Here is a 70,070-nt window from a genome sequence, read left to right as displayed (position 1 = left end):
CGGCAGATTGACGAGATCGGTTGTTTCCTGTAATGAGTGCAGCAAAATCAGTAATACCACTATCACAATAAAAAGTACATTATCATATCAAATATTATTATTAATCAGTTAGTACTTATTATTAATTAGGGCACCATTAATTGACTTGGGTAATATTGCTTAAAATTCGGGTAAAAACAACTGGAAATCAGCCAGTCAAGTGCGGTTCAAAATTCTACCGTAACGATAAAATCACAAACGGTGTGCAACATCAACGCAACGAACGCATCCAGTGCGCATAAATCGACGGAACTGGGTTCGAACAGAGAAACGCTGATTTGCGCAGTGTGAATTAGGTATATGTACGTATGCAACGAAACAATAAATTATCAAAGTCCTACGTTATACTCATATCACAGAAACTTCGAACAAGAAAATGCCGGCTATTTCCTCGGTGTAATGATTAAATACGAGTAACAACTGCACACTTGCACAGTGTACAGTCAGCGAAGCAGGAGATTACATTAACCACATAGAAATGCGTCTCCAGCTGCGCTAAAAAGTAAAACCCAATCACAACCTCGTGCGGGATTCTTCTATCCGGAAATGAAATACGGTCACGTGTACGTACAACTCAGCCCGTTACTTTAGTAAACCGTATTCGCTTACGGATGCGCTGAGCGAACACTGCGACCGCCAGGAACCGGACGCCCGCGAACTATCACTGCGGAAGCTGGCGCAGTCGGGATCGGCCGGCGGCGCTGGACCCTCCTCCTTCACGGCCGTCTTCCGGAAGCGCCGGCTGCGCAGAAGACTGGCCGAGCGCTGCAGCAGCGCCGGCGGCCAGTGGCGCCGCCAACCGGCCAGCGTCCGCGTCGACGTGGCGCTGATGGCGTGCAGCGCCCGCTCGACCGCCCGCGGGCGCCGGCCACCGACGGGACGGGAGACATGGAAGCACACCACCATCCCGGCGATTCCAATTAACGGATTAATGGATTAAAGTGGAGAAAAACACACGGATCAGATGATGAAAACGGAGAAGCATAACAGGAAATTAAAAGCTCGGTAGAAAGCCGTATAGGCTTTCGCGGACGATGAGCGCGCTGGCGGCGAGAAAATCCATTAACCGTGATCCTGAAAACTGCCGCGCTCAGCACTAACAATTTGCGCCGTGTCAGCACGCTGTCAACGACAAGCAGGAAGTAATCTGCATAGAATTGTGGCAGTGAGGAAAAGCGGCCGCGTGGACGAAAGAAATCAAACCGGTCATCTGTGCCGGACGGACACAATGCGGTGTATTATGCGGGAGCAATACCGTGTAGCACAGTATGTAGATGGCACGTTTCGTGGATGATAAGTAGACTGTTACAAGTGAAGCAGACATCGTCGAAAACAGACCGTGAACAGCGTGAATCAGGCGTGTGTCACACTGACTCACCCGGCGCCTGTCCCTGCTCGCTTCCCGAGGCTGGCGCGATTGTTTACCAACACGATGGATATGAGTCACGTGTTTTCATACATATTACCGTGTCTTTCAATTCAATCAATAAACCAAACGCGCGCGTTGAATCATAATTATACATGTGTCGTATAAATACATACTTCGACTTTTCTCAACAACCGATCACTCTGGCTGTACACTTTGACGAACTCATCGCCCACGTATTTCGATTTTTAAAGGTACAAAATGTTTTTAAATAATCCTCACTTTTGCCTCTGACTTTTACGCCAAATATCCAGATTCTGAACTCTGCATTTGACACGCCGTTAAACAAGGCGAACAGATCGCAGTTAAAATTTTTCTGATAAATAGCATGTTTTCTGGGCGCGATTGCTATACTTGATTTGCACATTTATGTGTAAAGGTCAATATAAAGTAAGCACTAAGCACGAATTTATTTTTAAAAACTTCGTACCGTTAGAAAATGGCTATACGCGCGGATTTGTTGTTGAAAATATATACAGCGAAAGCGATCGCTTGTTGAGAAAAAAATTCGAAGTACATATTTTCACTTACGCATACTTCGGTATATCCTTAACAAGCTCCCGCCCGGATTTTTATAGACGGATTAGACGATTAAACCAACATAATCAATACACTGTAATCTTTACGGTTGGCAATGCATCGACAATCGAATCCTTCAACATTTGGCTAGCTCGACATATGTTGAGCATGTTCATCCCGTTGTTCCCTCTTCCCTTCCCGGCACACAATCAATGGCGTGACGCGCACTTCCGGCCTGATAGATCGGCCTAATGAAATCCCTTTACGCGCATAATACGCGCACCATGCGGATCTCGGCGCAGAAAAACCATTAAGCAGATGGCGAGATGAGCAGTGATACGCCGTGTGCGTTGGTTAAGTAACCAAATGAGTTGGCAGTTAGTGCTGTGCAACACAACCACTCCACATGGAAGAGGAAAATGCACGTCCCTCTCCACTTGACAATTCCACAATAGTCTGCTTATTACAGTGTAGCAAAGCGCAGCAACGTACATTCAGTGGAAAAATATTTCAACACACGGTGATTACTCTATAAAACCGTACATCAATATACGCTGCTACGATCAGACCGTGAACTAACGGGTAACACGATATCCGATAGACAGGCGCGATAAAGCGGTGGTCAATGTGCGGTCGTCTACCTTGACCGCGGCGCTACTGTTCCTGCTTATCGCAGTGGTGCATCGATGCACGTGTAAAATATACAACAGTGACCTTTGGCATGGCGGTGCATATAACGGGAAATAATAGTGACCTTCGGCCAATCGGTATACTAATTTAACGAAACATATATATATAAATATCTACAACGGTGAATTTTGCACATATTGGTATATATAGCGAAACATATATCTAGCGGTGACCTTTGGGCAATCGGTATATATAGCGAAACATATATATAACGACAACCTTTACCATATCGGTATATATAACGAAACCAATGTAAGACGGTGACCTTTAGCGTATCGGTATATATAAAAAACATATATATAATGATGACCTTTGGCATATATACTGCAGGCGCTTCCCTAACCTTGACTTGTACGATCGCGTTGATCATGAACTTACGATGTAGCTGAAGCGGGTCAGTGTCAGCGTTTCCGGTGCACGGCAGTGCTCGGCCGACTCGAAGCTGGTGACCAGCGCCAGCCGGTAGATCCGCAGCACCTGCAGACCGCTGTACGTGTACGCCAGCGCCGCTGGGCGCCGCGGGCGGGAGCGCCGCATCTCCCGCGCTAGAAACTTATTTATCCATGATCAAATAACCGTTCCACAAAGTGGAACGAAAAATTTGCATTTCGGCCAGCCAATCTGCCGTCCAGAAACTGAATAATAATATCAAAAAGCAGTGTGTACCAGGAACATATCCACTGCGTATAAACGAAGATACTGGGTCTGAGGAAGCCGTGCTTGTTTGCGTGATATTGAAAAGAACCGTATATTTTTCAAATTCATCCTAGATTGTATTTTTCTGACAGTTTAACACACTGCGTGCGCGGTTGCAGGAAACAATTGCAGAATCCGGCTTTTTTTATGGTTGTTTGCCGCGACGCCGTTAAACCGTTCACCGATAACCGGGCATACCTTTTCCCTATGGAACTATCTTCCCGCCGTAAAAATCGCCGGTGTTGCCATTTGACAAGTAGCGCTGCTTATGTTATGATTGACCGTGTCAATATTTACACGGTATCGTTTGTTCAACTGTCTGTACGCAACAATTCACTGTTGCATAATTGTTTCAGACGGCGCAACAGCCGGTGCAAAGTGTCAACCGATCGGGTTAGCATTTGCACCGCTGAACAAACCACTGATAATTTCGTTACAATCTCCCTTCCGCAGTAAATCCCCGTGCTAATCGTAAAACCAACACGCTGAGCCGATGTTTTGGCTCGGTTATCTGTTTGACTATTTGAGCGCGATGATCAATGTTGCTGGAACTGTCTCACGACAGCACCGTCTGCCAGAATCCGGAAAAGCAGTTTACGGTTGAAATCACAATTTCAAACATTTCACATTTCAAGCTTCAAATCAGATCACTGCAAAATCAAAACCGCGCTTCCAGGATTTCAGCTTAACTTAAATAAAACTTTTCCCTATTTTTCAGGATTACAGAAATAATTTCAGATGGTTTTAGATGATTTTAGATTCATGAAAACAATTAAAAATTATAAAAACTTTCTTTTTGTGAACTGCTAAAATATTCGGGAAGTAAAACGTAAGAGCTAGTTTTTAATTTCCATTTTATTTTTATTTTAAATCATATCGAAACCTAAATCGGCTTTTTCTAATGTGATTATTGGCAACAGTAAAAATTCGGGAAGTAAACTTTAAAAAAAACTTTATTCGAGAAATAAAGTTAAAGAAAAACGGGATCGGTAAAAATATTGGGGAATTTAAATTTAAAATAAACATCAATTTTAACGTTAAATTTCATTTAATTCTAGATAATCTCCAGAACCGCCCGAAACTGTAAGATTTTCAATCCTAAAGCAGACGACCTTTCCGATTCCGTAGGGATGATTAGTTAATGACGCTAATTATTTCGCAACGCGTCTGCGCAATGTCGCTGTAATGTGATTGATGCGCGGCTGAATGCAGAATCCCGGTGCGCATCCATCAAACAACCTCTCAGGAGACGGCCACCGGGAATAGGCACGTCCCGGGATTTGGAGTGGCTGCGCGCTGACGTGCGGCCATTACGCAGCGGTTAAACGCGACGGCCGCGGTTGTGCGTGCGCCCCCATTCCGCCGGCCGTCGGCGCGCTAATACCCTGGCGTGGGGGCGTGCCGCATCCGCCGGCCGGATGCAGCTGCGGCAATGGACCATCCCCGCAACGTCTGCTGCTCACGCAATCATCAGGGTTTTTATCATGATTGTTTTCTATATTTAATTTTCCTTATTTATGCATTACCGGTTAATTAATTTTAGTAGCCGATGACGTAAACCGAATATAGTGCCTTGATTTTCATTCCAACCTTGTTAAAGAATTCAATAAATTAAATTATTCCGAAAGCTCCGGCTGCGATTTAATTATATAAATCTTAATTAAAATTTTATATATACGGGGAATGTGCAATATGTGCGAGACCGGTCTTGGATTTTAATCAATGCCATTACTAATTACTTTATTTTCATATTACGCTAATCGGAAGTCTGGGACATGAAAAGGGAAATTAAAGAAATTCAGTCACTGCCGAAACTGCAGCAGGGATTTAATTGAATCTTATTTAAGAGTAAAAACGGGAAAATACAAGCTTGGCGAAAGCGGAATTAAATAATTGGTGCAGTTAACAAATTCATTATTTCATTTGTATTATCCTTTTATCAGGAATTTCAGCATCGTAAAAGAAATTAAAAAAAATTAATTACCACTGTACCTAATTTACTTACCACTGTAATTTTAAAAAAAACTTTATGAGCACTTTATTGAGATTTTAATCAGACGTATTTTAATTAGGAATAAAACTATATTATATTTATATATGCATGTGACGTTAGTGCGCCGTCCAGCATCACTAAACAAGCAAAAGTCAAGCCAAAGAAAAATAATCACCCGCTACATGCTGCGCGGCATATACAGCGTAATGCGCCGCTCAGCATTGCGCCGGGTCGGGAGGCAATTAATTGTCTAATCTCTCCCGCCGGGACAATGCTTTCCACTCGTCCGCTCCCACTGCTCGTTTATCCTCATTTGATATAACGACCGTTTTCAGCATTTATACGAGTACCCGACCCGGCTTTTTCCTGCCAATGATGCGGTGTATCGATTCATGATATGCATGACGAAAGGGACAGAGAAAAAAAACACAGCCGGTTCCGCTCGGGCTACCACTGTTTTCCCCGGCCGCTGACGCATGACCAACCGCCCATGAAATATCTCTAACAAGCTACCATTACACAACAGACCCATGTCTTAAATACTGCCGTTAAAAACTTCAATTAACAAATTTTATTAAAGCGCATATAATTTTCTACGTAATAATTATTATTTCACAAGATTTATGCGAGCCCAGGATTATCGATTAAACAGAGGAACGCCCGGCTGACGATACAAATTCTGACGTCAATTTTCCTAGTTTAATTTCAAGTTAACGAGCCATAATTCAATTTACAGCAGTAGTCATTAAGCTATTAGCAATCGATATCACACTGCTATAATATTCTACGGAAATAATGCACCGCTTTAATTTCCCCTTCATCCTGTTTCTGTTTAACTCAGTTAGTCAGTTAATTTTGCAAATCACTCTGCTATTAAAAATATATTAATTTAATATTTTAATTAATTTTAATTTTTCCAAAATTTAAGTATTTAAATTCCAGTTCCTAAATTTATTAAATTATTATTAATTTATTTATTTATAATTTAATAAATTTATTAAATTAAATTTTAATTTATTTTTTATTAAAATTGTTTATATGTAGATTATTATATGATGAATTAAAATAAATTCAGTTACAAAATAATAATTTGTTACTGTATCTGCTTAAACCTATTTCGGACATATATCATTTACTTGCTTATTTAAAAATATTTATTTATTTGAAAAATATCGCCCTAAAAATATTTATTTGCATAAGCATTTATTGATATAAAAATTATATATTAATTTCATATACGTAATACGTATATAGATGGTCATATTGTATATAAAAATAGGATAATATTAAATTTATAGCATAAGAAGGAAGACAGGAGCGCTGAATTGTCCTTACCTCGGACCGCAGGATATTATGGCTATCGAACCGCGTCCCCCCGCCGTCCTTCATCCCGGCCGTCTGGAGCCCGACCGGCGCCGGGAGCATCCCGCCGGACGGTCCCCCGGCCTCCCGCTGCGAGAGATGCACCAATCCCGCGTCAACACTGTGTTCAGCGCGCTGCATGGACACCGGCAGACGCAGACCCTCCGTACTGGGCCCGGCCTCCACGCCGGTGTCGAAGCGGGCGTCGGTGGTGGCGTGGCGGAGGCGGGTGTGCGTCGACGTCGCCGGCTGCATCTCCAGACGCGCCAACTCCGCCACGGCCGCCTCCATCTCCACGGCGGCGTCCAGCTGCCGGTACAGCTCGTCGAAGTCGGTGTCCTCGCGGGCCAACCGCACGCGGGGGGCGCCGGTGGCGGAGGTGGACGGAGACTGCATTGTGTTGAGCGTTTAGGTGAGGTATATAGAGAAGTCGGTCGGATCAGCTGAGCGCGAGCTTGGGAAATAAAATACGCCGGTGCCGGATAATCTACAATTAAGGTGCACCACACTTCATTATTGTTATCATTATTATTATTATTATTATTATTATTATTATTATTATTATTATTATTACGAGTATTTCATCAACAGTATGTGCAACCCTGATTAACGCGGCTATACGACATTTAATCGACCCTGTAACTTAAATGGGAAATAACGCGGTACATGGTACCAGACGTACAACATGCACGGGATTTTTCGCTTTCGCGTGCTACCACGCACGTTCTCGCATTTGCTGTGGGATATTCTATAGCCAAATAATTTGTATAAACTGGAGCGGAAATAAAAAGGAAAATAAAACGTTAAGAACTTCAAAATAAGAAAATCATATAGAATAATAATTAATTTAATAACAGCAATAACAGGATATATCAAGGATAATGAAATAAAATAGTACATAAAATATCGGCACTGAATTAACAATAATAATGGAAATAAAATTCCAAACAGATTAAACGCCTGCTTGCAAAATTAAAGGCACATTAAATGGTCCGGCCTCAGTTAAATGTTGCAAGTAAACGCTCTTAGGTAGATAGTTATTATGAAGATCGTTTTGACTAAACAACGCTCACACCAGCCTTTTTTCAATAACAAATATTAACAATTGGAAAACCACATTCCAGGATTTTTAGAAAAATGCTGGGGCTCTGAAGTATTTATTCATAAATATTTATACACAAATAAATATAGAAATAAATATACATTTACAGAGTACAAGTAAATATAGACAAAATATGTGCATATATAAAATTTATTTATACATGTACTTAGATACAAAATATATTAAATTATACATCCACTTCATAACAATTTCAGTATATAACTAGATATGGGACCCACAAACGGCTTTCTCTCCAACGTATACAAATCATTTGGCTACAGAACACCACACAGAAACAGCAAAATAATTTTCGGGATAGCACGCCAGCAAAATTCCCGTGTATGTAGCAATATACCGCGAGCGACACGGTTAAACAGCGGAGAAAAATGACGATTAAGAAGACAACCACGTTGTGACAGTGAACGTCATCCAGGAAAATTAATTACAACGCCGCTCGACAGAAGACGGAAGTTGACGCGTGCAGGGAAAGGAGCAACCGCGGGAATAAGACGGGAGCTGCGCGCGACGCTCCACTGGCACGTCATCCCCATTAGATAACCAAGGGTATTATACAGCGCCAGTCGCGCATACCGCGATCAGCATACACGTACCGCTAATTGCGCCGGGGATGCGCTATCCATCGCCGCTCATCCGTGCACCCATCATCCCGAAAATACCAATATATTCCATACAGCGCCAATTAGCCGTCGGGATACACGGCGCATAACGGGTGCAGCGATGCGGATCGGCCGCTTAATTACTCGTCAAACGCAATTTAATCGCTCCGTCTAATAAAATTAATTGCACAGGTGGAGAAACGCGGAAAACCCGAGCCCCAGTTTGTTGGTTTAGTGGTCGCGCTGTACATGCTGTGGTAGATGAACGTGTGCTACGTTGTAATCCCGAGTCCTTGCTGCATTGCGCTATGTGATCGGTGTATCAGTGTGCGGTTAATACGCTAAGTGACGCCGCGGGGCCGACCGCTCTCCGCACCATTCGCTGCATTTCGGCTTCCGGTTGAGAGCACGCTGCCGTTCAGCCACGCATGCCGGTATATGCCGGGCCTTTTTCACTGTATCGATACGGGCCGGGATTACTACACGCTAATCGTATCCGCCGTAAGATGATACCGGTTTTCAAATGCACGCGGCGCTGTTCAATGCAAACAGCCGCTAATGCCACTTAGATTACATGTAATATTATATGCACCTACGCATTTTTATATGCAGACCGCGCGCAGCTCTCCATTTCCGATTAGTGTCCCAACAAAAAACGATCACTTAGACACATTATAATCTGGGTGATTAATTTCCTGCGTCTCTGAGAAGCATTTCGTATTAGTATTAGTATTAGTATTAGTATTAGTATATTATTATTAAGCTCCGCTTGGGAGACTTCTAAGGCTCTTGGAAAATGTTTTTGGTATTTTTGAAAGGCCGTTACACTACAATTAGCGCAATCGTTAATTTAGTCTCACGACAGATTATTAGGAAAACTATATTTGATAATTTGATTGATAACTGCTTTGATTATACGATACAAAATTATTGTGTTTACCCATTATCGATATCTGACGTGCATCAGCCATATCAAATGAACGTAACGCGTAAAAGGGTGCGGCTTGACTGGTTTTAATTTGGAGAGTTTAGCGTAAAAAATTTAATTTGTAGTTTTCACTGTATAAACTATAAAGCCTTACTCAGGAAATAAATCACTGGGCGTGTACAAGCCGGTCCGGCGTTAGAGCACGTACAGGTACAACTAGGGCAGAATACGCGCTATGTTAACGTTTAGACGATAGCCACTGCACTACAATTGGCGCAACTCATGGATTTACATTGTTCGCTGTTCTCTATCGTGCTCCAACTCCGGACCGGCTTGTACAGCGGAAATATCTGTGTACGGGAAATGGTGACTTTCTGCGTACAGTGATTTCTGTTTATTAGCCGTTGTCTCTTTTAAATATAATAGTGCCTTATACCGGTAATAATTATTATTGTGCCAATTTTGCGATGCATTTTTTATCAGGATATAAACATGGCAATTTGGAGAAAATTGGGTAAGTCGAGCCTGCACTGCAACGAGGGTAATTATCACGCTCATAGAGCACAGTGCCACAGAGTGGCTAAATTAAAAATTACTGATGCGCTGTTGTTGGGCAGAAATGTTATGACGAATAGTAACGGGACAGTAGTCTAGGGGTATGATACCCGCTTCGGGTGCGGGTGGTCCCGGGTTCAATTCCCGGCTGTCCCCTCTTTTTTGCTTTTTTCTCTTCCTAAATTATTACCCGTTGCATTTTTCTGTTTTTAATTTATATTATTAGACCCGACTAAGGTCAGAGTAATCGTTTTACTGTAAGGATTGATTTCACTTTACCGTAGCGGTACATTAGTAAACTTACAAGTATACGGCTCGTATAACACGCACATACGTGATATAAATGTGTAGCCATCGTGTTTCGGTTATAACACTCGTATGGGTACGAAATTAATTTAATATCCAATTTAAAAATTATTATCATTGCAAACGGGTTTTGGATCTTCAAATAAACACATTGATTACCGTCCAGTGTCCACTGGATACCTCTATACTAGCATGAGCTGTCATCGGTTATACGTATTACGCAGCATATGCACTTGCAAAATTGATTTACAAAATCATTCAGATGCAGAGTTACTGACAGAAATCGATTCGGAAATGTAGCACGCACACATGCAAGGAAATTAATAGAAGTTCAGTGATAGTACACCAAACTGCACACTACGACGACAACTGGTTTTACGCGCTGCGATTACCGCGTGGAGCCTGGCCGGCAACGGTTGTTGCATGCCAAATATTGTCGATAAAAGTATTTAATAATAATACTTTATAAAAATATTATATTGACATATTCGTCTATTTATTTATTTATGTCATTTGCATTGCGCAATTTATAGCTTCTGAGCAGATTGATATTTATCTTTTTACAACTGCAACGCAGTAACGTCTTATAATAGGAAATGAAAGAGCTGCGGATTTATGATAAATCCAAAGTGTCCGGGTTGGGCATGCGCGGGCGGTACTATATACGATAACGCAGATGCTGAATATTATTAAGAATAGAATATTTTTAAACAGACGCAGAACAGCAACATCGGTCACACTACTTATAATGAATAAGCATGAAAAATGATGATGATTCAGTATGAATATTTTTAAACGTTTTCATCTTCCCCAGTTGATTATTTTCTCAAATAATAATTTATCCACAAAGTTTTATGTACAACGTAAAAAATGACAGCACTTTAGGTATTACTTCCACATATATTATAACAATGCCGTTCAGGCGGTGCACCTGCTGTATACAAGGCCGATATCGTTGTCACGCCCATCATTTAATTACAAAGGACATTCCACAAGTTTCTTTCCCTATTTTGCCTGCGTGCCATTTCAACTGATATGCGAACGACATATTTTTATTACGTAACATGTTCTCTGAGTTATCGAAGAAAAGAAAACTTTTAACTGTCGATGAAGAACTGCCCAGGTGAAAAATCATTTAGCCGGTGGTACTTCTGGCAGCCTAACCACTGTCCTTCCAAAACTTTAGCTGTAATGTTTCCATTAATTCTGCGCTGAAATATCGGCTTAGCGGTTTTTTACGGACATCATGTAAATGATCCCACTCCATCCATTTTATCACCGTTTAAATACAAGTTTTCAGTTCGTTAGAATCGACAATATAAAGTTACATTAAAAACGGGAAAAAGAACCGTGAAAAAGGCAAACAAAAAGAAAAATTACGGAGGCTTTCAGTTTTTATAAAACTGGTCGAATTTAAGCGGAAAGCTTGAAAACTGTCCGCATTTTCACATATTTATAATATTTTCGTAGCTGGCCTCGCTAGGGATTTATATTTGAAATATTTCTCAAACTCGTTTTTATTGCTGTACGAAGTGTATTTTGTACTGTATTTCTTTCATTTTTCCATACCTCGAACACAACTGCTCGCGCGCTAGCGCGACCGATACTTGTATAATTATAATGATGCCGTTCAGGCGGTACACCTGCAGTATAGTGTATACCCGGCCCATATCGTTGTCACGCCCATCATTTAATTATTACGCCCGCAAAATGTAATTCACATGCGCATGTGTATTAACACATGTGTACAGAGTGCGGCGTGATCGCGATGGCAGTTTGGTGATGGCCGGGCTGTACTCTACTTCCCGCATGTCACCGATCCAGGCCCCAGTGCGCCTGACACGCGTATACATTTGTTATTATTTTTTACTCGTAATAACTAATCGGGCAGCACCAGTGTCAGGGCCTGTTGCCCGGCTGGGCGGTTTTCCTTTCAGCGGACTGTGTTGCACTGTTTACACCGAAATAGCTAGACTAACCCTCACCGCCACAATTTATAAATAAAAACACATCAGACCATCGTCAACAGATACAGCATACGAGTACTTACGCCAAACAATTTTCCCACGTATTTTATAACAGTTGTACGTGTTGTGTTATGAAACGCCGGGTGCCGGTTAGTTGCATGCTGCATCGCAGTAACTAATAAATTAATACTCAAAGCACTGTAGCCGTTTTCTGGTTGATTTTAACATACACTGCCGACTGGATTCCCTCGTCAAAAAGTTTGTTCTAAACTGTATCAACATACCTCAAATGTTAAGCCGTTTATCATAAAATGTGCCGACGGCATGATTTTGGCAGCAGATCTTATGTAATAATTTATATCAATACGAAAACGTATCGAAGTTACAAAATTTATTCCAAACTCGTACCCGCGTCTTCGCAACTGTTTAGCCAAAACGTTAAACAGAAGCAAACGCAATACAAGAAGAACAAAAGAACAAAAGCTTTGTCGGTCGACCGTCATGTAAGTAAACAGTATCTCGCTTAGCAAGAAACAATTCCAGAAAAATAAAAAAATAAACCAGCCAAATTCCAAGATCAGCACTACGACCGCCCATGTTAATTGCCAACAGTCCCGACACCGTCGCGGTTCTGGTTCATTGCAAATAACAATGTAAGATATTGCAGCTAAAGCGAAAGCTTTGCCGGTCGACCGACATTGATCGCCTCGCCTCGCCACATAACCTAAAAAGCGATTTTGATCCATGTGTCGCCGTTATAGAGCATCAAAGCTTTTCTGCAGAACCTTGTTAAGTAATCAGTTATCAAAGGCATAGTTTCTGTGCAAGGACATGATTGGTCGACCGACAAGAATTATCCTCAAAAGCAAAAATCGCAAAAAGAAGCAAAAGTCCTTCGAAACAAAAAACAAACTGCTCCAGTTTACCTGGTTGGAGGCAAAACGTTAACGACAAAATACCTGACACTGCCCACGTGGTGGCTGCATTTTGCTGCCGACTACGCTCACTGTAGACTACTTTCATGGTGCTTCTAATTGGCTGCATGGCAGTTTCAGTGTTCACCGCAAGTTCACGTTCAGAGCCGTTGCGCCCAAGCTGATTTTGACAGCCAGTTTTGGTAATGGCAATTCTCGACTTTTTTATCTGTGCTTTTGAAATGGTTTCTGGTATTTTGTTTGAATCATTGACGTTTTTTGTTTTATGGCTGTCGACAGCCAAGTTTTATTTTAAAACATTTAAAAAACACTGCTAGTGTTCATATTTATGCGTGACAGTGGTTTATGTGGCAATGTCACGCACGGCATGCTAATGGATAAAGTGCAACATTCGACACAGTCTGCAATGCTGCGAGGACCCACAGCAATTTTGGACCAGTTCTAGGGTAAGAGATAATCGAAAAATTTCCAATTTAAAAGTCATAAAGATAGCACGTGTCAAATTATTGTGTGCGTTTTTATTTCCAGATCCTTGGGAGGCTCTGCTTAGATGGACAAATGTGCATGATCATGATCATGAGGACATGCAGCAAAGCAACAGGTAATGCAATTGTGAAGTAAAGCGCTATTTTCCAGCTACCAAACTATACAACGAATTTCGATTCAAGGGAATATTAGTCCTTTTTAATACCTTAAACATAGGAAGCGAGCAGAAACTAGATTTTTTGCTAAGGACGTTTTTTTTAGGTATTTCAAAATGCAGCAGGGACAAGTTTAACGTACTAAAATTTGAGTTGATTTAAGCCTTTTTTATTGTTTATTTGCTTGTGGACATGCATATGTCTTTCTTATCGCTTATTTGCATGTCGACATGCCTGTTTCTAAAGCGGCAGTCAGTGCGTAATTGGTGGTGCGTATATGAGGTCTCCCTAACTTGTTTTTGCCGTTTTTCTGAATGTTTGTCAAATAATAAATTTTTAAAAAATAATAAATGAATTTAATGCGTTGTTGCTGCACTGTCCTGACCATTGCAGTTGGTTCTAAAACAATACAAAATGTTTATGTCAAAGTGTCGATTTTTCCATTCGCTTTATTCATTAGCCAAATGCTCCGTTAACGAAAACACAGATTTTTAATTTAAGATTTTTTGTTTGAAAACTGCATGTCGACATGCACAGCAATTTTGCTGCTGGTGCATTAAAAGTCCTAACTTGCAGCGCTTTTCTATAACAAATGACCGTCCTTGAATGCAGTAGATCTGGAATGCAGCATCTATTGCGTTCAAGTAAAGTAGTTCACTTGAGTGCAATTGTTGTGCATCTGAAAATATCATATTGTAAGTAAAATAACCATGCTGATGGTTCACAATTTATATGTTTTGCAGGGCAGATGAAGTATTGCTCTCCAGATCCCTTGCAAGACGCGAATTCACCGGGAAGTGCGTGGATGTCGACGTCCATGATTGTCCTTGCCATCGTGGCGATGATTAACTTGTTATGCATTTAGTAGTCGCTAATGCTGTCCATGCTGGCTCTTCTGCAATTTCTATCGCTCTTGTCAGTTTTCCGTTTATGCTTCTAGCGCATTATCCAATTCGATTTTTTTACATAATTATGTTGGTGTTTTCATGAAAAAGTATGTCTCGGATGTTAGTTTTTTTGTGTAAAACTAGTTATGTGAAACATGCCGAAATAAATACAAAATGGTATCTGATATCCATATCTAAATGTTTCATATTCGTAAGTTTTATATAAAAAAGGAGGTAATCTGTAATATCTAAGGCTAATTCAAAAAATGTTATTAAACTATATGATATTTCTGACGAGGGATTTCAACGTTGGAATTGCTTCGCGCCTGATATAGACGAATGTATAGATTGACTATTTTCACGCAATAATTATTAAGTAAGCAATTTAATTTTATCGTAATAATCGTAGAAAGAGACGATGCTGTGCCCGTGCATATTGGGATTAGTAATTATGCTGCAAACTGCGGCTGGATGTATGCCGCGTTCCGGGTCATCGTCAGCCAGTCGTAAGTGCCCATATCAAAAATAAATCTAATAATATTATTATTTGCGCCTCCGGTGACTTTGGTTAGACTAACTAAAGTGGCAATTCTGTTCCTCACCTTTACTGGCAAGATTAACTATATTTACGCGTATATAAGAGCAAACCAGATTCATTTTATCACAGTAGCTATCAATTATCATACGTAGATTCCCGTTACCTTTTTATCCAAACGAGCAGCATTCATTTTGAAATAGGAAAAACACAGTCAGCACGTATTAGTCCAACCGGCGTTGAAATTAATTTCTTACGACGAAATTAAATTACTATAACAAGAATTTATTGGACGAGAAATTAATTTATTTCGTTAATTTACTGCAGTTGTTATTTTAGTGACTACTTTAGCTACCGGAGCTACGTCTACAATCCGTGCGTACTTTTCAAGATACTCCCTGAATTAGTTTAATTTTATTGTAGTTCTCAAACCGTTAATAATTTCAAAAGAATTTTCCATTTTTCCATGCAATTTCCAGTTTTATTTTACTTTAAACTAATTTCCAAAATGTCTTTCAAATTTCCAAAAATTACTATCACATCGTGCCAGAATTTTGCAGTTATTTTCCAACGCAAAAAAAAATGTAGCGCCGATTCTGTGGATTAAATTGTTGGAGATTTCACGGCACAATCGAGAAAAGTAATTGATCGCACGCATATCGACAGTGGAGTGGCGTTAATATTCGGGAAAATACGTCGTCTACCGTTGAATCGAGCGGGAGCGGTACTGCGGTAGGGGGCGCCGGGCAACGATCATTATGGGCGCCGGTTATTTCGCAGGTGGCTGCAACGTTCGCCGGTCGGTGTGAATGCCGACGGTCTGCGGCAGACAATGACCCGGCGGTCCCTCGCGATAGGCGCCGCCGTAACGCCGAATAAACTAAGCTGCAGCTGCGCATCAGGAGCACCGGGAAAATCCAGCTCTTAGGTCACGGCAGAAGGCCATCAGTACAGTGTACACCAAAAGCAAAATTATTAATTTTAGTTGGTGGTTATCGTAGTTTTGTGGTTTTTGATAGAGCATCGTTAGAAATTATAACCACCTCCGTCCGCTGCTCCTGTTCTGGCAAATACAAGGGTGTCGCGCCAAGTTCGGACATTTGCAGCACAATACAAAGTCGTGTACGCCAGATTGTTTTTTTAATTCTTTTCTACTATAGCTTTCCATTACGAATCCAACAGTGTCGTAACTGCAATCGTTTGACATGGTAAAGAGGGGCCCAGCGGGATATTAGGGGTTGGGGTGGTGATAATTTTTCGGGGGCCTGTAACTTACCTATTAAAACTGGGCCAGGCCAAATATTCTTGCGCGTACCCTTTCAAAAACTGTTGAGCGATCTACAAAGTAGAACTAGAAGGTGTCTTTTGGGGATTGACACAGGCTAGGGGACTCCCTCAGCGCTCGCGGTGACCTCAGAACATGGTGCGCCTTACACGGACTTGCATGATACAAAATTTACAAATCCAAAAGGGGAATGCGGTTGCTGCAAGAGTGCTGGTGGAGTACACTGGATAAAGTACATGGTCACAATAAGCTGATAGGTCTGATAGGTCACCTTTGTGCGTTACAAACAACCACATTCTTCGACAACGACGTAACAACTTTCCACATGTGAGTCTAGTAGAGAAACAGTTATCACAATCGTTTATGAAATTTAATTTCCGGAATGAAAAGTTGAGAACATACGAAGGTGTCAGATGAAATCTTTACGGGCTCTTTTGATAGTTAACGACATGGTGACAGAGGCCATGCGCTGGCGTAACCGCGGAGAAGACGTCATTGCCTTGACGCGCTTGCCCCTTGCGCACGATGTGCCGGACAGCAAAGTGTTGCGACCGCTCCCGGGAGATGACGTACTATTGCGGTGTACCGCACCGGCCGTCAACTATCGGCACACCGTGTACTGGCAGTTGCAAGACCGGATCGTTTATAATTCGAGTAAAGAGGGGTCACCACGAGAATTCGAAGACGATTGGGGACAGTGGTACAGGCTGGAGCCCGGATACCATACAGATACATACGATCTTCTTATTCGCCACGTCTCGATGCGTTCCGGAGGCGTGGTGCAATGCATCATGGAACCGTCCGATCCCGCCCATACTGGTCAGCGTCGCGTTCTGCGGCGCTACCTGTTGGTACCGCAGCTCACGAGATCTAGCGACGTCTTCGCTGCGTCCGTCCCTCCCTACCAGAGCGTGACCGAAGGTGATCGTTTCACATTGTCATGCAGTATCCACTTGCCACTGGATGACAATATCTACAGAAGTATTCAGCAACATATTATGTGGCGCCATAATGGGCGCATCCTCAAAGGTCCCACGGAGGGACCATATGGAGGGTTAAGGTCGGCCGGTACCACCGAACGTGAACAGGTCCGACAGGCCAATGCCAGTTTCCAGCTGGACCTTGCTACCAACAATCCCAGTCAGCTACTGAGATATACGTATTATCTCGAACGGGTCACTCAGGCCGATGCCGGATACGTGCAGTGTCTGTTCCGTCCGTACCGGGACACCCATGAGTGGATTGTCCAGACTACACAGCTGATGGTTGTTCCATGAAGAACACGCAGCAGGGCCGGTAATTTGTAATACGAGTGGATACTAGATACTGGGAATGCGATTTGCGAGTGCGATTATGCCAACTGTCAGTGTTCTTTGCCCTACGATATTAGACGCTATTCCATTGTCGCTTGTTGCCTAATGGCCGCTCAGTTACAGCTTTTTTTGTGCGGAAATCGGTTGTCTGCTTGGAATTCCCGGCGAACATATGAACACTAGCGCCTGGCCAGTCGCTCAATGCCAAGTAGAAACGTTTGATAATGCCCATTATACTGTTTTTCAAGCTTATTTGCCGCTAGTCTGGTATCTAAAGACTTTCGAATTATTTGCTTACTTCAACGCTAACAATAAGAGGAAGAAATCCAAGAATATTCACATTATTGTAATGACACTGTGAGATTACAATAAATTTTTATTATAATAACTTAATAATTAAAGAAAACAAGACTGTACAATAAATATTATTTATTCCGACGGTCTGGGTCGATATGCACAACTTGCACAAGCACTATGAGAGAATGTCCAAGTTAGGACATTAGTGGATTACTGGTTCCATGCAGCTGGAACCACCATAGAACCTCCATGAAACCACCATAAAAATGCAATGGAACCAGGTACATGACAAACATTCGGCATGCTCCCACATTGCCTCTTCTTTTCCGAAGCCCATAGAACCACATAGAACCACCATAGAACCTCCATAGAACCACCATAGAACCACAATGGAACCAAGTACATAACGAACAGCCGGCATGCTCCCACACTGCCCCTTCTTTTCCGGCTCCCATAGAACCACATAGAACCACCATAGAACCTCCATAGAACCAACACAGAACCACAATGGAACCAGGTAAATAACGATCAGCCGGCATGCCCCACACTGCCCCTTCTTTTCCGGCTCCCACCATAGAACTTCCATAGAACCACCATAGAACCACAATGGAACCAGGTAAATAACGATCAGCCGGCATGCCCCACACTGCCCCTTCTTTTCCGGCTCCCACCATAGAACTTCCATAGAACCACCATAGAACCACAATGGAACCAGGTAAATAACGAGGTGCCGGCATGCCCCACACTGCCCCTTCTTTTCCGGCTCCCACCATAGAACTTCCATAGAACCACCATAGAACCACAATGGAACCAGGTAAATAACGAGGTGCCGGCATGCCCCACACTGCCCCTTCTTTTCCGGCTCCCATAGAACCACGTAGAACCACCATAGAACTTCCATAAAACCACCATAGAACCACAATGGAACCACGTACATAGTCTCAGTCGGCATGCTACCTTCTTTATTCTTAGAATTAGTTATCAAAAGTAGTCGTACATGTTTTGCGCAATTCAATGAAAACAACACCCATTTTCAATGTATAATGATTACAGACTCAAAAGTTCGTATACTTTTCTTAGGTTTTGTTACGCAATTCTCGAACGGAGCGCAGCGCCGGTCCTATAATTTAGGCTTAAATAACAACTGTCTGTTTTGCGGTTACGGAAATAAAATGACACCATAAAAGGAAGCAAAAAATGATGTCATATAAGGAAGTAAAAATTGGTTTTCACAGGCAGGTCACCTTAAATGCTCAACGGGACACAAGCCGTTGTGGTGCTAATCATGTGACCGTAAAATATGGTGTTTACAGGAGACGTTTTGTATTACTTATTTTGTTTTACATTATTTTGTTTTTTACCTTTTCTCGGGAGATTAAGTACCAAGCTAAACTCAAGGGCGCCATACTGACCAATGCAATATAGGCTTCTTGCGTAATTATAGCAATGCAAACTTCTAAGTCTTGCTCAGACAAAAGAATCTTTACTTAAGAACTAGTAAAAACAATTTTGCAGTGCTACCTTGGGATTAATTTATTGCGTTTAATTTATGCCGGTTGACAAATGAAAACATCTTCAGCTGCTAGAATGGTAGGGAAATCAGAAACATAGTACATGAGTAATCACTAATCACTGGAAAAAGCTGTACTGCGCTGTAGCGGAACGTACGAGTATGTTTGTATCTTTACAGAACTGCAGATAGTTATCTGGTTTTTTGCCATGAAACAATTTTAGACTAGGAATGATAAGACTAAGGAACGATAAAATGCGTTTCCAAAATTTTCGAAACTCAAGAAATATGCCCTGCCAAGCGTTGAGCTCCGGTCTCACAATGGACCCATCAGTGAATTTTTCTAGTTATGTTGTTCTTAAGTTATATAATTAACTGAACAAAAAAAAGAAGGATAAGAATGCAGAAAGAAAGATAAGAATTGAAAACATAAGATAACATAAGAGTAACATAAGAATAACATGCGAATAACACAAGAATTAAATAACAAACAAACATCAGAAACACAAGTTTAGCACAAAAAATAAGAAAATATTCATGAGAACACAATATCAGAGAACCTAACGAACGTCCAAGTTTAAGTAAAATGCACTCCAAGTCGTTTCGTTAATCCATGTTTGAGCGTGATCCCTTCTTAACACTTACCTTAGTACACGAATGCGACGGGAAGAAAACCTTAGAAACTTAAGAAAACCTAAGCAAACTAAAAAACATAAGAACCTGAAAGACCTATGAAAACTAAGAAAACCAAGAAAATCTATGGAAATCTAAGAAAACCTAAATAATACTAGGAAAACCAGAAAAATGATCTGGGCACGGTCAGAAACTTCCCTCAGAAAATTTTTATTTTTTTATTTGAAGGCAGAGGAAGTACTGGCAATACCTCGAAAACTATTTTTATTGGCAATGGTCCAGTGGGCGTGGCCAAAAAACAAAATGTGCAGTATATGTACGTTGCGAATGTATTGGAGTGGAAGTACTATAGCTAGGTACGTATTCCCATTAAAAATGCTGTTATCGTTCTGGTAAAAGCTTCAGTTTCGACTTCTATCCTAAATTTTATATTTCTAAATGTCTCGCTTCAGATGTAAATGTTTGTACTTATCGAGCTCTAAAAAATTAGGTACTGCCTGCATGGCGCAACACAGAAGAATACAGAAATCAACACAATCCGATCAAATCGAATACCGGCGAAATTTTCTGAAAATTAAATTTCGCCGCTAGTTATAAAAAACTAAGGCTTATAAAATTAAGGCTTATAAACTAAAAAACTAAGGCTTATAAACTTATAAAATTTAAAAATAAGGCATAGTTCTACTTTTGGCACTGCACTGTCCACAAAGCCGCAACGCAAATCCATGACGATATTTTATTAAGAACCGTTCAACGTTCTATTATTTGTAGTAGCAACCAATATAAACTACATATAATTCTCGGTATAACAAACAACATATCAATGGACATCAATACAAATTCCATATACAAACTCTAAGCGGCCTGGTTGTTACTGCTGTGGGATGCGACGCAAATGTGTTCAATTCTTACCGTGCGTGTTGGAAGCCCAGAGTGGTCTCAGGTCTTTCCGACTGTACAGCACCAGATTTCCGTCATCCTGCATAACCAATTCCAAGGCCTTATTCTGCGAATAGATCCTCTGTCCGCGATGGATCTTCTGGCTGTGTTTCCCATGTAAGCAATCTGACAACCAAAGAATCACCGGCTTTACACTCGGAACCTGACTGCGATTGCGGTACGCGTGCCGTACATGAACACTTCATAACAATATGTGCCAGTACTGGTGAATCAGTAAAGCATTAACAATGAGGTTAAGGAGTAAGTATGCAAACGTAATGCCGGCATCCAAGAGATAATTCAGGAGGCAGAACAACAAAAATATAGGTAAGCTGAATACAGTGAAACCAAATTTTTTTTGTTGTTTCCGACTACGCACCGCGACTTTTCAAATCTATCTATCCGGCTCAGGTTTGTGCACCTGCATATTTTCTTGATAACTAGTTAATAAATCCTGGTAATTAGTCAAGTGTGCAGTGATAGCAGGTAACGCAGTGGCCGGGCGTTGGAACATAAATTTTCACTAGTATGACCAGGGTGACCACATCACAATGACAATACATACGATTTGCATTACAAATTTAAATTTGCTTTTAGCAAACCCACTAGATAATTGCCGATAAAAATAGTTTTCAAGTATTCCCAGAACTTTTTCTGTTTTCGATTCAAACAAACAAAGAAAATTTTCTGATGGGGCGCCTCTGACCGTGCCCTGGTGAGATGGTGTAGTTAACACTGGTTCGACCTCGTGACGGGTCGACATTGTGTCGACGAAGTAACGGTCGACGAATTTTAGTCGACGAAATGGCGGGTCAAAGTATTTGAGTACCCCACTGCGTCTAATAAATAATACATATTAAATGTTTCACAAGTGCGCGCTGCAAACAGAAGTAGCGGGAACCGATGGCTCGTGGCGTGGTGAATTAACTTAACATTATGGCTGCGTGAACGAGTATTATGTAAAACACGAGTGTTAGCTGGGTGCACAGGTGATTTCTGTGGGTTTACACGGGTTTTGACGGAGTTTAGGAACGGTGTTGGCTGCTTTCATCCGCAAGAAAAAAATACACTGGAAAAATAAAAACAAAACGATATAATAGCATGCCGGCTGTTCGTTATTTACCTGGTTCCATTGTGGTTCTATGGTAGTTCTATGGAGGTTCTATGGTGGTTCTATGTTGTTCTATGGGAGCCGGAAAAGAAGGGGCAGTGTGGGAGCATGCCGGCTGTTCGTTATGTAACTGGCTCCATAGTGGTTCTATGGTGGTTCTATGGAGGTTCTATGGTGGTTCTATGTGGTTCTATTGGAGCCGGGAAAGAAGGGGCAGTGTGGGAGCATTCCAGCTGTTCGTTATGTAACTGGTTCCATAGTGGTTCTATGGTGGTTCTATGGAGGTTCTATGGGTTCCATTATGGTTCTATGTGTTCACGTGCTTGTGTCCTAGTCTGTTGGTACAATCCCCATAGAACCACTTAATGTCCTAACTTGGGCATTCTGTGAGCACTATCGCTACAAAATTGGATCGATTGTCTGGAACTCGGTATGCAACGGTACAATAGATCTGTCTGAACACCGACACTGTTTAATGCTACTAACAAGACCGTTCCAACACATGCGAAGGGTCGAATTCTGTGCCACCTTAACCGTAGCAGCGCGGATAGAGGAAAAACAGGTTTGATTACGAAGATAAACCTAAAGCACGATCACCACTGAGCCTCGAAGGTTGGCAGGATCTTTTCCGAGAACAGGAGGCTTACAGTTGAAGATGCGAATACAGTAAGAGATAGGATCCATTCACGGGTACCTGCTGCTGGTATTGCGGATCAGATGCTTTCGCATCTGATCCGCAATAGAAGCACAAATGACCAGGTAGAACAATGAGATTTATTGCCCTGCATCACCATTCCCCACTTGCGCTTGACTCACAAGTCAGTGTCAGAGAGCCATTCCTGCTCAGCTGAATAGTACGTGACCTGATGAGACCAGCCGACCAGGACACAACAGGATACACAGGAGTCGCACCAAGAATAAGTTTGCTCTCCGGCCTATCTGGCCCTACACAAAAAAATCAATTTTCTCTAAGTTACAAAAATGGATCATATAACTTAGCGTTTTCTCCGATCTTAAGTTTGACAATTGCATCTTATGGAGTAAATTCGATACACATTCTGAACCAAAACAAAGGTGGTCGGAAGAAAATTCACCGAGTTATACGAGTTTAAAATATTTGAAAATTCACTGCATCTTCATTTTTTAGGATAACATCATCATATTGGTTCAGAATGCCCTTCTTATGTGGTTTTATCATACTGGAAAGTTTCATGAAGTTCGGGTAGATAGCTGAGTTATTTGACGTGTCTGAGTTTTTAAACTTTTTCGGGTGATAGCGCAGCAGCCGGTTACTGCCGCACATTTTGAGTTTAAATCGGTGTAGTTCAATGGAAAGCAAGACGAATTTGCCTTCTTTATGACTTGGCGCTGCCATCGAAACGCTCGATACCACCTCTGTCGACCCCACTGATTAAAAAAGTGTTGAGATCAACCGAAAGCGAGAACGCCGGAATTTGTTTCGGCGCGCCGGCGCGTGGCAGTAAGGATGTTTATAATTATGAACGTTTTGAAATCGCATTCGCGGCGGAACTCATTAGTAAAAAAAAATCCTGTAGATTTTAAGCAGTGTAGTCAGAAAAATGAAATCAAACCGGATCTTAGCGATGCATGAGGAGTCAATAAGCTTTGCTTGCGTGGCAAAATTATAAGAATAGGTATGTCGAAAGATAGCGACGATAGCTAACTCACTGGTAAGGAGTGACAACAGTCAAAGGAGATGATTATTCTGTCAAAGTAAAGGGGATGACAGCAACCATTTGTCAATGTACGTTATAAAAGTTAATCGGTGGTTGATAATTTATTTCGGGGCACCGATACTGTACCGGCTAAGCCGGCGTCATGAGGCATCCTTACGGCCAGTATCCCTGCCTCCGTGCCGGTTAGATATGCCCCACCATTATTGAACTTCCGTGTAACCTAAACTTGCAAGCCTGCGCGTGCACAACTGGTTGATATAGTTACAGTCTACACAATAATTGAGAAATGGTACTTTCGAGTAAAAATGAGGCCGCTATCGGGAGAAATGTCGTATCAGACACTGTCAAACACGAAACAGCCCATCCCAACACGTGTTTGGCATCAAAGCGTTCCGGAATTTTCATCTCTACTTTTTAAGATATCGGCTGGATATAATTCGGTTCCAAACCGTCTACAGCAACGGTGAAAATTTACCGCATAGCAGCTTTGGACAACGGAGGCTGATTACCCGACGATGCGGCCAGCATATTTCCTCATATTACTCGCCACATGCGGTGGGTGGTGCATCCGCTATTTAAAGCAGCATAATTGATCCGTTGTTCAGAACTTCAGACAAGTCGAAGTACACGCAAAGGCATATCGTTTAAGCTGTTGTCATACGATGTGCCAGTTTCTTGTCCATTTTTTGTAAAACTAGGGAAGTGCACCGCTGTAGCTAGCACTAAAAGACCGAAGCGAAGCTAGAAAATAGTTTACAGCACTTGCTTAATTTTGTTGTACAGTTTGTAGCTTGATGACAGTTACCGTGAATTTTCACCCGTTTAAAATCGTCGTATTTAGTTAGCCTTTACCCAATCATTACAATATTGAGGAGTATCTGCGAATTCACAGACAAAGCAGTCTTTCCACTAAATTCTCAAGGCATTCGTTGTAACCGTTCTAATTCACGTTTTCTTTGATGAGTGGCGTTCTTCTGTTTGATCGACTGTAACAACAGAAATGGAAAGACCGGTTCATAGGCCAAACCATTCCAAGACTTAACGCGTAGAAAGCCGGCGTATCTAAGTCCAGGCGCAAATTAATGTTTTTAATGTCTTTGACGGAAATCGCTGGCAGTTCAACTAAAAAGACAACCGCGCCCGCCCTTGAAGGCACTTACAGTATAGCTACGCGACGACTTTCTAAACAACTGCAGAGGGCAGCTACTTGAAAACAGACTCTCATTTCCACACTTGACACTCGTAGAATCTTCTCGACCAGTTTCGTCCAGTTTTGTTTTCTTAAACTAAATTTTGATAAGAAATGTACAAAGTTACTGCAAACTCAGGGCGACGGAATATTGTCCGTTATGGAACATGAACATCCATCCAGCTGCAGCGTAACTGGGAAAAAGGCGTGTTGGAGCCAGTGGTGGAGTGGTCGGTTTAGCAGTGGTGGATTCTTAGCTTTTCCCATAGACTTTTTATGTTGACGATTTTTAAAAGTTTTCTTTTAAACGTATCTTTTTCTTTGCAAACTGGTTTGTGATGACAAATCTTCATTCTTAGAGCTATCGAACAATATGCAGACAGGAAAGCCTATCGTTCACAAAAGGGAATTTTCGTAAGGCTTATTCTATTAATATATAGAGAAGAGATGCACTTGATCCGCTGAACAGAGCTATCGACAACAACAAGTAATCGATCCCATTAACTGCATGCGGGTTTCACGTGCTGTTACTGGGAATAACCAGCAGCGTCTTCGTGTCCACGATCCACTCATGCACGCCCTCGTGCGGCCGGAACCAGCACTGGACCGATCCGCCATCGGTCATTTTCACGCTGCGGAAGAGCAATCGCACGTGCATCAGCCGTCCGGGGTCGCTGATAGACCGGATGTAGTACGCCTCGACGGCACGCGGTCCCGCCCCGGCAGGCAGCGGCAAACCGTAAGGCGCTTCCCAGGGACCGCGGAGGATGCGGCCCTGATGCAGCCACATCAGGTGGTTGGGCAGATTCTGCAGAACGCTCTGCGGGAGGGGCAGCCGGATGCTCCACTGCACCGTGACGGCCTCTCCCTCGGTGGCGGTGACGTTGGTCTCCGCGGGGGCCGCGAAGACCTCGCTGCGGCGCGTGATCAGCGGCAGCAGCACGTACCGTGCCAGAGCACGGCGGTGGGCGAGGAAGGCGAGGTCATTGACGGGATCGATGACGCACTGCACGGAGCCCCCGGAACCCATGGTGACGTTGCGGACGATGAGGATCAAGGTGTCGTTAAGGCGAGTGAAGTTGTAGGTCTGTCCCGTGGAGACCCTCGCTGGCAACGGCTGCGGCTCTCCTCCTTCGAAGACGGGCCACCCCTCGTGCAGCCAGGCCACCTCGCGCCAGTCGACGTCAGCGGGAACGATGCAATTGAACGTCGCGTCCTCCCCCAAGCGCGGTCGGTAGATGACGCTGTCCGTCACGTAGTCGCTCGGCACCAGCTTAGTCAGTACGATGCGGTCGTCCTGTCGGCTGTGCAGCATGGCCTCCGCCAGCATTTCCTCCACTAACAACAGGTGAGTCAGTTAAAATTTTAATCATTCTGGTTATTGCATTCGGAACACGTTGGGTGGCCGTTGCCCATTGATAAATTAAATAACCCTGCTACCCTGGAAATTGGTTTAAAGTACGTATCTGACATTACTATTTTGGGTAGAGGGATCTTTCTAGTTTTCTGTAATATGAAGAACTGCAGTATGGCCTTGTTTGACCAGTACACGGGATAACTCAAACTGCGCACGAGTAATTCTCGTGAAATCCGCAAGCAACATTTTGGGCAGAGTATTTCTGACCACCGCTTTAGAAACTTGTCTAGCGGAATCTTGTTCCTGAAAGAACAATGTGCTAACTATCATTAAAAATATAAACCGACAGTTTCTGTTGTCTCCTGTCATTCAGCCGAAAATTATAATGAGAAATACTAACAAATTCAAATAAAAACGGGCATGTTTTGAGAAAGTCACAAAGTGCGCTGGCTGCATAACTCATCCAGGGCATTCAGCATGTCAACAACTTTTATTCCACTGAAAGCAGATGCCGTTTTCTAGATGCAACTGCTAAAAACATTTAATTAAATTGTCCGTACACGAAACAAATGGCACGGATTCTACCTTTTGCGAGCTGGGATACGAAAACCCGTTTTCAGTCTGCACCATTGTAAATGAGCCCGGTTTAGTTTATTCAAGAACATATCGGATTTTTATTAGATTTCGGTAGCTTAGTAAATTGTCTATCAAACGAGACTAAACAGTTAACATTGTTAGAATAAATATTTACAGTTTCGGAAATTGATTTTACAGTTTAGAAAGGCCAAAGCCTTGGTTCGGTGGAAACACGCATATTTCGTGAGGATTCGGAGCAACGTTAGCCAACTGGGCCCGTAATATGCGCCGGCCGTTGGGGCGGATGGACTATGTTCGCATTAGTTTGCTACGACGCAGCGCACTTGAAACATTAAATCGCTTCTCAAGCTTTATCCTGCATTTTTTCAAAGGACGAATTGCAGGTAAAGCCATGTGCATTTTACAACGAAAATCCAAAAGGAAGTAAAAGGGGAATTTGGGAGAGTTTGCACGCCAAAAAAGGCGTTACGCTGCCCCACCGGGTGGCTGCAGTTCTGTCAAGCGGCGGAAGCCGCGGATTTTCCTTTAGTGTAAATTCCCAGCTTATAATCTTTGGTGATTTCAATTGCTTTCGATAGGAAAGTGCTTTCTACCGAAGCACAGGCCAACTCGAACGAAATCACCCGTGCGTTTTACGCGCGTTGCGTCGGGAGCGGGGGGTCCATGCAACCGGCTTTTTCGCCAGGGAAAACACGGAGAACGTTAACGGTGCGATGCGATGAAACCGTGGTAAAATCGCACCGACTTCAGCGGTGCCGTTAGACAATTTCCCCGCGCTACGCATCGACTGCACCATACAACAAACAAATGCCTGAAAACTCCAAGTAAAAGAAACTGATTTCTATGAACATTACACCGAGTGCAATCGGTAATCTCCGACGCTCGTGTCTCCCTTCTTAATGCGCGTTCGAGCCAAAAAATCTTACAATAAAGCCGAATAAATGGAAATATTTTTACCGAAAAATACGCTTTCGTACGAATTATTATTTCCTAATAATTTGTACTAATATTTCTGATACCGGTGCACCGCTAATTTCACCGACAGCCCGGTATGACTCTTCTCTTACACCGCTGGAATACGGCGCGAATTTTTCCTCCCGAGACTTGCCGACGTGACGTCGACGACGCCATGAACATTTTCAGCATTTCAAATTTCACGGCGATTTTTCCGAATTAATTTTTAATTTATTCATTTATATCCGAATTGAATTTAATCTGCAAGATTTAACGATTAATTCAAGGATTCAACATTATCAGTCTGCGACAGGTCGGTACAGCAGAAAATTAACCAGATACAGCAAAACTCCACAAACATTTTTGTGGAGACAATTTCTGGATACGATCGTATTTTAATTAATTTTTTATTAACATTCTTATTATTAATTATTATTATTTTATCGAACTACAGTGGCCAACTCCTTTATTAATGCAGACAGATTTTATTATCGGGCATTCAGGCGACTGGAAATTATTGCTGGGTTTTTTTCGAAATTTTTATACCCTTTTTAGCCCTGATTTTATGAGAGAAAAGTTAGCCAACGTGGAAAATATTTCGAAAAATCATCTATCAAGGCAAATCGTCCAGTGGCACGCATGTAAAGAAAGAGTTTCCCTGAATCTAAAATTCCCAGAAAATCTCCCTTTTTTCCGAGTACGGAATTCAGAGAGAAAGAGCTCCGTCCCGCTCTCCACGCCGAGCGACGCATGATTTCGTGTGAAATAAACCAGAAATTCCATGAAAAAATAATAAACAATTTTTCTATCATTATTATTTTCGACACACCGGCCTCGTAATAATTTTGAAAATCAGAAATCTTCAACTGGACAGCTGAATTAACACGACGCATAGCGCGCAGAAAACCGGCACAGATGTGAGCCTGAAACCCGGCGCAGTTGCGCAATCGGAGAGCCTGTTTTCAGGGAACGTGTTCCGAGCAGGATAACCATTGCACCGCTCGCCGCAATCCAGGAGAAAAGCTATTTTCCCTGTGGATAATTACGCAGTACTCACAGTTGGTTGGCGTTGCCTGCTGAGGAGGGCATCCGGCGGACAAATGAAGCTGCGGCAGAAGAAGAAGCATCAACCACCAAAGGCATGTCGGTGAAAGGCAAACAGTGCCTGTTTTAAAGCCCGGAGACATCGCAGCGGCGGCCAGCAGATAAACGATAACCTGATAATGATGATTAGATTTTTATCATACAGCAGAGAAATCACAAACAGTAAATAGAGGCTTAGTTAACTGATTTAGAAAATTTAGATTATTTGCGGTAATTAATCAGCCCATAACAGGCATAAGCCTGTTATGGGCCTTAATTTCGGCTGATTTATCAAGTGTAAAATTGCAAATTAAAATTAACGCACGCGTAGCTTGTGCAAACTGCAGCTGCAACGAAGGATGGACCAAAGGCGCCGTGAACCGACCCCCTGGGCGGCCGTCCCATCCGCAAAGGCTGCAGGCGGCCCATCACCCACTGTTCACCGCGCTGCGCCGCTGCACGATGATCAAGCAATAATTCTGACACTCACTCACTAGAAAAAATAAAATTTCTATTTAAAAATCTAATTCTTTCTCTAACCAACCCTGCCGCAACACCATATGGCCTTGCCGTTCATCGCCCCGCCTTCCACTCGTGCCGAAGGAAGCAGCGGCAGCGCTAGATGAGCGGAGCAAAACCGAGGAATATCGCGGCATGCATCGCGTCCAGGTCCCCAGGATGACGGGTCGGCCCCGCAGGGCTGGGACTCAGCCTCTGGGAGGTGTGGAGCATGCGGAGCAGATGGAGCGGGCTGGTCGGTGTCCTCTCCAAGGTGATCCCGCAGAAAACAGGCACAACGCCAGCCGCAGAGTTTTTTGCAGCACCGGATCAGCGCACAAATCCAGCGAGGCAGCGCATCGATCATCTGCGGATGGTCTTTCCGTCCAGTTGAGCCACTACTGATCATCAATCTCCACTAACAGTTAGTGGAGATCAATTAATTTTAATCAGTTAGTGACTAACTGATTAAAATTAATTTAATTTACTGTAAAGTGCAACTCCCCTTCTAAAAATGGGTATTCGTCGGTCACTGTGGTATCTGTTTCAATTAAATTCAATTAATTCCATCAGTTTAGCGTATTTTTTTAATTTATTCTGGCTTTAACGGAAATATCAGTGAATACATTCATATATTAGTTCATTTAATTGCGTACAATTGACCTCTCATCGAATTGCAGGGCACCGTCATCCAGCGGGTCCCGGGTCCCGTCATCCCGGCGATCCTGCGCGTGATGCAGCCGGCTGTGTGTCGGACTGGTCAAGCCAGCGCTGCACGCAGCCCGGTATCCGCCAGAACTCGAGGGCGTCCGGGCCGTCATCCCGAGTCCGCTCTTCCGCTGATTGTTAGCGGAGTGCCGGCGCGCGCTACTTCCGGCGTTCTGCCAGTTCTTCAACGCGCTGCTGGTCGTCCGCGGGGACGACCGACGCTCGGGGAAACGGGCCAAGGTCTTGGACGCGCTCCCGGTGTTCTTGGCCGGGAAGGACGTCCAGTCCTTTCCTCTCGATGTGGGCGTCGTTGTGGAGGCGCTCTTAAGACGCATTTTCCAACGGCCGACCAGTCAGTTCTTCCTTCAACTAGATTTCTATTTATATCTTTTCATTTCGTTTTCCAGTTTAACTTCCAAGTAGAATAATAACATTTCTTCTCCGATATGCTTTCGACAATTTAGGCTTTCTGGTCTTCTTCAGATTTTCACTGTAATTTCCACGTTTTACACTCGGGAATTTTATTTATTGAATTTCGGAAATCGCAGTACGTACGTATTTTTATAACTGCAAAAAATCGTGGTGTAAATTTAATTCAACAGTATTTTTTTGCAGCCGACAAGAATGACCGCGCGCCAACTGGCCGGCATTCACCAAGCAGCCCTCTCTGGGCGGACTCGCAAGCTGCTCTTGCGAAACCGAAGAGCTGCTAAGCCTGTTACCCTTTTAATTTGTCCTGTAAATTCTACTTTCTGTCCCCGTTCCATTAATCCTTTACAACCGACACGAAATTTCCTGGTAAATAAAAATGGCTGATCGTTTGGAAAATTCTCTGGGTAACAGGCTAACAGCCTGTGTCCAAGAACGGCTGTAATTCACTTTTCCCGTACAATTTTATCTGTTCGAATTACTGCACCAACATCGTTGCCTAATAAATACATTTAATAAACCCTCATTTTCATTACACAGAAAAGCGCTGGAAAATAGTTCTCCCTATTTTTCCTGCGTGCACAAGCGATATTTTTTTCTGCAACGCAAATTACTTCGTTTTTTAGTTTAGGCTACTGCGAATTCACTGTCGAGGCCAGACGAAAAATCCTTTAATCGACAATATTTGCTTCAATAATCAATCTTTTTCAAGCAGATGCAGATTTGTTGCGTTTCCTGCTCTGTTTATTTCAGAAATCCGTCAATAAAAATTGCAAGATATCCCCACTGGAAAGACTCAACTGGAACTTACCTACTCTCGTCCTTGGTTGGAATTGCGTGGTCCACGGAATAAGGAATTCTCACGGCGGGGGAAGGGGAACAACGCCACCTCCGAGAATGGGGCGACACATGGGAAATCTGCTGCGGAATCTTTTCAATAATTCCATCTTTATCCCAAAAAATGATAGGTAGCCCAGTTAAAGCGAGTTCCAACGGGTAAAAATAAATCATCTTCGAGACTTCGCTCCACAGTCAGAAGAAAGCGCATTACAGTTTACACCGTGGTTCGATTTGGAGATATTAGACCGCGGAATGATCGAACGTGGCGGAGCGTAGCGAGGTTCTGAAGGCTGTTGTCTGGCACGCCGCAAAACAGCTGCGCACCACTTCGCGACGCCAGTAGATGAACTTTGAAGTCCTGAAGCCGGTACTGGGTTGCGCGCTAATATCGGCCGTAACATTGTCAGGAGCACATGTCGGCATCGTTATCTCATTAATCCATCTGCAGCAGGACTATACAGCAAGTTGCAAGTGCAGCTGGCACACCACCACATTCACTGCAGTCAGTCTCAGGCAACAATTACCAAAATTAATGGCATTGGCCTGTAATATGTGGCATGTACCGGGGATGCTGTGGTTTAAATCGTTGTCCATGTCCGGTCACGATCGAGGAAGAACATCTGCCCGTACGTAACCGGAAGTTGTTGGCACAACTTGAAGTATGTACTATCTGTATTGTACATGTTAAATTACTTCAGAAGCAGAACAGGATGATTGAGCAGCGATCATCGAGGCCGTTTATGTCGGAGGTATTTACAGCGTCTGCCTGTGGGTGTGAGTGCAGACGGTCCGCGGCAGGTGGCCCAACGGCACGGGAAGTACATGCCGCAGCAGCGTTGGCCCGTTTTGAAAATTGGGCTCCCGGCCCGTTACCGTCCCGTAAGCCGTTCTTCCCGCCCCGTTAACCGACCCGTTTACCACAACGCCACCGTTTTCCGGCGCCCGTTTTTAAAATTTTTCAAAGTAATTTTAAATGAAATTTTACCGGTTTTACTATTAGTATTACTGTAATTTTAAAAACCTGCTCTGTCATCAACCGTCAGCTTGTACGGATTTTGGAATGTGAAACAACGCAGCGAATCCTGTGTCTGCTCGCGTTTGCCGTACCCGAATACATATGTTGAAAGTGTCCGAAATGCGAACAACGTCGAAGTATTCCTCCTGCAGTCACAGCGTATCCGTCCCGTTCGGCTGACGCGGCGCAGACGGAGCTCCGGCAGAAGAGCGGGCTGCCTGCCGCTCTGCGTCAGTTCGCCATGTGCAACTACTGAGGTCATCTTTAATGAGCATAAGTCACCAGCAGTGGGTGCGAACAGAGAGGCGCTTGTTAGCGCCATATGAGTTAAGACGAAGTATCTTTTGTTCAAATGTCTACACTAACCAAATGACATGCTACTCGGAACTTTTAAGCATCGGGAATACGCGTAGCGGGTAATGTTCGGAGAAGCAAGTTTAGGCAGCACATACTGTGGTTGAATTAAATCTGAATCTGTCAACGACGCATAAAACGCACACAATTGTATGGTGCAGGTTTGTCTGTTTTTGTCTGAAGATTACTAGCACAAACTGGTGTACAGATACTGACGCATTATGCGCCAGTATGAGAGTCAATACGTATGAGTATCTCGAACGCAAGGTGTCGTGGGTAGTATCACGACGGACCAGAAGCCGGCTTTGGGAGAATGTTGAATCTGCGCCGGGACAACCGGCTTAAGTAATAAGTACGTACTTAATGAGCGACGTACTAAATTACAAAATTATTTTGTGGAATAATTGCGCAGGTAATACGCTACATTACATCGCATTGAAATTTTATTGAGCGTGCCCACATGTACAAGCTGTCCGGTAATTTCTGACGAATCCATACAGCGAAATATACAAATTTGTGTGTTACGCCAAACACTATACTGCGGCGCGCCACGCCACGCTGCCTAAGCAGGTAACATGCATTTCCCTGGCTGGTGGCTAGGTGCACGCCAAATAATTTAATGAGAATACGTAATAGTAACTGTCTGGTGAAAGGTGGCTAAAAAATGGTCGGTGCAGTAAGCGACAACCTAACTGGTGTGCGCAATTACGAGCTTTGATGAACGTAGTGAAGTGGCCATCGTTATAAGCGCAAACTTCGCGCTATCTGTATGTTTACGTAGGAAATTACCGGACAAGCTTGTACCCTACGTTCGTACTTTACAAGTACAGTACTGAATGTTAATGTCGTGAAATAACCGTTACTTTCCAATTTCGATATTATCCCGTAGGTGACTGTGCACCGTATGAGGAATGCAACGGCGTTGTGTAAGTTACACTACGAATAACTGGACAAATGGCAGCACTGTTACTGTAACTGAATTCCGGTCCAGCAGCTCAAACGGCTTTAAGAGGAGCAGTTAACAGCGCGCATCGGAAATTACATCCAATGCGCACAAAGCGCCAGCTCTGCATGCGAACGAAAAGGCGCTACGGATACTTAAGTAGTGGTTTTCGTATTATACGGGAAAACGTAGCAGCTACTGTTATGGGTCGGAGGTTACATATTCTTGGGTGCTTAACGTTTGCAAGCGCCAGGCGGTCATCGGCTATCGACATGTACAATACTTTATACTCGTATTATAAGCATCCGAAGTCAACGTTGCATGTCAACGATTCATTACTTCATCCAATACTGAGGCACGCAGGATTATTATAAGCAAATCTAGGTAAGAGACACTTTACATCATGTAGATAACGTTGTACCATTACGCACAGACAGAAAAATGGAGAATGATTGCGCTACAGTGATATTTTTGTTCAGCCGGCATCTAATGATGCCGGTGACCTTTTTCCATTTTTCTAAACGTGTAACTGGTTTCGATCCCAAATTCCCAACCGATATTCGGACGGAGATGGTATATTTATGCTCGTTTCTACCGACAGCAGTTTGTTCGATGTATTTGTGCGTAGTCCGCTTAATCAAGAAAGGTCATGTTTACACATTTAATGTCCGAATGTTTTTAATTAAAAGCTGCAGTACCCGGCGCGCAGTAGGTGCAGCTGCAGTATCCCGATGATTCGATGAATAATATTGTGGACATATGTAGATACAGCTGTTCTGATACAACACTGAATAGGCATCCCTAGTAAAATCAAATTCGCTTCCAGTTTTTCAATTATTTCAATTGGGATCAGCACCTGCACCATGGAGTATGCCACACGCGAGGCGGTGGCCGGTTGTTCATAATGTACATTGTACAGTTAGAAGAACGACGGTACGATTGAGAAAATACCGAAGTATTCTATTGCCAAGTTAACCCGCGGTTCTCGGTTGCGACTTGCCTAACGCCAGTGCAGTACGGATACTAGCACTCATGTCGGTTGCCAGCGCGTGCGACGCCGTGACCTTTATGTTTTCAGGGCTCTGCGACCGGTCGTTGCGGGGCATGGGATTGTGGGACGATTAATGGCAGTGCAGCGGTCGTTAGGACTAATCGTCGTCGGGCAGTAAACGGCAGATTCCGTTTTACGGGATTGTGATGTGATAGCTGTGGTGTGTCAGTATGGATATGTACTCAAACATCCTTTACGAACGGCTTTACAAGTTGGTGTCCTGCCACTTGGGCCACCTGACATTTGGGCCACCTGACATTTTGGCCACCTGACACTTGGGCCACCGCACTTTACGGTCTTTTACAAGTTTTCTTTCCCTGTATTTTTTATGTTTCTTAGTTTCCTTATGTTTCTTAGGTTTTTAGCGCCATGTATTAATTGAAATTTTAATTCAACATAAATCTGATCAGGAAGATGTTTGGCAATTAGAAGGATGTGGAGAAAATTTAACGGCACCTGCTCACATTGTCAGTGCATGAGTTCGATTTTCCTATGCTGCTACAATAGTGCAATCGAACCAATGCAGCCTCAGGGTATCCGCTTATATGCCTACGACTTAAGCACTTCATATCAATGCACGCTCGTTTTCGAATCTTGTGCACTTACTCGTACGTTGTTAATGCGGCAAGTTGCAGAGCATTTATCAATCATTTATCATACAGTATACTTACTTTAATTTTTTACGTGCAATAAGAAGCTATCACTCGTATCGGAAATTTTTTATAACAGTACGTTTTTCTGTTTTTGAAAAGTATTGGTGGCCCAAATATACGGTGGCCCAGGTGTCAGGTGGCCGCAGGTACATATCTCTATTCACCGCAGCAGCACAGTAAAGTCTAAAACCAATGAAAGCAAATTTCAGAAGTCCGCAAAAGATGTCTGCACATTAGGCGCCGGATGCGGTTGGCACTAACCATTTTCCAACTTACAGAGAAGTAAGGATTTTGGTGCTTTAAGTCAAAGGATGTTAATTAAAAAGAAAATTATAGAGCCTTTCGTACAATGGTAGTGCAGGGGCGGAGCCAAAAGTTAAAAGATCTGCTGGCCCTTTTTAATAGTAACCTCTAGCCCGTGGTGGTTAATTGGATGTACGATTACAGTTTAGCGCACAATACCCTTACTTAATTTAAGAAACTGGCCAAATCTCCGTAAAGGTGAACTAATTAACCTTATTATAGGCAGTAGCCATGAAACTGGCAAAACTGCAAGCGCGGGCACACTACTATGTTAAAATTTTAATGAAGAACCAATGCAACCACAAGTCTACAACTGCAAGTTCATGCAACCACAAGTCTACAACTGATAAAAGTTTCTTGCACTAGGAAAATGCACCTAATGACCGGAGTGCGGCTCTTCTGTGGGTTGAGGACTGAAGCTGACTGTTGTGGTTAGTTTGGAAGATGCAGCGTTTCAATGGACAGAAAGACAAACCCATAAAAAAAACGTTGAGGCAGATTATATTTAAAAAATAGACCTGTCTCGTGATAATCCGGATCGCATGCATGACACTAAACGAGTCAGTACTCAATTAGTTTGGCAACTTATGTGCGCTCTTAAGTGATACCCATAAATAGTACGTTTCAACTCTGAAAACTCAAAATGCTTCATTCCCGTCAATAGCTGCACTATCAACAGAGTATGGATGTACTCTTGACTCCAGTATGAAATTCCCTATGTGTGTGACTATTTGGGATTACATTTTGCAAATGCGGTGACTTTGTTTTGGCTCCATATTAGATATTATTATGGTTTAGTTCCGATCAGCGTTCGTATGAATTGTTCAGTTCAGTTCACCGAATCGTTCCCGCGTTTTTTGGTTTGTTTTTCTTATAGCTGAACATCAACCATTTTTACGCGAGTAAAGCAACGGTAAATTCCAGAAAAAGCGGCAAAATAAATTGAACAGTAGAAATGCCTTCTTATAAATCAATATCATAATCAAAGAGGAAACAATGGGATCTGTAAAATGACTACCCCATCAGGATATCCTTGAAAAAACTGCCGCACCGCTCAAATCATTAGGTAAACCGTTAAAATGGACAAAATTGCTAAACATTCGCCGGTGGGAACTATGAACTAGTCGTCCGTTAGTTTTCGCTTTTGATGCTCCTGACATGCTCTGCTTGCGTGATCGAAACAGCTGCAGCAGTCTCGTGTTGATCATGGCCTTAAACGCAGTGAGCTCCTTCATGGGCTGCTGAAGTTTGTAAAGTTCCGTCACATATCCTAAGAAATTAAGAGATTTATTAATAACAGAGGACAGACAGTCAAGCGTTTTGGATATCCATTACTCGCAAACAGTTCTACTGATAAATATGCGTAAATTACAGAACTGACCTAAAACAGCTTGCATAGTATTTCGCCCAAGGAGAAAGTCCACGCCCTGGTTGTCATACCGATTTTCGTAACACGCGATGATGCCCTCATCACCACCCATGAGATGCTGAACTATTTCCCACGCATGGGCAGTGTAGGTCTTTGGATTCCATATGGGATGCTTCATTTTGCAGTCATCAAGGATAGTTGTGTAAACGTAAATGTCGTATCCTCGTCGTAGCTGCACGGTTCCCTCAGCTTTTGCCTGCCAATACCAGATGAACTTCTTGTAACCTCCTTGATGCCTGATTATGCGTGGATTTTCTTCACGGATCACAAGAGGCGGTGCATCACTGTGGATATCCATCCCATATCGATTCTTGGCCACAACGTCTCGCACGCCAGATACAGACGTAATTGCTCGCAGATGATTGATGCGACCTGGCGCAAATGCCGATGATGAAGCACCAGTCGCAACTTCCGGTGGTACACTGTAAGGGATATCCCTGCCCGAATTTTGAACTACCGCAAAAAATTAAAGTGAATAAAGAAATGTAAAACAACATGCAACATAAATATAAACGCTTAAAATGCAAACAAATCTAGTTGTTTACTTGCGGGCAAAGCAGCACCGGAGCTGTTTTCCGAAGCAACAACTTGGATATCCATTGATTTGGACATTTCGCCTGCAAAGTTATTGAGAAACATTAAAGCTTTGACGGTTATACAGTACGGTAAGTACTAATTCAGCATACTGGGGATTGGAGAAGTTCCAGAAGAAGGAGGGAAATCTTCGTCGCAAAGGACACTTTCACAACCTACAAATCAAGTCACGGAAACAGCTTTTACTTTCAAACGGCTAAGTCAGAGCACGCAAACATTACTTGTCTTGCAATAGATAACTCTGCATTAAACTGTTAGCGGGCTATCCCGTTGAATGCTTTGTGGTTAAGAAATTTCTAAATTTATTAGACTGTAAAATAAGTTCCCGGATGGATATTTCATAGTTATAAATTAGTTAATTCAATAAACAAACATAATACAATATTTGCTAAACAAAATAAAAAACTCACCGTTTGATATGGCATCCACAGATTTATTGAGCTCAACCCCACAGGCGATTCCGCCAGGAAAACGTTGGATATCCAAAGCAGCGACTGGAAAGCAAAAGGAACATTACTCTTACTTCATAGAAGTACTATGTATATTGCTGTTTATGGCAAAAATTAAATTAATCACCGTTTTTTGTGGCAAGCACAGATTTACTTGGACCAGAAGCATTTACGCTAGATGATGGTTGGCTGTCCATGGAAGGTGAACGATGGATATCCACAGCAGCGACTGGAAGACCAAACAAATTCTGGATATTTTAAAAGTTTTAAAAAAATGAACACACCTTCAGCAAAACGCGCATAATCGGCCATACTCGGTTGTGGTGCAGATAGGGTTGTGTACGACATGTCTTTGTCGTTAAGAAAAGGATAATGAAAACCTAATAATTTCATTTTTATAATGCAAAAATGAAAGCAAAAACCGGGAAATTTACCGTCTGAAACTGGTAACATGGGTCGCAAATTCGCCAAATATCCCGTATCTGCAAAACATTTCAAAACCTTTTGCTTGACACCAAAATAAAAATAACAGGTTGCTACCAAGGCTATCCTGCGTCGAGCGATTTACTCCGGCATCTGCAACAGGCTTCGGTGGCATGCTGTTCACATAAAGCTCCTTTAGCCTTTCTTTATCCTGCGGGCGATTTTCAGTTAAATTATTTACAAAGTAACATGATAATTTAGGAAGCAGGGAGAAATAAATGGTAGGCCGTACTTTTCTGACAATCTGTTTGATATATCGAGAATTTTTAAACCTTAACAACTGCTAAACTTTGAACTGAAAATAAAAAAACTAAAAAATGGATATCCAAAAATGGCTTTTAAACTCACTTTCACACTGCGAAACGCTTTCTTTTTCTCCTTGAAATTTTCAACAATTCGACACTTCACGCTCTGCGCTTCTTTTTCCGTTTCGCAGATGTCGACTATCTCGCATATGTAGAATCCAGCTGTGAAACCACTGGATTTCGGAAACCACGCCGCAACTTTATCTTCCTTTTGATACTCCGCTCCTTAGCTTCCGTTTTGCACTTCGTCCTCCAGAAGACGGAACGAAGTCTTCTCTCCGTTCTTTTTGGTGAAGTCCACAACCCGAACGCAGTTGTCGTGATCACTTATGACGACAAAATACTCTGCAAAGAATAGGTTGTAAAATTACCTCACGTTTTATTCGTTTTCCGAATTGAGCGCACTTTTCTTCGCGACTTCACTTCGATGATGGATATCCAGTTCCTGTTGCTTCCTCTCGAACTCACCTAAAATATCAGAGTTTCGCTCAGAACTGTTCGACCGGCTACGTGAAGAGCGGCGTAAAGCACTTTCAGACATTTTTAATCAGAAATGAGCAACAGATATAAAAGAAAAAGTGCACTACTTGAGAAATTATAAAAATAAAGCAACGAAAATAAGCAGATTACTGGTACTGCTTAATTAAACACCAATTAACCGCTAAATTTCCGTTTTGCAGATCACCTTATATACATCAAAGAATGCCGGCAAAAAGGGCAGGCATCTGTAAAGCTACCAATCAGGAACGCCCATTGCATACAAGTCCACTAGCGTTGCTGGGATGGGAACACATGTTAACAATACTTGTGGAATTACAAACCAAGTGTTGAGTGAGCTTACAGTTAGTACTTACCACCCGCACTAGCTGTCGGCTCCATTGATGCCAAAGGAACCGACAGCTAGTCGGGCGGTTCATGGGCTTTCTCTGTCCCTTAATATCGTGTAAATACAGTATATTTCAGCGGGGTGGTTTGCAAATTCCACCACATTTATCCTACAACAGAAATGGATTTCCAGCAGCACCGCATTTGTTGAAACTTATTGTAGAAGTCATTAAATAATTTTAATTTTAAAATATTTTGCTAGCAATATCGAGTTAATTTTCCTTAACGATTCAAAGTTTTGCGAGGTAATATCTAAGGATAATTAATATCATGAACCAAAAACGCTCCGGAAATCTCCGAAAGTTTTCACCTGAAACTGGTCGTTTGAGTGTGCCTAGTATTTATCGCAGACTGAAGAATGCTGGTGATAGTCCAGGTTCAGGATATCCTTACGAAAATTACGGTATGTTCAAGAGATAAATGGACTATTTGGGAATAAATATTTACTCTATAAGTTTCCTGCAACACTTCATTTATTTTTCTGAATTATTGCAGAATCCGAGTTCGAGATGTCGGTAGACAGCAGCTTTGGCGTGGGGGAGAGCGAGTTTCCCGTTACCACCGCTGAATGCGCAGCTGTCATTGAAGAAACCAAAGACGCCGGTTATCCAGAAGAAAGTTTTTCCGCAAAATATGTATATGAAGGATGCGACGTTCTGCTGAAAGATGCTGTTGAGGAATTGCTGTTGATTTTTCGAAAAACCAACTGCAGCAATGTGGTTCAGGAAAAGATGTTATCATTCATTGACCGGCTCCTGCCTGCGGGCCATAATTTTCCTTCCTCACACTACCTTTTAACAGCTTATGTCAAGAAAGACAGGCCAGAAATCTCGGAGTACATCCATTGCATTGAGAATGGCACTGTGCGCGGTGTTAACGAAGATTTGGGCTGTTGTGGAGTAGTTCAAACTGCCAACACAAATCATGTCAAATTTTATTGCTTATCTGTAAAGGACAGCCTGATTCAGCTATTTGCAGGACCAGTCAGTCCGGCAACTTCTCGATGCCCCCATTCCACAAAATAACTTGGATATCCAACATGGGAACCGGTTAACTGATCTTTCTGAAAAAGAAAACCATCGGCGCCTAACTTTATTGTTCTGGTTTGACGGTGCAGATGTGAAGGGAAGGAAAAATAGTTTGTGGGTTGTGTCCTGGACCTTGGCTGAATTACCGGTGCGATATCGATGGGGGTTTGCACGTTTTGCGGCACTCTATGTCGGCCAGAAAAAACCTCCGGCGAACGTTTTATTTAAAGCCTTCATAACGGAAATACTGGATATCCAGAAAGGATCTCTGTGCATAAATGTCGGTGAATCTGCGCTGCTCTTTAATGTCGAAATCGGTTTATGTTGCTGTGATTCCCCAGCACGAGCGGATATCAGAGGCAGCCGTCTCTATAACTCAAAAGTGCGTGGCTGTACCAGCTGTTTAGTAGATGGGGTCCAAGACAGCAAAAGCGTACGATATCCATTCAAGCACGGGGATATCCTGATTTGGAGAACGAATGACAGACTAAGAAATCAGGCTCAAAACTGTCTAGCAAAAAGAATAGCGGCACAGACTACAAAAGAAATTTCTGAGTCGGAGGTTGGAGACGACGGCATTAAGAACTATTTCGAGATGCTTCGACTTCCAGCAGAAAGATTCGACATGATCAAATGCTTCCCACATGATTTAATGCACGTTATTTCCAAATGTCTCAGAGCGGCTTTTTTTGGTGTTGAAGGAAGTGGATATCCAAGAATTACCGATTTCAAAATTGCTGGATTTCGGCAACCAGAAGCGTCTTTTAGATAAACGCTGTATCGATTTGCTGAGTGACGTCATGGTTAGAGAAATTAAGTATCCCAGTAATTACAACCGGATACCCGGCCCCTTAAATGAAACGAATGACTACAAAAATAATCAGTACCTGCATTTGTTTCTCCATACATTGCCGCTGCTGTTTCAAAAGAGAGGCGACCATGTAGATCAAGCTGTACATCCCGCTGTGCGAAAGCTGCTGCTGAAGTTTTCTTACGCACTGACCTATCTCCTGTGTGATTACCGTTCCCCGGAAAGTAATGCGAAAGAGATCCTGAATTACAGAGGTCATATGGCTAAACGGCTAATTTGCGATTTTGTGCATAGGACCTACATGTATTTCGGAGCTGGAAATATGACGTACGCGTTTCATCAGCTGTTACACTGTTCCGACAATTATCTTGATTATGGACCCGCATATGCCTGGAGCGCCTGGGTATGGGAATCGCTCTTTAATCCGCTAAAAAAGAAACAACATGGCACTAAAAATGCAGGAAAAGAGCTGGCGAACAAAATTGCACACGATCAAGCTGTTAGAACTGTTATCGGCGTCTACAAAAATGGTGATGAGTTTACTGTGTCGGGATATCCCAAATCACTCGGCACGCTTCCGTGCGAACACCTGACCGACCGCGAACAGCAGAATCCGTAAACGTGCATCACGGACCTCCTCGATGTAATGCGGTTTAGAGGCTAAAGAATTTAAAAGTCGTTCAGATTCTTAACTTTGTGATCTTAGAACACAGCAAAATCGGAACCGGAAAAACAACTTACGCACTCGTTAAGTATTTGTCGCCGGGTAGCGGTACCGTTCCGATCGTCTGGAAGGAATCGGGTATTCCGTCTAGCATTCCCGTCAACCTGGATATTCCCGTTTTATATAAAAAAGGAAACGTTAACTCGTGCGCCGCAGCAATTGTGGCTGAACAACTGGACATGCCTTTATTTAGCATTCAGTCGAACTGTAATCTGTTGCTTAGTTATCTCTGTCCTGCAATAACGAATGTGCCATCAGATTGATACAGTGTCCTGATTTTTAAGTTTGTACAGTACTGTACTTACGTTTGTTATGATATTTGTTATGATTACTGGGTAATAATAACTTTCTCTGCTAGATATCCATACAAGGTATAAGATAATACATATGTATTGCTCAACATTGTATTGCTTAATACCTGCGCACTGCATATAGAACGTCTCGATTCGGGTGGCAATCTCCCCCGATTCCCGCAACTGTCGCATAACTCCCAGATCCCGCTTGCGGTGCTTGTCAATGGTGTAGGCAACACTGCATCGTCCTTGTGGCGATACTTGATTTTAACGTCCATTTGGGACAACAGTGCTCACGCCTCCGTTAAATGGCCACAAAATTAGAAATCGTTGCTGCTCGAATAAAATGGATGGCCAAGGAAATTATGTAGATCATAAACATTTATATTTACTTATTGACACAAATAACAAATCCAAAGAAAATCGCAGATACGGCTCGGTCATTTCAACGGCTCGTCGATGCAGTAAACATCTTGAACGTAACCTCCTGCTAGTGGCGTGTACACCATGGACAGAAAAGGAGTTAGTTTTTACTGCCACTTATCACTTTCTCTCTGACATCACCAAAAGTAAAAAACTGTTCACAGATATACCACTCTATTTGTCCGTAATACTTCCAAAAAAATAAATCACAAAAGATACAACCATTCCCCAATCAGAACAAAACGCTTTCCCACACTGCGCTCTGCAGGAAACATATACTACTAAGGCAAATTCCTAATGAAACTAAAACCAGTGGAGCCGATACCTGAACAGACTGCGAAATGTAATATTCACAACAAAAGGTTAATTCCCTCATTGCAGCACAAAACCATTGGGATATCCCGAACGTGTCTACACTCCTGAATATCGAACGCAAATCCGCCAGCCTGATTATATTGGATAGCCGCTTCTCCGTGGAATCCCTGCCCGCGGCGAAAGCGACGATGAAATTCCTTGGAAACGGGAAAAGCTCGTCCGTTCGCCGGCAAAATATCGTCGAAAAACGCGCTTTCCATAAACGGGCAGATTGCCGCATGAAACGTAGCATCCGGGCTGGTTCTATCCGCCGGACCGCGCACCGGCAGGTGACACTTTTCACACTCAAATCCATTCTGCATCTAAGAAACATAGGGATATCCCGCAGTGTATAAAATGAGTCTTTTCGTTGAATTATATGAAATGCAAGAAAACGTACAAACTGATCACGATGGGCATCCATAACGTGTTGGTTCAAACGGTGAGCGACAGGATCTGCGGCACAGTACGGACAGCGCACCCGTTGAACGTGGTGCCCAGTGTCGCGCTGCCTACGCCTACAACAATAATGATTGCAGCCTGTTGAGCATAACACCTTTAAATTTGAAAATTCTGCGTACATCTCACGAATATGATGTTCACAGCTGCGGATGCAGTCGCGAGCGCGTTGAAAACTATACGCTCCATCGGCAATCAAATGTTCGGTATTGACGACATTCGCCAACTTTGGGATTCCGCAGTGAAGAGCCAATCGCATAAACAACTAAACAAAAAATTCATTTGCGAAGCCACACTAATTTCGCACACACGTTTACGTTTCCATGGATATCCAAACAATAATAACGCGGTACAATAGAATAGTGTTCCAAAATAGCAGTTATCCGATTCTTCTAGTCAATGGTAAATTTATCCCCTTGATGTTTTCCCTAAATGTTAATAAAAAAAGTATAAATTTGTTTTTATGTACCTCCGCGTCACGGTCCGCGCCAACTGCAAACGGGCGCAAAAATGCGTCGATGAAGACCACGCGGAAATGGTCGTTTCCTGTGCGCCAGCGCAATCCACCTGGCAGCATGATGCTTTTAATGACTTCCTCCTTCACTCGCCAGCGCTTGAGAAACTCTCCGAGGCTGACGATGTCGTGGTAATCCCAGCGTTCCAGCACGACAGCAGAGTGCAGTTCCTTGCCAATCGTCGGGATATCCCCGTGGCTGCAAACAAACTTTGTGCATATAAATTAACAATTTTAAGATAACTTGAGCGAACAGATATCCTACCACGCGACTGCCAGTGCCTCCATAATGCGCAAATATTGGATATCCAAAGCAGGAGCGACCTCCAGGTTTTGCAAGGTGATTGGGATATCCCGAAATAACTCCGCGCTGCGATCCACTATGACGGCCAGATTGTTCAGGTTCCCCTGATTGGGACCGCGCATAATGTCAGTAACAACACCGTTTTGCCAATCCAATTCGCCTGCCATTTTGAAGTGAAAAAAGTGCGAAATACGACAATAACTATATTTTTTCAGACGAAAAGGAAGAAAATAGTCTGAAAAAAGTACTGTATGAATAAATTGAAAGTTCGAGAAAGTGAAATGAAACAAAGAAAGTTCAAAATTTCTACCAGTCAGTGCTCGATCACGGTGCGCAATGCCGGTTACGTATTACGCGCCGCGCGTATGGGCTGCACGCGAACTTCGTGCGGGGCCCTTTGTTTGAACATTGTACCAATACGTTTTCAATCGCTGCATGGCTCCCGTGGTCGGTGAAAGTATAATACTCATTTACTAATGGTAAACTATTGAATAAACGCTGGCAAGAGTATATAAAGACTCTGATCTTCTTTGAATATTTTTTGGATATTGTTGCTTTTTAAAACAACCGAAAAAGATTCAGTTTATAGTCCAAACAGACGTTTTTCTTTATGGGAAAGCATTATTAGCTTAATTAGGATTATTAGCGTCAAGCGGGATGTACGTGTGTGACTGGGAAGTCTGTCCAGCACTTTTGCCTGGTTCCTCTGCCACCAGAACCAGCACGGTAACTCTTACTTGTCGACTCTACTTCAGCACAGACGAAAAAAGTGTCTGTCTGTCACGCTGCCCGTCTGTCCTGGAAGTGCCTCGAAGACGTTATTAGCAACTAAACCTGACGATGTCAGCCAGTCCTGACAATTATTATGTAAAGGAAGTGGTCGCACTGCCTTTATATGGTGCCCATCTATGGAGTGCCAGTACTACATCGCGATATTTAATACTTATGCGCAGTCAAAGCTCCCTGAAAAGTGGAAGAATGTTTGTGTGTACTCTGTAGTGAATCTGCGACTGTGCCTGTTACGGTAGTGGGAAATTATTTTCATATTGCGTTGCTTTCTTATTCCCTCATCACAATATTCTGGCTATTTACAAGCATTTAGGAAACTGCGCAGAGTATGGCCTGGCAGACTGGAGCACAGCAAAGTACAGCCACATTATAGAAATTATATTATTTTCTTGTCGGATTAGTGTTCCTCTTATGGGTGCCTGCGTAAATTCGAACCTCGACACAAAACCTTGAACATCTATGATATTTTTCAAATATCTTTGCAAAATGTTCTGAAATACATGAAAGAACGAGTGCCTTCTACGAGATTACCTACTTTATCAAACATTTTTTGCATTCAAGGTTTTCAAAGATCGAGCGTGGTAAGAATGTTGGGCGGCTTCCTTGTCGAGGTCACCGCATAACTGTGGGAAGTATTTTTTGGTTACGGCAAAAGTTGTTTTTCGCCGTGTAACAGGAAACCTTCGTTGGATCTTAAATGATCATTAAATGCGCTATGAAAGACTGTACAGTATACTAGAAACGTACGAAAGACTGTACGTACTAGAAAAAGTACGTATAAAAGACTGTATAAAATAGACTTTAAACTTTAAGATCGATGGAGATTACACGCGCGACACGATGCCGGAGGAAAAAAACGCCTTACCGCCAACTTGGCGCGACCAGGGTGTAATTTATTGTTGCTGTTCAGCAAAGTTTTTGTAATCACGGTTAGAAGCGGCAAGGTCGTCTACGGGTATTATTTTTATTTCGGGTACAGGATGTCTCGGGTTCAGTTCCGGTCTGACCCCTCTTTATTCCCTTTTTCGTGCTATATACAGTAGATAATATTCACCGTTGATTTCTGTTGTTTTTTCTTAATTATATTGTCACGCCCGCCAAGTTCACAGTTAAGCGCTTTACTGTGACATTGCACTTGCAGAAAAAGCAAAATGACTGCCCCCTCCTCTTCGTACCGGCACAGCCGCACAGGCTAAAAATCAATACCAGTCGCGCATAGAAACTGCAGTGCATACATTCCGCACACCGAACAGCTACGGAACAGGGCCGATACCTTCAACGCCGGACGCCCACAATAATTATATTTTGCCGGTAAAATGTGGTGGGTATGCGCGTTCCCAGTTCGTGTATTTTTGACTGTTAGTTGTGCCATCAGCAGGCGAACCATGTTCCGCTGCTGTAGCTGGCCGATTAGGGAAAGCTTTTACCGGGTCCTCGTGGCCCCTGCTTGATACACGGCCGGGCATCGCAAACGTTACGCAGCCGTTCGAACTGTGTGTGTAGTTATTTAGTAGTAAAGAGGGGGCTACTCATTTGTACTAGATTTGTGTGGCAAACCTAATCATTTGGTTGTGCAGTGTGTTCATGCGTAGAAGTATGACATATTTCTACGCATGAACACACTGCACAACCAAATCATGGTATTACAAATCGTGAGAATCCGTTCCGTTCTTCCGTATATACGATCTCTTTGCCGTTGAATAGAATCATAATTATTACTGTATTGGAACATAATTGTTCCCGCCATACTGTTATTAGTAAAGGAAATATCTGCGTGCGTGTCGCTTTTCTTGCTCACCTTGCACATAGCGACATAGCGGCTGGATGTCCGCCATCCCGTTATTTGCGCAACCGTAAGTGCTCCGCATATCAGAAGGAAATTACTTTTATTTTTGATGTTTGTTAAAATATTATTTCGGCTAAACTTTCCTATGCATTTCCGAAATTATTTTCATAAAATTGTTTACATTTTCAAATAAATTCCTGCAATTCCAAAATTATTTTAATATTATTCCATTTTACTTTTGAAATCTTAAGATTGACATTTAGTATAAGTTTCTAACGGCTTACATAGTTCTCAGTCAATGTTCAAGCTAATTTTTAGTCACCTAAAATTCTTAGTTGGCAAATAGCCACACAAATAACAGCAATTGCAAGCGTTCTCAACTTTTGATACACTACTTGATAGCTAAAAATTAAACATTGAAAAAAACGCAAAATAGCTTACATTTTGTGGCTGAGTTTTTAAGGTTTAATCTTTTAATCCGGGATTCCGGGGTATTCCGAAATTGTTTTCTGATTTAGTTTTTGAGTTAGCTGAAAAAATTTTCTAAGGGCTAACAGCTTTTACCAGAATATGAAATTTCTTAAATTCTGCAAATTAGTTTTTAGTTTAGCCGCCAATGATTTTTTAGATTAAGTTATAAATTAGTAACATTTTGTACTTTGTGCTTTATTTAAACACTGGATAGATAAACTGGAATATGTTTGCCAAAAATTTTTTTGAAGTGGCCAAATAATATGTAAAAATTATCGAAACATCGAAATCATTTCCCGAGTAAACGTTCTTTCTGAATTATTGTATCGTTGAAATAATTTCCAAATGTATAAAGTATAAAGGAATTAAAAACCTAATTTCTGATTTCATCAAAAAATTCGCGAAAATCACATGAATAGTTTTAAATCTTGAAATAACTTTCAAAATTCTTTCCAGCTTGCCGAATAGTTTTTAAACAGATTTTCAAAATAATTTCTCGGTTCTAATGCAGCGGACGGCCGAAGAACCGCGTAGTTTGGTAAAATTCTAGCCGGCTCACTTGCCATATTGGAGAACAACAGGAACGTTGATTTGATCAACATAATGCGGCAGATCTCCACGCAAAGGTTGCCGACCAGCGCGATATCCCGAGCACGCTCGGGGGAGGATAGGTGTTCTGGTGCATAGTTTGTACTCGTACCATGATACTTATTAAAGGTTAATTTAGTTATTTTACATGCAGCGCATGAGAAATCCCCATCCTCTTCCAAGCGTGGCACCATGTGAAATACCCATCCTCCCGGCCCCCAAAGAGGTACAAGGCTGTCGACAGATTGAGCATTCGTAAATACAGCGAACATTAGAAATTTACGGGTTACGCATACATCCATACTAGGGCGCGCCACGTAACATACATTTGGCTGGCTGGTGCCTTGGTGCACTCCAGATATTATTTTGAGAATAATTGTTACTGCATGGCGGAAGGTGGGCAGAAAACTGTCAGTTCAGTAGGGACAAGGTAACTGGAGAAGCTCCCGGAAGTCAGTCTGACGGAGCTGGAAGAGACCCCCCTCCCGGATTCACCGCCCCGCCCCACACCCCCCACTCCCGCGCCACACCAACCCGGCCTCCCAGCGCCACCGCCCAACGGCCCTGCGCACCCACAGCAACCGCCTGTCATTCCCCGGTGACGCACCCGTTGATGCGGCAGACGGACGTCGGCGATGGAGTCCGATGGGCAGTCCGGTGAGCTACGACGGCGCGTCGACCTCCGGGGGCCGTCGGGAGACGCCGGGACGCCGGCTGTCCTTCATCGAGGGCACCTCCGTGATGGAGAGCATCAACCATCTGGCCTATCCCAGCCAGATGCTCGTGCAGGAGGACGACGGACTGCCGCCGGTCAGTCGGCGCGCCAAGGAAAAGCTGCGCTTCAAGCGCCATCCGTGGAAGTGGATCAAGAGCAAATTCTAAACGATCTTTCAAGGAATTTTCACAATATTATTTATGGATAAATTCGCCCGGTGACGGATTAGTTTTGGGGAGGTGTATTTGTTTTTGATTATTCTTTGTGGAGTTTGGAGGCGGCTGCTCACTTGATTCATTTACCGGTAGCTCAAATCTGCAATGCTTATCTTTGTTCAGCCGGCGTCTAATGATGCCGGTGCCCTTTTTCCATTTTTTTAAGCGTGCGACTGGTTTTGATCCCAAGCGATAGATATTCTGACGGCGATGATAATCATTACTATTGTCGTATTAACCAACAGTACCTTGCTCGATGTATTGCACGTATAACGTTTAATAAGGAACGTCACGATTACATAATTGCGTGTCCGAACGTGTGCTATTAAAAGCAGCAGTACCTCGTTTAGCTCGCTGCCTATCGTTCCTCCTGATCCTAATACGCATTACCCAGCCCCCAAATCCCACATTTTGATTCCAGCCGAATTATTTCGCGCAATTTGCGCGGGGTTTGCTACGAGTAGTTGTTAATATTCATTTTCACAAGAGCAGACAATCCACTGACTTATACAGTGTATTAAAGCGACGCTGTCTCGTCGACAAAACACAAGAAAAGAGCAGAATACACCCAAGAATCTAACAAGGAAAAACCGACAAACCAATCTACCCAGATCACCCGCTTTCAATGCAGATTTAAAAGGCCAGCAGTTTCCGCATTACCGTACGGCGTACAGTAACATTCTGTATGCTCGAAAAAAGATCTCTCATGCGAACGGCAAATGTGGATTCCCCGATCTTCTTGGTTGCCTTCGCATCTACTCGTGTAGCTGTCCGGGCGTTGTAGGGAGACCTTTAACTAGTCGCGAAAAACAACCATGTTTGATGGATATTCGGGCACGGAAAACGCGTTCTTATTCCAGGTCTTATACAACCACACCGCTTCACTCTACTTCCATCGATACGAGATGGGTATAATTCCCAAGTCCGGTTGCAGTATGCCGAAGTGTCTTACGCCGAAATGCCCGGATGCCGAAATGGTCTGACACGGAATGTGCATTGTACAGCGTATTCGAACCTGGACTGTATAAACGCTGTCAGGTGCAGACCGTGCAGTACTGACTCCCAGCAGTACCAGGCACTGTTTCCGTCTCCAAATTAAAAACAAATTCGTATTTTGTGAAAACGTAGTATACTGCCGTGGTATGATTGAAAATATTTTCATCTGCAAAGGTCAAATGGGCGTAGCCAAGCAGAAATTTAATGAGTACAGAGTACACATACTATTAGAATGTAGTATTAAATACTAATTGCATTTTCTGCCGCAGTGTCGTTTTTACTGGCACTGCACGTCCCGTGGATCCTTCCAGATGCCAATCGAGCACCAACGTACGTACTACGGCGCGTGCGCTGACTATTGCAACAAAATTAGGAAACTTCAAAAATCTAATACTAGTAACTTCGCTAATTTTTAAGCTGCTTCGTGGATGTCCATATGGCTCGGGAATTACGTATTAGGAAGTATTTATGTAAAATTTTAAAAATGCATGATGCAGTACTTGCCAGGCAAGATGGGACTACTGGAAGCGTTTTTGGAGTTATGTCGGTGCTTGACACCAGGAAGGGTCCACCGTCGCAAAATTAATGTGAATGTTAAGGTAAATACTAGTGCTGCATAATAATAGTACTTCTATGCAATACTATGTACTCATTGAATTTATGTTAGACCACGCCCAACTGATCTTTGCAGATAAAAATATTTTTTTTGTTTTAAACAAACCACGGTAGTCTACTACCTTTTTACAAAAACTGAAATTTTGTTGGAATTGGAGGCGGAAATGGTGCCGGGTTAGTTTACCCTACAGTTTTACAGTACAGTAGAAATTCGAAAGTAAAAGTTGGAACATCCAGCAAAATAAATGCGACTTATGTGAGAGGTAGCACACATTTGCTGCTTAATAATACAACACCGTATGATATCCGTTTCGAGTACTAGGAAGCATACCAGTAAACCCCGCGCAAACTGCGCGGGGTCTAGAGCTCACTTGGAGCTGGATGGGTGGGTCTACTACCGTAAGTTACTAGCAAATATGTAGCAATCCGGAAGAAATTTTGCGCACGTTAAAAATCGAAGAAAATCGATCGACTGTTGGTGTGTGTGTGTGTGTGGTGTGTGTGGCTGTGGGTGGGAGAAGAGATAGAAATGCCAGAGAGACAAACGTACAGACAGACAGAGAGAGGAGGCAGTCTAAGGGAGGAACGTCATGTTGAAGAACTAATCCAGTCGATGAAAATTGTCCAGTGCGTTGTAGCATAGCAGCCGATTGTAGCTGGCATTGGTTGACGATCATGATATTAAACTAGAATATCGCCCAGCGCTTTATCGAATACGTAACTCGGTAGCTGGAAGCCTGCAACGCGTTTTTGGCCGGGCAAATAGATTGTTCAGCAACTGAGTTTATAATAATACCGGGGTAATAAAGGCTCTCTCACACTGGCCGTGTGCTGAATTTGTAGGGCTTATACATTGTTTATTTCCCACTCCGGAATGAGAACCATGGCCGAAATGGACACTCCTTAGTCCTTACCGTTTAGACTTTTGTGTGAGGGTTTATAAAAGCCTGTGTGGGCAGAGATTTTGCGAATCAAACGCGCTGTGGTCACCCATCTGTGCGGAACTCGCCGTTCTTGCGGCTTACACTGGTGCAAAGGGGGAGACGCGGCAGCAAATAGCTGATGTATTGGGACTTCGCGACGACTATACCCTGGATCACTTCCACACTGTGCTGACGGAATTGAAAATGAACGATGACCAGAAGCACGGGCTCCTCCAATGTATGAGCCGGATCTTGTAGCGTATTACTGTAATACTAAAAACAACGTCCTCAAATATGTATGTGATATTACTATAGTCTTTAAGGATGCTCCGACTATTATACGGAAAGCAGGAACAGACTTGAAGTTCGCATGAAATGCTGAATGTCAGACCGCATGCTCATTATCGTTAAATTAAAGAATACAGTCATTTATTTCTACCGTTAAAGAAGTGCGATGAAAAATGCGATTGTGCTATGCGCCCCAAAATTTTTGGGCGCACAGTTAATTTCGAAGAGCCCCAAAAATTACAGTTGAAATTTTGTTATTTCAATATTTACTTTTTTTAATACTTCTCTATTAATACGAAATCAAATTCTGCCGCGGCAATCTATTGGATTTTTTTCATTATTTTTGAGTTGTCCGCGAAATATGATGCATTTTTTCGCATGCGGTCTATTTTGTATTAAAACATCAGTTTGTACACAACTAAATATTGTTAGATTTATTTTTTTTATTTAGAGTTATTTTATTTGCAATATGTATGAATTTATCATTTACAAGCTAAAACTGATGCAATTCGCATTTACGTTGTAAAGGCGTACCGTTTACCTGAATTTTAACCGGTGCATTGTATTTAACGCCCATTGCATCGTTTTTCGCAGTCTTCATTATTGATGGTTTACCAGGATTATTTTTTCCGTGGTTTGTTTTGGTTCGCTCGGTTGTTTATTTATTTCTTCAGCGCTAGATATATTGTGTTATTAAGCTATCCGTTTTGGACACAAAAGGCATCCGTGTATAACTTATTTAGCTCTTTCTTTCTTCAATTGCTCAGAAAATAATTAATGCAACAAAATATCGGTGATTTATTGCGTCAAACAGGCAAAATAGGGAAACTCCTGGTATAATGTCCTTTGTTCTTCTAGTTTTCCTTATTTTATTTATTTTATTATTTGCTCTTATTTCGATCTTTTGCCTGCTCATGTCTCAGTCGTATGTTTGATAATGTTATTTCTTATAAAATCTTACCTTTGACACGACCATTCACATCGGTACACTACCAATCCACGCTACCTTTCACTTGGTGCACTACCAAACTTTTATGTTAAGAAAAAGATCAATATTACGCGCGGCCTCCCACAGTCTGGAGATCTCTCTAACCAACAACTTTTAAAAAAATCTGATACCACAGTTAGATCGGCCGTGGTCCAGAACTGCGTTACATGACTTTTGTTTTTCAATACGTCAGATCAGAATCGTACCGGCACGATGCCGCAAACGATCCAACCCAGTTTCAAGGTGACCTTGAAACTTGAAAAATTTTGCTTGGATACAATACGCAACATAAATTATTAAATACGCAAACAAAACGTAATAAATTGAACTTATTTTCGTACCACATCAACCACAAAATTAAGTAATCACAAGTTAGCCTATCGATTTATGTTGACGGCACATTTGCAATATAATGGTTGGTCTTAACTCTTAACCATACGGACATCGGGCTGTTCGGTTTTTGCAGGACCACTCTTCTAAACAACTGCTAAAAGCAAATAGCCGCATTTAATATTTAAGGTGAGTGAGTGGCCGAGATACCTTTACTGACCAGCGAGCGAAATCGCTAACTGAGTGTGTGAGTTACCGAGTTACCACTGCCGTCCAGTGAGCAAAACAGTGAGCAAAATCGCTAATTCACATAGTGAGTGACCGAGCTACCACTGCTGCCCAATGCAATGAGCCCGTTAGGTGAACAAGTGACCGAGCTAACGCTGCTGTCCAGTGTGACAACTGACCGCGCTACCACAACAGTCCAGTGCAGACAGTCCGCCAGGTGAACGAGTGAACGACCACTACTGTTCTGTGCACAGAGCCCATAGCTGAGACTATCTGTAGGTGAGCTGGTTACCGAGCTATCACTCCTTTCTAGTGGACAGGGTTAGCTGACCTAGCACCACAGAGAAATTTTCCCGATTTTTGGAGCAGTATGAAAAATTTCTAGATGATTTTGTTGACAAAATGCTCAACGATGAAGGGAGCGATGCCGAAGCTGGTGATTCACTGCCGAAACAAAGCGAAACACACCTGGTACTGGTGTGTTTCGCTTAGTATGCAGCAATAACTGCTGTTAACGAAAAAGCGGCAGTTCCAGAAATAAATCTGCTGTGAAAAAATTGAAAAAATAAAAGGTTGTGCACGAAATGAAAGGGAGTGCAAAAGGTTGTGTACAGAGTGAAAGGGTGTGAAAGGCAGTGTACGGATAACGCAAGAATAACATCTGAGGGGCAGAGGAATATGAAATTAGCATAACAAAAGAATTAAAATAAAGAAAACTGAAATAGCGTAGGAATAGCATAAGAAAAACAATCAGAAGAAACAAAACCTTGAAGAACATAAAATAGTTCACAAAAATTCTGAGACCCAACAATCTAAGAACTTATAAGGACTAAAATTAGTGCAGCTTACTTTTATGGGTTTCGCATAAAAAAAATTCAGCGAAACTTTTAGTAAAGCAGGCAATATTTCTTTCGATGACAGAGCGTTAACTATAGCACGAGACCTGACCTTAGACGAAGATTATCCCTTCAATTCTATTTATTTTTAATAGAGTATTTAGTATTTTAGACAGCGGCTATCTATCCAAGTGCAACGGGGAAATGCGTTATGTGTTAGGGCCCGGGCAGGCCCATGCTCAAACTCGGACTTGGACTCGGACTTGGACTACTAAAACTTGGACTTGGACTTCGCTTGAACTCTAAAACTCGGACCTCCCTTTGACTCTAAAACTTGGACTTTATGATTTAGACTTAGATTTAGTTTCTCATGTCTTCTTACGTTTCTTCATGTTTTCTCAGGTTTCTCAGGTTTCTTAGGTTATTTAGGTTTCTTAGCTTTCTTAGGTTTTTTCGGTTTCTTTGGTCTTCATAGGTTTCTTAGGTTTCTGAGGTTCTTAGGTTTCTGAGGCTTCTTTGGTTTTCTTAGGTTTCTTAGGTTTGTTGGGTGTTCTTAGGTTTCTGAGGTTACTAAGATTTCCTGTGTTATCTAGGTATTCTTTGGTATTCTGAGAAACCTAAGAAGCCTTGGGAACCTAAGAAACCTAAGAGACCTAAAAAACCTAAGAACACCTAAAAAACCTGAGAAACTTAAGAAACCTGAGAAACATAAGACACCTAAAAACCTAATAACACCTAAAGAACCTAAGAACACTTAAGAAACCTAAGAGACATGAGAAACCTAAGAAACCAGAAAAACCTAAGAAATCAAAACGACATAAAAAAAAACCAAAGAAAACCTAAGAACACCTAAGAAACCCGAGAAACCTAAGAAACCTAAGAAAACATGAAGAAACGTAAGAAGACATAAGAAACATAAGAAACGCCTAATTCCAAGTCCAAATCATAAAGTCCAAGTTTTAGAGTCCAAGTGAAGTCCGAGTTTTAGAGTCCAAGTGTAGTCCAAGTCCAAGTTTTAGTAGTCCAAGTCCGAGTCCAAGTCCGAGCTTGAGCGCGGGCCACTCTGGGCCCATGCTCAAACTCCTGGCCACAGCAGGATATGTTGACGAAGATTATCCCCTCAAAACCAACTTCACCGACACTCTCAGCACTTTGTTGAACACCGTGTGCCATCCTGCGCGCTTCCGCACCGAGCCCGGTGAAGCCGTGGAGCGCATAAATAAATTCGTGGAGGATTCCACTTCCGGCACCATTCGCGATATCCTGGCTCCTGCGGATATAACGCCCGTTACCGTGTTTATATTGATCAGCGCGGTGTATTTCCAAGCGGAATGGAATTGTGTATTTCCCGAGCGGGACACCGTCAAGAAGCCCTTCACCCTGGCCGACGGCCGCACCGTGATGGTGGACACCATGCACGTGCTGACGAAGTGCCAGTATTATGAAAGTAAGGAATTAGGCGGAGCGCGATTCCTGCAGTTGTGGTACGGCGACCAGCGCTCCAGCGCTTGCTTCATTCTGCCGGGAAAGAACGACGGATCTCCCACGTGGACACCGGGTTCCGCATTGTCGGGTCTCCAGCAGGCCTTGACGCCGAAGATGCTGGAAAAGGCGCTGGACTCGCTGCAGCCCATCACGTACGGCACAATTCAGTTACCCAAGTTCTCCATAGAGCAGAGCATCGACCTGGAGAGCACGCTGCAGGATCTGGGGATGCGGTCGGCTTTCACAACCACGGCCGACTTCTCCGGCATAACGTCGGTACCCATCTGCATAGACAAGATTAAGCAACAGGTGTACATTGGTAAGCATGATACCACCAATAAAAAGTGGTCAGCCTGTCGCCAGTAATACAACTGGGCTAACTTATAAACAAAAAATCGACGCGCGACTTTACGCCGAAAGACATTTCACATAGAGACGGTGGGAGAGCTTGCTTTGAGACATTTTACCTTTGCGACCTTTTCACGCATGACATATGCTTGCAAACATGTTGTCTTGAGACTTCTGTCGCTTTCTAAGATCAAGTCGCGAGTAGATTAATTCGACGCACTTTTCTCTTTTCACAGGTTTTTTTAATTTTCCTGGATTTTCCTTGTTTTTCTTAGGTTGTCTTTGGGTTTCTTATCTCGTGTTAGGTTTTCCTGACTTTGTCACATTCTTAAGTTTTCTTAGGTTATTTTTTGGTGTTCCTCGAAATTTTTTTTGACTGTTATTCTTTGAGGACAAAAATTAATCGCTGTAACAGCTAACAAGTATTATCAAATAGCGTATGAAAAATTCCTAGGATTTTGTGCTACGATAAATCGATCGTACCGCTGCAAGTTCATTCTTGCACGTGAATGCACCCTAGGACACAAATTCAGCACTAAAACTTTAGATTGATATTTACAGGATACAGTGAAGCCCCTCGTAACGTACGCCCTTATATGGCATTCACCCCATCATTATGTGCATGCGGCTAAGAACCGGACTGTTCGGTTGTGCTGACTATAACACCACGGCAGTTCTCTGTGCAACGTTTACCCCTATAACGTACATCTGTCTTATAACGTAATGGGAGTACTAACGTTATTAACAGTGCATTTAACCTAGGGATGGCAGCGGCTGGCGGCTACACCCCTGTGGGCTGTGTGGCGTTCAGAAAGTCAGGAACGGCGGTTGTACGCAGTAGAGATGCTTCATTTTATATCTATAGGCATTAGGCGTAAAAAAAAATACAACCTTTATTGCGATTCTTCCCTGTCCAGGCGTGCATGCCTGACCATTACTTACATACCGAATATCCTATAGTCACACAAAAGGACAGGACAGTACATTTTGTCTTATATTCATGATCCCATTACATATACCTTTTTCTTTACTTTACTTACAGCGTTTAGTCTCCCGGCATTAAAACCCAAAACCTCCGATGCCTAATTTAATTTAATTTCAAGTTTATTTAAAAATTTTCAGAAATTTTTTTAAAAGAATGAAATGGAGTAAAAGGGAAAGCATGGAGAGACTAAACTTTAAAAAAAAAAATTGTCCTGTTCTTTTTGCGACTGTACATAATACTACATAACTTAATTTCTATATCGCAATAAGGTAAATAGTAGACCCCGCGCAAACTGCGCGGAATAAATCGGCGATAAATTTTTATTTAGCAAAACTACAAAGTACAAACCCATGACTGCAAATTTAGCTTTATTGAGCGGAGCGTATAAGAATATTAATAATAATATAGTTTGATTAGTTTCATTGGCAGAGACAAACGGTATTTGCCCAATACCTGTTTGGTTATGCTTATCATAAAATGTCGTAAATTATTCTTTATTTTGGGCTTTTGGCCATAGTTCACTGACAGATTGGTAGCAGTTAGAAAGTATCACAGTTTAATAATTAAATGTTTAAGGCCGTTTTGAGATTACATTGTCGCGTTCCGCTGACTTCGGATTTAACCTTAACTTAGACCCGAAAAATTTGAAAATTTCCAGGAATATGTCCTTTTTGGTTGCAATTATAAAACAAAGTTTTTAAGCTTCTCGCAAATCAATCAGCAGCATATGCCGGTCAGTTGTCAAGAACTACAAATAAAAAAAGCTCCATAATTACTGAAATTTTGTAGCCGTATTGCCGTACTTCTACTGGTTCAGATACCATTCGGAGCTTCGCTAAATTTTAGTCAGTGCGTCCCGACAAAACAATCCAGTGATACGACCACCGATGTCAACCTTTAGACCACTTAGAATAAAAATATTTTCCAGTTTCCTCCAACTGTTTACACACAAACAATTTAAACCTGATGAAGACTTCAAAATTTCGTTGTGTTCTTTGGTGAATTTTTTATTAATTAACGTCGACAACTTAAGCGCAGTGCAGTGTCTTGCTTGCGACCCCCGCTGCAGATAGGCGCCGCCTATGATTCCGCTTTCTGTTACGTGCTTATAAAATTTTTGTTTCAAGTTCGGCAAAAATCTATGCATTCGTATAGTACATCCCCAACGCATTGTCGCATCCCCAACCCCAACCCATCCCCAACCCAACCCATGAAACGCCCACAACATCCCCAACCCATTAAACGCATTGTCGCTTCACGCTTACGTCCTCACAGATGGTTCATTAATGTAGCTTGTCGCACCCAGGCGCACCGGGGAGGGTCGTCCCTTAATTTTTTTGTTTTGACCTTTGATGGGAGATGATCTGACGGATTGCTTTATAGCTGGGGGAAAGATAGATTTGAATGCTGATAAGCTTCGCTTTTTAAATCTTCTGTTTATTTTAAATTTTTGAATGCTAAAAATGCGGTTTTTGTTTTCATAAAACCGTTTTTGTCTACGTTCCTTAGCGGAAAAATATCCTTTCTGAAAAATATTTTAACCTTCCCTCCCTCCCCCTGCGGGAGGCTCGCGCGCTCCTCATTTAGTCGCCGTGAAAAGATTTGCCTTGGGCCGCTCTCTCCCTCCGGGTGGCGGTTAGACTTGAATCCTAGTGCGTACGCCAGGTGGGACTGGGACTCGCTGTTTTGCTCGAGTAGTCCACATCATTTCCAGTCGAACACCAAAATTCTCAGAAACGACTTTCAGTCTCTCACAAAATAATGTTTATTTGCGATTTGAAAAAAATGGTAAAGTATTCCACTTTATTGGCACGTCAGCAGCACGATATTACAAAAGCCAACCGCCCTTTGGAAACAGTTTCAATAACACATCTAATCAACCCGTTGCGAAAGGCAACTACTTTATCTTTGGAATTTGGGTCGCTCCCACTTTTCAGGAGATTTTGCATGTTCAGTCTTTAAGAAACATCACTTTCAGAGCCAGCATATTTTAAAAACTAACTCTTAATAAAAATCTTATGAAATAAAGGCAGTCCGATAACTAATGGACACCAAAGTTCCATCAAGTGTAGATGTCTTTTCCTGTGCTGTTCGTGACAGTGGTGGCTTGGGTGGGTTTGCAGTGGTGGGTTCTGCACTTTTCCCGTAGACTTTGTATATTAAGTTCTTTTATGATTTTCTCTCAAACTTCACATACTTTCAAAAAACCGACTGGTTTCTGCAAATCTGCAAACTCGCGGCTATTGAATGACATATAGACATCAAAGTTTCGTTTAGTGGTTCGCTCAAAAAAGGGTGACAGAAATGGAATTCTCTAAGGCTAATTCTCTATATAGGATTGTAACGGAACATTCTCTCACAACAACCATCATCGGAGACACGAAGTCGAGGACAATTAACAGCATCATTGACGATCGTGCTGAGATCGACCGGCAAGCAAGAACGACTACCGTGCATTAACAGTGAACAAGTTGTTCGGGCGCGGTACACTCCACTCTTTATTTGATTTATTCAGGAAAATAACATAAGAACAGGTTAGAGAAATCACTTTTAAACTATTAAATAGCTGCTTCATCTGGTACACTTTGGCAGTTTGCCGGATGGTGGTGGCAATTCTGTCGATGCCTGTCACAGCAGTACGGGCAACCATTCCCCTTGAACCGATGGCTAAATGGTAGTAGTCGGTCTGCCATCCGGCACTGGTTAGCTGCTCTACCAGAGGGGCGTAACGGCACCGCTTCCTGGACTCCGCGTTGGCAAATCCGTGCACGGTTTCAAAGGGAATGGTAACCTCCGCTAAAATAATACGCTTCTCTCCGCGGTTAACACAGCATAGATCAGGGCACAGAGAGGTAGGAAGCACATCAAGAGGGATAGTGTTATTGTGACTTTCGTAGTTCTCAGAATTTAGGTCAGACAAAATTTCCCACTTATTTTGATCAGCCACACCGGTCAAGAAACGAAAGATAGCTTGAACAATGCTATTATGGCGCCAGGTGTACCGATGGCTGTTAAGAGACACCGAACAACTATTAAGGATGTGACAGAGGGATCCTTTATCGGCCCCACACAAATCACAGTTGGCCGAAACGATTTTTCCCCATTTAAGTAAGTTGGTGAAAGAAGGAGAGATATTGAGAGCCGATTCGATCATAAAAGTCACAACATTCTCAGACAGATCGTACAGCACTGATTTCCATGGCGCATCTACAATCTCGGGTTTAACAATCTCTTGCCACGCTCCCTGCTGTATCAAGCCCTCGATCCGATTTTCTCTCGACGCCGATACATGCTGCTTTACTTTTCTATTAACAAGCTTTCTAATTGCTGACTTGTTTGCCCCCCCTTGCCTGCCGCTTTCGATAGAAGTTTGCACAATGTCCACAATAGCATCATTATCAGAACACGCCGACATTAAGTTATCACTCGCAATCTGTGCCACAACAGCATCATTAGAGCACAACGCGTCCGTTACAAAGGTAGCGTGTGATTGCGCGTACACTGATTTCACAGACTTGATATTCATCCCCCCCGGTACATAAAAGAAATCACAGTTAGCGGATACATTAATATTTAGCCATTTTTTTATGTATTTATTAACAAGCGCTTCTAGTGAGTTAACAACTGCTGGAGACAGATCATGCATTGTTAACACAAATCTCATACAAGCCACAACGTACTCATCGTAAATTTTCATTTTATACACGGCACGTAATTTCAGATGATCTACTCGTTGCATTAAAGATTCCAGACTCGTATATACCAAATTTCCACTGTTGACAGACTGATTTTTATTAAACACATGTACACCAAGAAATTTCATCGGATCACTCGATATATCCGGAATTCTTACGCCATTAATTTCAAACGCCGTTTCGCATGAAATACCTCTTGAAAGAGAAAAACAACGGCACTTGTCGGCATTTAGAACCAGGCCAATAGAATTCATACACACATTCACTTCACGGATTAATCGGCCCATGCTGGCTTTATTATTGCAAATAAGCGTTAAATCGTCTGCAAAAGCCATACTCACAATTTTTTCCTGTGGGATTGCATCAAAAGCAATTCCGAATCTTCTATTTTCCTCGAGATATTCAAGGATACAGTTAAAAATAATAAGAAACAACCCCTATTAATACCATTTATATGGAAAGACAGTTTTATATGTTTCGGATGAGTGATTCACAAAAAAACGCATATGATACACAGGTCTGCATGTCGGTTCATGCAAATCGCTTTCAGCGCTGACTGATAACGCCTTGGCAGTTATAACTTTATCTCGTTTCGCACGAGTATTGTCGTGGTTTGGCAAATTTTGTACGAAATTACAAAGACTGACTTCAGATGCCAAGCACCTATCGGCAGCTACCTTATACGGCACCCTATCATTTCGGAAACCATTCATTGCGGAAACCATTCATTTCGGAAACTATTCATTTCGGAAATCATTCATTTCGGAAATCATTCATTTCGGAAGCCATGCATTTCAACACTTTTCCTTTACAGTTAGTCACAGAAAACGTTAATTCGGCCATTATTATACAGTCTACAGAAACAAATACCGTATTTATCGAATTTGAAGCCCCCCCCCAAATACAAGCCCCCCGTAATTAGAGCCCACCCCTAAGGTCGTTTGAAAAATTGAAGCCCCCCCCCTAAATACAAGCCCATGCCCGTAATTGGAGCCCACCCCGTGGGTCATTTCTAATATTTGTAACCCTGGGCTACTAATTCGATAAATGTGAATTGCGAATGTGAATTGTCAACGAAAAAGCATTTCAGGGATCTTTTTCATAAACTTTTATGTACTGTATACTGAACTGACAACGGTCATGCCGGCGGTTCGATTTGCTTGTGTTGTGGGTTACAATGAGAGCACAAGAATTAACTGCATCACAATCGAGCTCAGCAATGTTACCCGCATTTAGCGACTATTAGTGCGCACGATCGGAAAGGGCTGCAGATAAGCGGCGTCATAACCAAAACAATAATCTCTGATACACGAAAAAAACCACAGCAGTTGCTCGTGGAAGTATTCAATAAACCGTGCCCATAAACCATGCATTTACATGTTACAGTCTAACGTGAGACGTGCCGATAAAACAAATATGTTGCGCTGATGTTGCGCTGAAATGAAGATTGTACAGAATTTGTCCATGGATTACTGTTATTTCGGGAACCCGTTTAATTGTACAGATACAAAGTACGCAGACTGTACACTGGTTACTAAACATAACAGTACCAGTTATAATAATATTAAACTACTGTACTGTTATAATAGTATTGCAGTTACAAGTGATAACGTATGGTTTCCGAAATGAATGGTTTCCGAAATGAATGGACACCCTTTATACACATACTAGTAATCCTGTATTTTATCGGCAAAAGCTCAGTTGCATACACTTTGTATACTTTATGTATTTTTGTTATGTTTTACATTAAGTATTTTTTCCTTTTTTTAATTTTTAAAAAGGGATACACGCTCATGCATTGTCATTTTGAAAAACTGTGAAAATAAGGTGATCAGCCGCTGCACTTTCCAGTCACCCATTTTGCGCGTTTTTTGCTTGCGCACCTATGTACGGTATAATAACTGTTATTTATAATTCGTAACGGGACTTTCGACCGCATTACTATAGAACGCTATTATAATATTGAGAAACCTCCATAAAATACGAGTAGTATACACGGAAAAACCTCTATGAATCTTGGTGTACAAGTACCTTAAAAGATAGGTTTTTCTTCATTTTTTGTTCTTCGTTTTTAATCTTAACTGGTTATCAAATCTGCCTCTGATCAATAATTATGTATGAGACGCAGTATGCATCATTATGCATCTGCATATACGTACTTATATATGTTACTTACATGTATATAATAATTATATGGGTACCACTTCCGCACTTCCGCGCTTCGTATAAACATCTAAAATACTTCTTATAATATCACTTTATAAATACTTCACTTCACAAATCTGGAGAGAGATCTACGCAGACTACAGAGAGTACGCACAATAATAACAGAGATAGTATGACCTATGGACTTCTGAATTTTGGGAGCAGCTAAAAAATGAATAGACACTATGAATGAAAGTCGGCATGTGTAATTTTTCACATGCGCCATGAAATACTAACCGATTCCGTTGATTACTTAAAAACATTAAAAACATAATCGCCTTGTGCCTGTAAATTAAACCGATTCCTAATCACGGTAAGCACAAAACCGAAACGGTCCGCTTTTTTCCACAGTACTTATTGCTAAATTTTAAAATAACGGCTCTTATGATCTTGTGATAGGTGCAGCAATAAATTATTTCAAAAGCCAAAATACCTGGTATACCGGCGGTAATGTTAAACTGATCTAACTAAATTCAGCTCGATACACATACTCACACAACATATGTACCTATATTATCGCTATATGCAATTGCATACTTATACTATATGTATACTTACGGCACGGTTATACAATATAATCTGTGTACCGTGCATACACAGATTATTACACAGATTATTTTGTACACAGATTATTCTGTACCGTGCTTACGGTATATAACGAACACCGCGGAAGTACTGTAAGACGTTTTTCATTATTTTCATTTTTCCTGTTTCCGTTCATTAATCATATGATTAATTAACAGAAGACATTAAGCAGTTAATAGTTGAACTCCCATAGCAGACGCGCACGGACGCGTCCGTGATAATATTACTGGTATCAAAAAAGTCTCTTATCACAAATTATCAAGATTTCACACGGAGTCGCGTCGCAACGGCTGAATGCGCCATATGTACAGTTTCATTGCGCGCGGCAAAAGTTGTTAGCGCGATGCAAAGTTGCAAACTCAAAACTAGAAATTTCAGTCGATCGCAAGCTTCATACCGCACTGCACCACTGAATCTTTGATTTCACTGGTCTTACATTTCCAAATAAATAATTATCAGACGCTGCTCATATGGATCTATTTAATTTGGGATAACAACCGGGGGCATCAGGCTGTGTCACTGCGTCTTTTAGGCAAAGATTTTGAAATCGTTTGAACAGTGCAGCCGCATTTTATTACGAATTGATGCTTATTTCTTTGCTTTGGAAAGCAGCGAATTGTTGCACAGTTATTGTGCGAATTGCACCGTTATGAATCTCTAAGTGCTTCCCAATCGAACCACACGTTTTATTTTAATCAAGGGAAATTGGAGTGGATGGTTTGTACAAACCATCCACACAGAAACTGGCAGCTGTCCGGAGAACGCAGTGAGCAAAAATTTTGTTTCCAGGAAAGGATGAACATATTTTGCCCAAAATTAACTAAATGTTCGTTGCCGGGAATAATTAAATGGTCGTTGCCGGTGTCATTTCTGTATCAGTCGAAAACTATTCCAACATTTATACGAGTACATACACCACAACTACTGAATTAAATCGCCCTGCTGATTAATAAAGAAAAGCGCCCATACAAAGAATCCGCACAAGCTCAAAAAAGTTAATAGTATGGTACCACAGAATACAATCAATACGCATAATAAAATATTTAGAAAACAGCCGCAACGATGGGGGGCGGGAGGGCACAATTTGTACCGACAAAATTGTTCTGTTATGTCGGCTTGCGACAAAATACTTCCAGGACAAATTTTGTCTTTTTCGAGACAAAAAAACACTGATTTAAGGGTGATTGTGATCCATACGTTTCCCGTCTAAGTAAACGTCTAAATGAATGTACCGATATTACTATGACTCGTATGTTTATTATTGATGGGGAACGCACAACTCATGGTGTCACCCTGAAATAAGCCTACGTTAAACGGAATAGGTTTAGAAAATCCGTTACTATGATAAATTTTTATAGAAAGTCCCGTATAGTAATTATCAATATAAGATATTAAATACTGAGGAAGATTATAGCGACGTAGTGCAGCCAGAAGCACTTCCTTCCTGACAGACCCATACGCATTAGCAACGTCCAGCCAGGTTATATGCATTGCACGTCCTCTATTCCGCTGTTGCTCTATCAATTTCAGCAGCTTCAGCGAATGTTCCCCACAACCATTAGTCGCTTCAATAAATCCCTTCTGCACGTCGGTGTTAATTATATTATTTTTAACGCAATACGACATTAACCGTTTTGAAATAACAGAATGAAATACTTTTCCAATGCAGCTTGTCAAAGTAATTGGGCGATAATTACCCGGCATAGAAACGTCACCTTTTTTATACAAAAGCACAGTTTTGCCCACTTTCCACGAAGAGCATGCGTTACCGGTTGACAATAGCCTATTGAACATGTTGGCTAAAAACATGTGAACAGCCGGATACGGTTTAAGAAACGAATAATTAATGCCATCTAACCCGGATCCTGCAGACGCATCCTTCTGTGACAAAATATTCTTAATATCGGAAGGCAAAATAGGCGAATTATCGAACGCAGTATTGAAAGAATTATTTTTTAATTTATTAATCCACGAGAAGTCAAGAGGAGAAAGATTTTTAGGATTACAAATATCTTGAAAATAATTTTCGATATCAGCCATTTTCAACCCATCAGGACTGGCAGAAGCAGACGATTTTAACTTCACATCTATAAAATTCCACTGCCGCTTGGTAAACCACGAATCGTTTTCAGCACGTTCTGCGTTCGAGCGAAGCTGTGAAATTTTTTCAGAAAGAGTTTTCCTGATTGCTTTAAGGTATTTTAGTCGCTCCGCATACGACAGCAAAAACTCCCTGTTCAAAACTTTCATCCTGCGCTTATTCCGTTTAAGTTTATTTATTTCGGTACAAACTGCCTCTCTTTCCCTTAACAACGCTGACGGCACTGCAAATTTAAAATTTTTACTGAAAAATTTACCCTGCGACTGCTGACACTGTAAGACAGATAACGCATATTCAGCTACACCCCATGAAAATAATTCAAGACACTCGTGTGGAGCCCTTATACTAAGATCACAAGCCGAAGTAAGCTGACTGCAGAAATCACCAAGGAAAGAATGAAAACGTACCGGTGCGGACTGATGTAATCTATACCACTTAGGAGGGAGAATTTTCATGCGAGAAGTATTAGAAGAAATTATAGTATTCAAGTCAACAGTAACAGTACCATATACCACGTTATGCACATACTGTTTCAGTCGTTCTTCTTGCCGGATTTGAGGATTTGACGTTGGGTTGATATGATACATGATGGTCCGATGTTGTTGTTGGTGACAAAATAAAGGTTCCGTAGTTTGGTGATGGAATACGGCAGCTTTCACAAGGAAAGCACCAGTTGAATTACACTTCCGCTTGATAGATGGACATTTACAAGCAAACTTGACCAGCCAGCTCAAAGCAGCAATCGCAAGTGAGCAGCGGCAATCGCAAGTGAGCAGCGGCAATCGCAAGTGAGCAGCGGCAATCGCAAGTGAGATATACCCGCGGATCTACCGAGTGCCAGGGTGCAGAACGTAAGATTGGCGAAAATATGACAGCTGGCATACTTCTACTAATTATACTAAGAAACATATAAAAAAGATTTCACTGTCAAAAGTTAGGGTTTGACTTAGCAAAGAACTTTTATAACAATTCCTTAAGAAATTAGAAAATCGTTTGACCTACAACTCACCCCATCGGTTTTAGAAGGGTTAAGGTGGGGTTATTGCGAATAATTGTTATAAAAGTAATTAAGATAATTTGGCAAACCGGGCGTGCGCTAAAGAGCGAGTAATCGTCACGCACAAAGTGGCTAAATCATAAAACAAACTGATTGACAGATTGATTAGCAGCGTAAAGTACTCTGTGCTCAGTGGGATACAGGAGGTCCCGGGATCGATTCCCGGTTCTTCCCACTTCTTCGCCCTTTTTCGTGGTGTGTTTGTTATTCACCGTTGGCGTTGCCTGTATTTTCAATCATACTGTGACATGACGCCGAGTTCAGAGCAAAACGTGTACGAGGCAAGCGGCAACTCTTTCCCATCGCTTTAGTAAATTTTATCACTTTCCCTGTTGCATCTTACCCGTGTGCAGGCGCTCACGTGATACTTGATTTCACCCGTTTCACGTCTAAACCGGTTTGCGGCTATAGCTGATTACGCAAACTGATAAAGAAAAAGATATAGAGAAGAGCACGGCAGGCGAGATTTTATCGCCGGCTCAGTAAGCGCTGATCAGTGATCACAATGGATACGATATCACGTGAGCGCCTGCACACGGGTACGATGCAGCAGGGAAAGTGATATTAAGTACAAGATCTATACTACGCGCGGCGCCCCATAGTTTTGAGATCTCTATAACCATAAAACTTCTGGAAAAACGGACAACGCCATTAGATCCGGGATAGTTCAGAAGTGGCCGGCATGTGTTTTTTTTATGAAAATATCGAGCCGGTATCAAGCCGGCATCAGGACCAGATTGATCCAACCCATCTTAAAGGTCACCTTGAAACTTAGAAATATTTGCCTAGATACAATACAAAATACCAATTGACATAATTATCACACTAATTAAACCGAAAAATAAATAAATTATTGTACTTATTCAAACACTCGCGTTATTCAGACATTACTGCCGGTGTTGCCGAGCTCGAAACACGTTTAAAATTAACCGATATAAAATGTAAAAATATCAAATATAAAATCAATACGAAAAATCACTGAACGAGTGAGTGACCGAAACACTATCACCGACCACTGAGCGGAATCTCTAGATGAGTGGGTGACCGAGCTACCACCACTGACCAGTAAGAAAAATCACTAGACAAGTGAGTGACCGAAACACCATTACTGCCCACTGAGCGAAATTTCTAGGTGAGTGAGTCATCGAGCGGGCTTTGCTCTTGCTCACCTAACGGGCTCTGTGCACTGGACAGTAGTTGTAGCAGGGTCACATCCTCACCTAGCGATTTTTCTCCTTACTTAGCGATATTTCTTACTGGACAGATTGAGCTCGGTCAGTCGCTCACCTAGGGATTGAGTGCGACGAGAATTCGCTAGGAGAGTACGTGACCGAGCTACCACCACTGTCCAGTGCCCAGAACCCGTTAGGTGAAAGAGTACCGAGGTACCACTACTGTCCAGTGCACAAACTCCGTTAAGTGATCTAGTGACCGAGCTACCACTACTGTCCAGTGCATAGATCCCGTTAGGAAGATGGGTGACCGAGCTACCAATACTGCCCAGCACACAGAGCCCGTTAGGTGAACGCGTGACCGAGCTAACACTACTGTCCAGTGCACGAACTCCGTTAAGTGATCTAGTGACCGAACTCTGCGTACCGGCACAACTGAAAGTGATTTCAGCGTACGAACTTTAGCATCTGTACATTTTGTAGACCATACAGCTGCCTACGGAACGGGACCAACTCAAAGCCCGTCGCCCACAGCAGTTATATTATGCCGGTAAAATTCCGTGCTTAAACGAATTCCCAGTTCGACTGCCTATATGCGGATTGCGGAGTCGCGGACTTTGTTCCGTTACTGTGGCCGGCTGCTGAAGGAAACGCGGTCGCCGCTGTCACTCGCGGAACATTGCACACGTTCCGCAGCAGATCGAACGAGATTTGTTGGGCAAACTTAATCATGTGATGGAAAAGCGGGTTCGTGTGCAGAAATATTTTGCTATATATCGTGTCGAGCCTTGCCATTCGATTCGCGTTTCAGTTTCTTTGCCGTAAAATAACTTATAACCGCAATTACTAAGGTTATTAATAATTAAAATTTTATTCAACGGCAAAGAGGTTGTAATACCAAGAACTCAATTATGAAAACAGAATTATTCCCTCAATTACCGGAAAGCTAGAAAACGATTTCTGCCTGTGGGTACATGCCGTTTTCTTTCTAGCCGGTTAACAGTCTGAATGCTCCTCCTGCTACTGCCGCGTTCGCCATCCCATAATTCTCATCCCAGCCGTAAGTACCAGACCTGGGCAGTTAATTTTAACTATTTAACTTAACGCGAGTTATTTTCGAGTTATTGAGTTATAACTTAACTCTTTAGCGTAACTCGCTCAGAAAAAAACTTAACTCTAACTTAACTCTCATAAAATGTATATTGTCTATGGTAGCGTAACTCGCGGCGTAACTCGAAACTCGGTTTTCCTGCCTAAATATACTTTCTATAACTGCCCAGGTCTGGTCAGTACTCAGTGCACGTGTACCAAAAGGAGAATTAAGTTTACTTTTGGCATACTGTTGCTTACGGCTGATTCGACCGTTACTTGCACAGTTGCACTAGCTCGATCTGGCTGCATCTTCCAGCAATACTTTCAGTCTACACTCATTACCACAAACGAAGTCCTAAATCTGGAAAGACTTTTCCTTTGCCAAGAAAATTTATACGATTCCAAGTAAATTTTTAAATCTTTTTTCATTCATTTGTTTTTCATGATTTCTGCACATTTTTTTCAGTTGATCTCAAATATCTCGGAATCCGCTTTTTTTAACAACTATCTTACCCAGTTCCACAATTGGCTCACAGAATGAAAGTCCTTTACGCATTTTCCTAAT

At 42.3% G+C, this 70,070-nt stretch overlaps 5 protein-coding genes, 3 long non-coding RNA genes and 1 other non-coding gene across 39 annotated transcripts in view; 5 read left to right on the top strand and 4 right to left on the bottom strand.

The window, feature by feature from the left end:
* Positions 1-8,795, bottom strand: part of LOC129581872 (uncharacterized) — a 10,559-nt gene extending 1,764 nt beyond the window's left edge. The window contains exons 1-3 of one of the 2 annotated variants that reach the window (XM_055473189.1): positions 8,439-8,795; positions 6,699-7,212; positions 1-27 (exon numbers count right to left, since the gene is read on the bottom strand). The exon at positions 1-27 is cut by the window's left edge and continues 552 nt beyond it. In XM_055473189.1, the coding sequence (XP_055329164.1) occupies positions 1-27; positions 6,699-7,121 (450 nt within the window). In that variant the 5' untranslated portion in view covers positions 7,122-7,212; positions 8,439-8,795. Of the gene's footprint in view, positions 28-648; positions 1,587-1,996; positions 2,461-6,698; positions 7,213-8,438 lie in introns of those variants that run through there. The other variant, XM_055473270.1, reaches the window with a different exon arrangement.
* A 1,216-nt stretch (positions 8,796-10,011) lies between these two features.
* Positions 10,012-10,083, top strand: Trnap-cgg (transfer RNA proline (anticodon CGG)). The gene has a single exon. It is a non-coding gene; the product is annotated as a tRNA-Pro (tRNA).
* A 3,066-nt stretch (positions 10,084-13,149) lies between these two features.
* Positions 13,150-14,920, top strand: LOC129580966 (uncharacterized). The gene is made up of 3 exons (XR_008689409.1): positions 13,150-13,581; positions 13,664-13,736; positions 14,520-14,920. It is a non-coding gene; the product is annotated as an uncharacterized LOC129580966 (long non-coding RNA).
* A 10,453-nt stretch (positions 14,921-25,373) lies between these two features.
* LOC129598294 (uncharacterized) lies at positions 25,374-31,856 on the bottom strand. Of its 11 annotated transcripts, none has more exons than XM_055496508.1 (5): positions 31,610-31,856; positions 30,325-30,738; positions 29,708-30,062; positions 29,138-29,297; positions 25,374-26,510 (listed from the first exon to the last, which is right to left on the bottom strand). In XM_055496508.1, exons 2-5 carry the CDS (start codon positions 30,702-30,704, stop codon positions 25,690-25,692), a joined length of 1,716 nt encoding a protein of 571 aa, XP_055352483.1. In that variant the 5' UTR covers positions 30,705-30,738; positions 31,610-31,856; the 3' UTR covers positions 25,374-25,689. The 11 variants fall into 11 exon arrangements, with proteins under 11 accessions (XP_055352483.1, XP_055356921.1, XP_055357585.1 ...); XM_055500946.1 differs by having other exon boundaries at positions 29,708-30,059; XM_055501610.1 differs by lacking the exon at positions 29,708-30,062 and having other exon boundaries at positions 29,138-29,186; positions 29,246-29,297.
* Positions 31,857-32,156: 300 nt separating this feature from the next.
* On the top strand, positions 32,157-39,040 carry LOC129581313 (uncharacterized). Of its 2 annotated transcripts, none has more exons than XR_008689486.1 (5): positions 32,157-32,297; positions 37,332-37,471; positions 37,559-37,857; positions 37,947-38,046; positions 38,412-39,040. It is a non-coding gene; the product is annotated as an uncharacterized LOC129581313 (long non-coding RNA). The 2 variants fall into 2 exon arrangements; XR_008689494.1 differs by having other exon boundaries at positions 37,924-38,046.
* LOC129602785 (uncharacterized) lies at positions 36,811-42,545 on the bottom strand. 15 transcript variants are annotated; one of them, XM_055472065.1, is made up of 14 exons: positions 42,485-42,545; positions 42,243-42,368; positions 40,550-42,182; positions 39,623-39,685; positions 39,261-39,562; positions 38,970-39,063; positions 38,864-38,911; positions 38,714-38,809; positions 38,557-38,658; positions 38,391-38,474; positions 38,073-38,135; positions 37,932-38,003; positions 37,339-37,839; positions 36,811-37,227 (listed from the first exon to the last, which is right to left on the bottom strand). In XM_055472065.1, the coding sequence occupies exons 6-14, from the start codon at positions 39,025-39,027 to the stop codon at positions 36,980-36,982; spliced, it is 1,272 nt and encodes a 423-aa protein (XP_055328040.1). In that variant the 5' UTR covers positions 39,028-39,063; positions 39,261-39,562; positions 39,623-39,685; positions 40,550-42,182; positions 42,243-42,368; positions 42,485-42,545; the 3' UTR covers positions 36,811-36,979. The 15 variants fall into 15 exon arrangements, with proteins under 15 accessions (XP_055328040.1, XP_055328127.1, XP_055327320.1 ...); XM_055472152.1 differs by having other exon boundaries at positions 38,744-38,809; XM_055471345.1 differs by having other exon boundaries at positions 38,714-38,911; positions 40,550-40,758; positions 40,894-42,182.
* A 649-nt stretch (positions 42,546-43,194) lies between these two features.
* LOC129602595 (uncharacterized) lies at positions 43,195-45,194 on the bottom strand. 4 transcript variants are annotated; one of them, XR_008692426.1, is made up of 7 exons: positions 44,974-45,194; positions 44,664-44,907; positions 44,317-44,459; positions 44,136-44,253; positions 43,552-44,058; positions 43,351-43,448; positions 43,215-43,257 (listed from the first exon to the last, which is right to left on the bottom strand). XR_008692426.1 is itself a non-coding variant. In XM_055501661.1 (5 exons), exons 1-5 carry the CDS (start codon positions 45,177-45,179, stop codon positions 43,732-43,734), a joined length of 1,038 nt encoding a protein of 345 aa, XP_055357636.1. In that variant the 5' UTR covers positions 45,180-45,194; the 3' UTR covers positions 43,474-43,731. The 4 variants fall into 4 exon arrangements, 1 of the variants encoding a protein (XP_055357636.1); XR_008692428.1 differs by lacking the exon at positions 43,351-43,448 and having other exon boundaries at positions 43,195-43,257; XR_008692427.1 differs by lacking the exon at positions 43,215-43,257 and having other exon boundaries at positions 43,351-43,445.
* Positions 45,195-47,206: 2,012 nt separating this feature from the next.
* LOC129602830 (uncharacterized) lies at positions 47,207-49,915 on the top strand. Of its 2 annotated transcripts, XR_008692448.1 has the most exons (4): positions 47,207-47,296; positions 47,506-47,654; positions 48,801-48,872; positions 49,067-49,915. It is a non-coding gene; the product is annotated as an uncharacterized LOC129602830 (long non-coding RNA). The 2 variants fall into 2 exon arrangements; XR_008692445.1 differs by lacking the exon at positions 47,207-47,296 and having other exon boundaries at positions 47,436-47,654.
* Positions 49,916-55,851: 5,936 nt separating this feature from the next.
* On the top strand, positions 55,852-56,631 carry LOC129581487 (serpin A3-6-like). The gene has a single exon (XM_055472607.1). It carries the CDS (start codon positions 55,852-55,854, stop codon positions 56,629-56,631), a length of 780 nt encoding a protein of 259 aa, XP_055328582.1.
* The last annotated feature ends 13,439 nt before the right edge of the window (positions 56,632-70,070 follow it).

The sequence above is a fragment of the Paramacrobiotus metropolitanus genome, unplaced genomic scaffold (genome assembly GCF_019649055.1).
Source record: "Paramacrobiotus metropolitanus isolate TYO unplaced genomic scaffold, Prichtersi_v1.0 Parri_scaffold0000001, whole genome shotgun sequence".
NCBI classification, from domain to species: Eukaryota; Metazoa; Tardigrada; class Eutardigrada; order Parachela; family Macrobiotidae; genus Paramacrobiotus; species Paramacrobiotus metropolitanus.
This window is presented reverse-complemented; position numbering and strand designations above follow the sequence as displayed.

Excerpts from the sequence above, each read along its gene's own strand:
- LOC129598294 (XM_055496508.1), bottom strand. The coding sequence starts at position 30,704 with ATGCGTCTTAAGAGCGCCTCCACAACGACGCCCACATCGAGAGGAAAG. Across the intron at positions 29,298-29,707 it reads CCATATGGTGTTGCGGCAGG|GTTATCGTTTATCTGCTGGC; the intron begins GTTGGTTAGAGA and ends CATCATTATCAG. Across the intron at positions 26,511-29,137 it reads GCAGGCAACGCCAACCAACT|TGGAGGAAATGCTGGCGGAG; the intron begins GTGAGTACTGCG and ends ACCTGTTGTTAG.
- LOC129602785 (XM_055471345.1), bottom strand. The coding sequence starts at position 39,027 with ATGCCACCGAAGCCTGTTGCAGATGCCGGAGTAAATCGCTCGACGCAG. Across the intron at positions 38,136-38,390 it reads TGTGGATGCCATATCAAACG|GTTGTGAAAGTGTCCTTTGC; the intron begins GTGAGTTTTTTA and ends CTTGATTTGTAG. Across the intron at positions 38,004-38,072 it reads TGGAACTTCTCCAATCCCCA|GCGAAATGTCCAAATCAATG; the intron begins GTATGCTGAATT and ends ATAACTTTGCAG.
- LOC129602595 (XM_055501661.1), bottom strand. The coding sequence starts at position 45,179 with ATGGCAGGCGAATTGGATTGGCAAAACGGTGTTGTTACTGACATTATG. Across the intron at positions 44,908-44,973 it reads GAGGCACTGGCAGTCGCGTG|CCACGGGGATATCCCGACGA; the intron begins GTAGGATATCTG and ends GTTTGTTTGCAG. Across the intron at positions 44,254-44,316 it reads GAACATCATATTCGTGAGAT|GCGTAGGCAGCGCGACACTG; the intron begins GTACGCAGAATT and ends TTATTGTTGTAG.
- LOC129581487 (XM_055472607.1), top strand. The coding sequence starts at position 55,852 with ATGCTCAAACTCCTGGCCACAGCAGGATATGTTGACGAAGATTATCCC.